Consider the following 72,089-nt stretch of genomic DNA (forward strand, 5'->3'; position numbering starts at 1 on the left):
CCACTCACCCTCAACTTATGATCAATATTACCGATCATCTCCTTTATCCAACTCACCTTTAATCACACCCACTATTTCATCTACCCATGTTTTACCCAACATTTTTCGTAGATAAAAATACATATACAGTTTAAATTATTTAAAAACCTGTATAAATCATTCCTTCAACACCCATCTCAAATAAACAAACAATATATATTCACACAGCACGTATTTTATGTAAAATATTTCATATCTATGTGTAAAGTGAAAGTAACTACACACTCACCTGATTTAATGAAAATCGGGCAGCAATTCGTTTTCTAAAACGATCGTTTCTAATAAAACCGGGAGTTTTATTGAGAAACCGGGCTCTGCGAGGGTCGGGCTTCGAAACCGAAAAGATAAATTTTTCGGGCTTCTCGGGCACTTCGTGGCGTATTACGGGCTTTGGAATAAGTACCGGGGCTTCGGAGGAAGTTAGAATGAAAGAAATATGGGTTTAGGGGCTAAAATTGACAAGTTTTCAAAATACCCCCGGGAGGTCTCGCACCCTCCTATTTATAGGGGCCGAAGCTCCTGATCCAACGGCTGAGAAGAAGCCACGCGTCGGAGATCCGAGGGCTCGCAGGGAAGGCTCGCACGTGGGCTCGCACATGGATGCGCATGTGAGGGCCTCGCTGGAGGCTTCTGATTGGACCGCTTCGGACAGCACCTCGGCTCGGACACGTTGCTGATGACACACCGAGATCGGACACCGGGCAGCCTCCTATTGGACCGAACCTCGGACTCGCGAAGAACATGACACGGCTCGCCAGGTGGCTTCGGTGAATCAACAGGTTCCGGACACGCGTCGGATGCGAAGCGAGGACACGTGGCCGAAGTCCACGTGTGCGAAATTCCTCGGTTTTGGGGATTTTTCTCGTTTTTCGCGCCAAAACTTCTAAAATCCATAACTTTCGCATACGAGCTCCGTTTTTGACGTTCTTTATATGCACGCGTAGGTAAAATTACGCTCTACAACTTTCGTTTAGACTTCGTCGGCTAATTTTGACTTTAATTTTTATATTATTATTTTTAACAGACCGGGACAGGAAATCCGTTAAAAATTCATAACTTCTTCATCCGACGTCCGTTTTCGTCAGACTTTTTACCGTTGTGCTACTAATGACGAGACCTTCGATTCTCGTTTAAGTTGTGTCGGCTAAAAATCACTCGATCTAAAATTCGAGTTTTTTAGCTGTCTACTGCTAAGCCGAAACTTCGAAAAATCATAACTTCCTCGTACGAAGTCAGATTTGGACGTTCTTTTTATACCTACTCTCGGTTTAACGAACACTACGAGTTTTGTTTAGATCACTAAGGCTAAAAAGTAGTTTATCAAAAACTCACTTTTTACGTCATTCAGCACCGTGCCGGTTTTGTCGTGAAACTTCGACAAGTCATAACTTCTTCGTTATAACTCGGATTTCGGCATTCTTTATATATCCGTAATCTTTGTCACGACCACTACAACTTTCTTAATAGATATCGGCTTTATCTAATATTTATTTTTGACACTCATTTTTATTCTTAATTATTTAACTCCTAGTAATTAAGCATAAAACACATAAAACACATAATATTCACATAATTCCTTTTTCATTTCTTCTAAATGAGTTACAAAGGTTAACCTAGACCATTATGTCAATATTAATGCCTAGCCTAGAAACACGGGCGTTACAACTCTCTCCCCCTTAGGATGATTCTGTCCCCGGAATCACACAACGACAAATAACTACGGGTAGCGACTCACCATGTCACTCTCCGTTTCCCAGGTGGGATTTGGCCCATTTATATGTTTCCAACGCACAAGCACTAAATCGACTATCTTACGTTACAACTTCTTAGTCTTACGGTCAACGATTGCCTCAGGTTCTCCAATTAACCTCCTGTTTTCATCCAACCTTAATTCAGAAATGGGAATTATGTCGGGCACTCCTCCCGTGAATTTTCTCAAATAACACACACGAAAGGTGTTATGAATACCCTTTAGCTCTTCCGGTAATTCTAGCTTGTAAGCTTGATTCCCGATCCTCAGAAGAACTTTAAATGGTCCAATAAACCTTGGACTCAACTTTCCCCTTCTACCAAATCTTATAAGTCCCTTCCACGGCGAGACTTTAAGTAAAACCGAATCTCCAACTTCGAATGATATCGGTTGTCTTTTATAGTCAGCATGGCTCTTTTGAGCAACTAACATCCTTTCCCTAATCACTTTCAACTTTTCAGCAGTCTGATGGACTATTTCAAGTCCTATAAACTGCTTTTCCCCAGCTTCCAGCCAACATGACGGCGTTCGACACTTTTCTCCGTACAAAGCGTGATAAGGTGCCATCTAGATGTTCGAGTGGAAACTTTTATTATAGGAAAATTCTACTAAAGGTAAATGTTCGTCCCAGTTACCTTAGAATTCCAGGGTACATGCTCTCAACATATCCTTCAACATTTGAATCGTTCGTTCGCTTTGACCATCGGTTTGCGGATGGTAAGTTGTACTCAAACACAACTTGGTACCCAATTCCTATTGTAGACTCCTCTAAAACCTTGAGGTAAAACGGCTGTCACGATCGGATACAATCGTTAACTAAACACCGTGAAGCCTCACACTTTCCTTCACGTAAGAATTCGCAAGTTTATCCATAGACCATTTCTCGTTGGCTGCTATGAAATGCGCATTCTTAGTGAAGCGATCAACAACCACCTAAATCATGTCGTGACCGTTCCTTGTTCTGGGCAGTTTAGTCACAAAATCCATAGTGATGTCTTCCCATTTGCCCATGAGTATAGGCAAAGGTTCTAAACTCTCATATGGTTTCTGATGTTGTGCCTTAACCCTAGCACAAGTTACACACTCGGCCACATACTTTGCAACATCGAGCTTCATCGTCGGCCACCAGTAATAGGGTTTTAGATCCCTATACATTTTCGTACTGTCGGGATGAATCGAGTACATGGTTTTGTGAGCTTCTTCCATCAAAAGATCTCTTACTCCTCCCGCCTTAGGTACCCAAATCCTATCTTTGAATACCTTTAGTCCTTGACCGTTTGTATCAAACACCAATGTTTTTCCCAAACGTTCCTCCTTTCGGTCATTTCTCTCTAAAGCTTCCTCTTGAGCTTTCTTTATACTTTCCACAATTGTCGAGACAACTTCAACTCTCAACGCTCTTGGCCTTTTCTTTTCAATATTTACCTTCCGACTGAGAGCATTAGCAACAACATTTGCTTTACCAGGGTGGTAAAGTATCTCACAGTCGTAGTCCTTGAGTAACTCTAGCCAGCGTCGTTGCCTCATGTTTAATTCGTTCTCCATACCTTTAAGGCGAATACTACCGCGACCAACTCCAGACCATGAGTGGGGTAGTTCTTTTCATGCTCTTTCAATTGCCTCGATGCATACGCTATCACTTTATCCCTTTGGGTCAGAATACAACCTAACCCAACTCCAGAGGCATTACTATAAAATGTGAAGTCATCAACTCATTCAGGTAACGAAAGAATCGGTGCTTCACACAACTTCTTCTTTAACTTCTCAAAGCTTCCTATGCTTCTTATTCCAAGTATAGACAGCTCCTTTGTGGGTCAAAGCTGTCAATGGAGTCGCGATCGAAGAAAAGCCTTGGATAAATCAGCGATAATATCCAGCTAATCCTAAAAAGCTTCAGATCTCCATAGGACTTTCAATCGTAACCTTCGAGTTACAAAATAAATCCTTATTGAGGACTCCTTCTTCTTCTTAGAATAAGTATTTTCCTTCGTTTATTGTAACAGACCGATGGGTCATGTTCTAATGATCTCTCATTGTATACTGCACTACTTAGACTTAGATCTCCTAGGGACAAATTTCGGAGCAAACTATACCTTCCTTCATGTTCTAATGTGATACAATCACAATTCAACATGTATCATTTCTAACTACCAACTTCTTTAACAATGAGTGCGATACTTCTATTGATCGCTTTGATCATCTTTCACTTCAATCTTCTGTCTTAAGTCAAATGCTACATCGAACTTGGTTCTCTGAACCACATAATAAACTCACCTTAGTCGGACTCAATTTGATTTGACCACTAGGGTCAGAATAACAATCATCTTCTTAGTCATTACCGGAACGATGGTAACGACAGACTAGAATAAGACGGAATCAATTACGAGTTTCTTGGTAACCTTGTGACTTTCCCTGATCCAAGTGTGAGTCCTGTGCTTCCAGTAGTATAGATCTCTACTACTATTCACACCTACTCATACTTGTCCCAAGTACGGTCTTGCAGTCCCCAAATCCTAAAATCACAAAACAATTTAACACATACGAATGTTTCCAATTAATCATAAAATTCTCCTAGACGCTACTAGGACTTCTTCCATGCGTATCTTCAGTCATCAATTCTACTTCAACTTGGTTGGTGATGGAAATTCCAGACGATTGGGACAACTTCAAGAATTACACCAACCATTCCATTCATCAGATGACAAAACCAGGGTTTATATTATTTCCTTGAAACGATTACACAAAGGTTCAAATTTACCCTATTCACAAAGGTTCAAATTTCCTCTAATAGGCTAAACCACTTGTTACTATTCACATTATTACTTTGTAACTTGATCTTCGGGTATCAAGTCTTTACTTCTACTTCCTAGCATTATTAATTGCTTCGTCAAGGATATCCTGAAATTCCCTTGGCGTTGGCGGTGCACTTGGCCTTGTTACTTCATTTTTCTTCGGACAGTCCTTAGAAATATGGCCTTCTTCCTTACATACATAACACACCCTCTTGGGAATCGTACAGTGATTGGCGTAATGCCCTATTTCTCCACACCTAAAGCACCTCACCTTCCCGTCACAATTCCCAGAGTGTTTATTTTTACACTTTCCGCACCATCTTCCTTTACCTCTTCTTTTGCCAGACCTTGAGGGTATGTTGCTCTTGATGGGCCTTGAAGACCCCTCAAATTTCCTCTTCTTGCCAACTTCAACCTTGTTGGTGGTCCTGTCATTGATCATTTCTTCAATAGACTTAGCAACCCTAATAGTTGCCTCAAGAACAGATGCCTGACGTACTGGCATAGTAAGTTCATCCTTACTTTGTTGAAGTAAACGTTTTGTTCCTTCCATCTTTTGATCCAACATCGTACGCACCATTGCCTGCACCCCAGCCATCGTGATTGGCTCAGGCTGCAGATTATCGTTTCCGAATTCACTTTGCGTGCTCGCCATTTCGATCTATACACCAATCGTAGGTGAATTTATATCTTTAATTTCGATAGACGTTAAATCTTCGTTATTACTCCGAAACGTTTATATGTTAGTTCTAATATCGTAGTCATACGTTTAGAATCCTACACACATAAGGTTTCCAGATCCGGTCTGCAACAGACCATAGATCCGAACAAATAATGGCATATATGGTAAACATATAGCATTTAGCACATAAAAGCATTTTAGGCATCTTTCCTAAAATAAACTAGTGCTCGTGTCTAAATTATGGTAGACACTCATCTCATAATCATCACTTAACATTCTAAGTTTAAGTCTAGAAATCCTACAATTTCTTAGTTCGCTTAAACTAATGCTCTGATACCAACTGTGACATCCCCTAATTTCTCGGCCAGAAAAGACCGATTTAATTTATGCTTTTTAAAATAAAATCAGAGAAATCTTTTTAAAAGATGTGGCGGAATTGATCCCCAAAACAAAACATGATAAAAGTTTGTCAAAACCTTTCTTTAAGAAATATATAATTTCCTTTTATATCAAAACCTCGGGATGTCATGTTCCGATACAGATCAAAAGCATAAACAAGACCTTATAAGCCTTACAATAGTTATTTATAACTACTGGCCTATAATCCAAAAATCACTCATCATCATCATCCGACTATGCTCGGGGTCCTCTACCTGTAATATAAACAGCTGAGTGGGTCAGGCTTGGAAGCCTGGTGAGCATATAGGGTTTTCAACCCACAATACATAATTTATTATGCTTAAACATCAAACAATCAACCCCATTTACCCCAACCCCATTATCTTATTTATTTCTTAAGGGTTTAACCTAGGAATCAACTATCACTCCTTCCTAAGGATTCATCCTAAGGAATAGGCACAAGGTCACACCATCACCAGGGTTTATACAACAGGCACTAAGTCCATAGCTGCCAAGGTTTATTCAACATGTGCTAAGTCCATAGCTCTCATTTATCGACAATATTATTTACAGGTATTCCCCCCTGCAATACATGCCAATGGGTTTTTAGAGTACATCAAATGAACATATAGTTCATTACACCTACAGGTTGCGGGCCTGCTAGTGTTCCACAGTCCATCTATAATAGTCCATGGTTGTCATCCATACTCTGCTGAATGACGGGGGCCAACATTTTGGGTAAGTGATTCTTTCAAATTTCACCACTCACCCTCAACTTATGATCAATATTACTGATCATCTCCTTTATCCAACTCACCTTTAATCACACCCACTATTTCATCTACCCATGTTTTACCCAACATTTTTCGTAGATAAAAATACATATACAGTTTAAATTATTTAAAAACCTGTATAAATCATTCCTTCAACACCCATCTCAAATAAACAAACAATATATATTCACACAGCACGTATTTTATGTAAAATATTTCATATCTATGTGTAAGGTGAAAGTAACTACACACTCACCTGATTTAATGAAAATCGGGCAGCAATTCGTTTCCTAAAACGATCGTTTCTAATAAAACCGGGAGTTTTATTGAGAAACCGGGCTCTGCGAGGGTCGGGCTTCGAAACCGAAAAGATAAATTTTTCGGGCTTCTCGGGCACTTCGTGGCGTATTACGGGCTTTGGAATAAGTACCGGGGCTTCGGGGGAAGTTAGAATGAAAGAAATATGGGTTTAGGGGCTAAAATTGACAAGTTTTCAAAATACCCCCGGGAGGTCTCGCACCCTCCTATTTATAGGGGCCGAAGCTCCTGATCCAACGGCTGAGAAGAAGCCACGCGTCGGAGATCCGAGGGCTCGCAGGGAAGGCTCGCACGTGGGCTCGCACATGGATGCGCATGTGAGGGCCTCGCTGGAGGCTTCTGATTGGACCGCTTCGGACAGCACCTCGGCTCGGACACGTTGCTGATGACACACCGAGATCGGACACCGGGCAGCCTCCTATTGGACCGAACCTCGGACTCGCGAAGAACATGACACGGCTCGCCAGGTGGCTTCGGTGACTCAGCAGGTTCCGGACACGCGTCGGATGCGAAGCGAGGACACGTGGCCGAAGTCCACGTGTGCGAAATTCCTCGGTTTTGGGGATTTTTCTCGTTTTTCGCGCCAAAACTTCTAAAATCCATAACTTTCGCATACGAGCTCCGTTTTTGACGTTCTTTATATGCACGCGTAGGTAAAATTACGCTCTACAACTTTCGTTTAGACTTCATCGGCTAATTTTGACTTTAATTTTTATATTATTATTTTTAACAGACCGGGACAGGAAATCCGTTAAAAATTCATAACTTCTTCATCCGACGTCCGTTTTTGTCAGACTTTTTACCGTTGTGCTACTAATGACGAGACCTTCGATTCTCGTTTAAGTTGTGTCGGCTAAAAATCACTCGATCTAAAATTCGAGTTTTTTAGCTGTCTACTGCTAAGCCGAAACTTCGAAAAATTTTAACTTCCTCATACGAAGTCAGATTTGGACGTTCTTTTTATACCTACTCTCGGTTTAACGAACACTACGAGTTTTGTTTAGATCACTAAGGCTAAAAAGTAGTTTATCAAAAACTCACTTTTTACGTCATTCAACACCGTGCCGGTTTTGTCGTGAAACTTCAACAAGTCATAACTTCTTCGTTATAACTCGGATTTCGGCATTATTTATATATCCGTAATCTTTGTCACGACCACTACAACTTTCTTAATAGATATCGGCTTTATCTAATATTTATTTTTGACGCTCATTTTTATTCTTAATTATTTAACTCCTAGTAATTAAGCATAAAACACATAAAACACATAATATTCACATAATTCCTTTTTCATTTCTTCTAAATGAGTTACAAAGGTTAACCTAGACCATTATGTCAATATTAATGTCTAGCCTAGAAACACGGGCGTTACATCAAGCATACTAACATCCTTCGGGTACCGTCCCGACATCAGATCGAAATCCGGAAAACATATAAACCTACATCGGGCCCCGCCCGACATCGGATCCTAATCCGGAACATACTAACATACATAATCGGGCCGACCTTGGTGCCTTAGACCCATTCCTATTGGAGGAATACTCGCCTCAAATGTCGAGTGAAGTAGTTGAATGTCTCGGCTCCCGCGACCGGTTCTACTCACTCCCTATACAAAACAATGCCCTTAGATACCATTCCTTATGTCTAGACCCCTTCACGGGTCAACCTTGGTCAAGTGAAAGTCCCAATCAAATTCAACGCTCAGTCAAAGTCAAAGTTAACAATTTGTGTTGACTCAACTCGCCGAGTCAATCCCCTGACTCGCCGAGTTCCCTTGCTACACTCAGTCGTGAAAATACGAACTAACTCGTCGAGTCCCACCTTGTACAGGATCGGGACAAACCAACTCAACTCGTCGAGTCCCTCCATGGACTCGCCGAGTTCCTATGTCTGTTTGAGCCATCCCATGGATCAAGCTCCTATCTTACATATCCAAACCCCATACTTCATCTACATACTGGGAATACACTTTTAAGGGTAAAGTTTCCAACTTTACCCGTTATTAATTCTTCTTAACGGGTTTAGCTCAAACCCTAGTTCTTTAGGACATAGATCTTTGTCCAAAAGCCTTATCACTCCAAACCAAAGCATGAAAACCCAGATCTAGGTCCTAGACACCAAAAGAACACGTAAAGCCTCAGACATTCGTTCCATGCATGACCTTTTGAGGCTCAAAAGGATAAACAACACCTTAGAGCTTGCATGGGGGCTACAATGGCATAAAGTTCGCACCTTTATGCCTTAACAACCCTCAATGATCCCAGATCTGGAAGGATCCTTGCTTGGGACGTCCAAATCCCAAGGGTCAAGTTTCTTGAACCAAAACCCTCAAAAAGTGGAAATAAGGAGATCTAATGAACAAATGATCAAGTTAGAGACTTGATTACCAGAAAGTGAAGGGAATGAGATGTTGCTTCTGGATCTACAATCTTCTCTTGGAGTCCTCTAGCTTCTTCTTCTTCTACAAGCTTCAAATCACACAAGATCACTCAAAAACGGATTACACACTCACACAATGCTCTAGGGTTTCGTGGATTAGGGTTTGGAGCTTGGGGCTTGGAGGCCGGAAATGAGGCCATAAGGTGGGGATTAAGTTGTTTAAATAGTGTGCAAAACCCCGAAATTAGGGTTTCACTCTGACAGACCTACTCGCCGAGTCGAGGGCTCTCGACTCGTCGAGTGGATAGCTTAAATCCCGCGTCCAGATCTCGTCTCTACTCGACGAGTCTGGGGCTCCCAACTCGCCGAGCAGCTCTACTAAAATGAATATATTATAAATAAATACGTACCAGAACCAGATGTTACAATTCACCCCCACTTGTCTTAGACTTCGTCCTCGAAGTCTGCTGCGTCTGGAAACAACTCCGGGTAGTGCTCCGTTATCTCCTCCTCGGGCTTCCAAGTCCACTCAGAACCCTTGCGGTGCTGCCATTGCACCTTCACTTTCTGAACAACCTTGTTCCTCAAGGTTTTCGTCTTGCGATCCAGAATCGCCACCAGCCTCTCAATGTAGTTCAGGCTGTCGTCAACCAGAATATCCTCTAAGTGCACAATCACTGAATAATCCACTAAGCACTTCCACAACTGGGAAACATGGAAAATGTTGTGGATCTGGATGAGCTCTGCTATAAGATCCAATCGATACGCCACCTTGCCCACCCGGGCTATAACCCTAAAAGGACCAATGTACCTGGGGCCCAGCTTGTCCCGCTTTCTGAACCGGATAACACATTTCCAAGGTGACACCTTTAGGAGGACCATGTCGCCCACTTGGAACTCCAAGTCTGAACGCCTCTTGTCGGCATAACTCTTCTGCCGACTCTGAGCAGTCTGGAGCCTGCTCCGGACCTGCTGAATCCGCTCTGTAGTCTTGAGTACTACCTCAATAATCCCCATGACTCTCTGACTGACCTCGCCCCAACAGATTGGGGTCCTACACTTCCTCCCATAGAGCATCTCGAAGGGAGGTCGGTCTATGCTGGCGTGGTAACTATTGTTATACGAAAATTCTGTTAACGGAAGATACGTATCCCAACTGCCACCGAAATCCAAAACACATGCGCGTAGCATGTCCTCGAGAGTCTGTATCTTCCTCTCGCTCTGCCCGTCTGTCTGAGGATGGAAAGCGGTACTGAATTGGAGACGAGTACCCATCTCATCGTGAAACCGCTTCCAAAATCTGGAAGTGAAACGGACATCTCGGTCTGACACCACCGAGACAAGCACTCCATGTTGTGCCACTATCTCACGCACGTAGATCTCGACCAACTTCTTGACCGATATACTCTCCTGGATTGGGATAAAATGAGCAATCTTGGTCAACCGATCCACGATGACCCATATCGAATCTACTCCACGAGCGGTCCTGGGAAGCTTGGTGATGAAATCCATGGTGATATCCTCCCATTTCCACACGGTAATATCCAACGGATGCATCTTGCCATGGGGTCGCTGATGCTCGGCCTTGACCTTCCTGCAGGTCAAGCACCTCTCCACATACCACGCTATGTCCTGCTTCATGTAGAGCCGCCAGTAATCAGGGCGAAGATCCCGATACATCCTCATCGCCCCGGGGTGGATGGAGAACCTCGACTTGTGGGCCTCATCCATCAGGACCTGTCGTACTCCTCTCCAGTATGGAACCCATACCCACCCATGTAGGGTTAACAACCCCCGACTGTCATAATCGAATGAGGCCACCCGACCTACGATCCGCTCACACTTCTGGCGCTCTTCCTTCAGGCCCTCAACCTGCGCCTCCCGGATCTGCTTTAGCAACGGGGTAATCACTGTCATCCTCAAACATATGTCTCGAATCAGAGCTGCCACTGTCTTACGGCTCAGGGCGTTGGCCACACGTTGGCCTTTCCCGGGTGGTAAAGGATCTCACAGTCGTACTCCTTCACCACATCTAACCACCGATGCTGCCTCATGTTCAGATTCGGCTGATCCATGAGGTACCTCAAACTCTTATGGTCCGTGTAAATGGTACAACGGACTCCATAGAGGTAATGCTGCCAAATCTTGAGGGCGAAAACCAGAACCCCCAGCTCTAAATCATGCGTCGGATAGTTAGCCTCGTGAGGCTTCAACTGTCTCGAAGTGTAAGCTATCACGTGACCCCGCTGCATCAATACCGCACCCATGCCCGTAACTGAAGCGTCACAGTAAACAACGAAGTCATCGACGCCCTCCGGCAACGTCAAGATCGGTGCCTCGCATAACCGCTGTCTGAGAGTCTCAAAGGTTGCCTGCGGCTCAGGGCCCCAGCGGAATGTCACCGACTTCTTGGTCAGTCGGGTCAAAGGGACAGCGATCTTGGAGAAATCCTGGATGAATCTCTGGTAATAACCCGCTAGACCAAGAAAACTTCGAATCTCAGTTGGAGACCTCGGAACCTCCCACTGCATCACAACCTCTATCTTGGCCGGATCGACCAGAATACCCTTTTGGTTGACAAGGTGCCCCAGAAACTGTACCTCGCGTAACCAGAACTCACACTTGGAATAAACCAAGATGTCATCAATGAAAACTATCACAGACCGGTCCAACATCGGTCTGCACATGCGGTTCATGAGATCCATGAACACGGCTGGAGCATTGGTGAGCCCAAACGACATCACCACAAACTCATAGTGACCATAGCGAGTCCTAAAAGTTGTCTTCTACACATCCTCGTCCCTGAATCGCATTTGGTGATAACCCGATCATAGATCAATCTTGTAGGACCAATATGCACCATGTAGCTGGTCAAATAAATTATCAATCCTCGGGAGGGGATAACGGTTCTTTACCGTTACCTTATTCAGCTCCCAGTAGTCTATGCACATCCGATGTGACCCGTCCTTCTTCTTCACAAACAGTATCGGGGCTCCCCATGGAAAACTACTTGGCCTGATAAATCCCTTGTCTAGCAGCTCTTGCAGCTGCGTAGACAACTCCTGCATCTCGGGAGGAGCCAACCGGTATGGTGCCTTGGCTATCGGAGCCGCACCACGGACTAGGTCAATCCTGAACTCAACCTGTCTCTCTGGAAGTATCCCAGGAAAATTCTCCGGGTACTCTCGCACGACCGGTACATCATCCACTGTCGCCTTACCCTTATCCCGGGTATCCATAATATAGGCGACATATCCTGTGCAACCCTGCTGAAGGTAGCGCCTCGCCCTCGCTGCTGAACATAAAGTCGGTCCATGTTGCGGCCTCTCGCCCTGAATCACTAACTCTCCCCACTACGAATCCGAACTCTCACTAGCTGCTGCTCGCAATCGATCACCGCCTCATTGGGGCTCAACCGGTCCATACTCACTATAATATTATTCCCTCGTAGGGGAATGGGGACCAAATCTACGGAAAACCACTCGTCAAACAACTGTAGTGCGCATCCCCGATGCACCCTCGCAACCCGAACGGTCCTATCATCTGCTATCTCTACATCCAGAGGACAGTCTAGCTCTCCCGGAGCTCCAACGAACCGCCTGCTAAGTGCGAGCGACACAAAATATCGGATGGACCCCGAATCGAACAATACCAGGGCTGATATAACGTTCACTAAAACGATCCTATAATGAAACAAGTAAACATAAGCGACAATCAATACAAATAAAGATGTAATGAGAGAATACATACCCGTCACAACATCAGGAGCCGCACGTGCCTCCTCTGCAGTAAGCTGAAATGCCCTGCTCCTCTCCGTAGGCGCCTCTGCCCGACCCTGACGGCCATCTGTAATCCTCAACGTGGCAGGAGCGGGTGCCTCCACCTGTCCTGTTGCAAAACCCGGACACTGGGCCTTTTTGTGGCCCCTCTGATTGCACTGAAAGCAAATCAGATCTGAAACTGATGTGGTGGTGGTGGTAGCTGTACAATCCCTGCTCATGTGACCAGTTCGGCCGCACTTGAAGCAGCCCGAACTCCTTGCCCTTCACATTCCCTCGTGCATCTTGTCGCACTTGCCACACCGGTTGCGGCCCTGCTGGCTCCTCGATCTGTGATCTGATACCTTGGGCTTCTTTCCCGAACTACCTGACTGAACCCCATATGGATTCCTCTTTCTCTCCATCTCCAAATCCAGCTCCCTCTCCCGAGCCCTAGCAATCATATCCTCCAACATCTTGCAGCTGGATCGGCTCACAAACTGGCGGATATCACTCTGCAGCATCTCATGATATCGGGCCTTTTTCATCTCCTCATCCGCCACATACTGCGGAACAAGAAGGGCCCTCTCCCTAAACTTGGCGGTGTTCTCCGCCACTGTCTCAGTCGTCTGTTCGAGATCCTGGAACTCCCTAGCAAGCTGTTTCACCTCTATCACAGGTGCAAACTCGGCCTTGAACCTGGCCGAGTAATCACTCCAAGTGATCTCATCTAGGACTGCATCATCTCCAATGGCTCGTCTGATCTCCTCCCACCAGTCATGTGCCATGTCCTTCAGAAGACAGGATGTCATTCGAACCTTTTCCCCCTCGGGACATCTGCTGGTGCGGAATGTGTTGGCAACATCAGCCAACCATCTAGTGCTCGTAATGGGGTCCCGAGCCCCATGGTAATCGGGAGCTCCATAAGCTCTAAACTCCCTGAAAGTCAGTGTGCGCGACCCCATCATGGCCACCACCTCGGTGCGGAAAGCACTCAATCTCTCATCCATGAGCTCCAAAATACCCTCCTTGATCGTGACGAATCACAGGAGTCTCATCCAGAATACTGCGCGTGATCTCAGAGGAGATGAACTCCCTCGTCTGATCGTCTAGCTGCCCGGCTCCAAAGCCTGAGCCTGATCCCTCACCGGTGCCTGAACTAACGACTGGTCTAGTGCGCAATACTACCATTCTGAAAAACACATCATAAAAACATCAGAATACTAATCATATCTTGAGGGATCACATATACTACAAGTTCCCTGGATACATCTCAGCCTTCCTTGATTCAAGTACGGATCCTCTGCTTTTAGTAGTACGGGCCCATACTACCTTCCACATCTATCCGTACTTTCCTCAAGAACCTCCTTAACTCCACCAAGTCCCTTCTACTACTACTGCTTCACGCGCTAATCTCATCCTAGGCTTGCCCTAGGGTAATCACCGACCCACTCACCGCTATCAGCTGCATAAGAAGTCCCTGCTATCTCCCCTAACTAGCTCGCGAATACTATTACATATTACTAAGACTAGATAATTCTTCGAATGAGAGGTCCTACCCTACAACGGTTGGAATCAAACAAGAGCTGCGCAATAGAGCTAGACCTAACCTTCTGAAATTATTTAGTCCTCGCAATATGTAACTTAACATATTCGTTTACTAGTTAGTAAAAGGTAACTAGAACTCCTAAAAGCACAAAGCAAGCATCATTCGAGCATCGAGTAAACATAATTAAGCATATCTCATTCAGGCCATCCCTGACTAATCTGTACTAGCATGCAGTTCAATAAGCTGAGATACATATAACAGGCATATAAGGCATCCTTCCTAGATCCTTAGCCCTAATCTAGCATGCAGTTCTCATAAAGCTGATACACATATAACAGGCACATAAGGCATTCTTCCTAGATCCTTAGTCCTACTCTAGCATGCAGTTCTCATAACATATCATAACATAAACTTGTATCAGTAATTTGGGAGTACTTACTTGAGCTCGACTGATTGTATGCACCACACCCTTTTCTATTTTCAAAGTTCTTTTCTCTTTTAAAAATGCTTTTCATAAAAATGATTTTCTTTTGAAAAAATTTTATACCAATTCCTTAGTTTGAGTTCAGACACACCCGAGAGTGTGCCCGAATCCCTCAAACCAACGCTCTGATATCAATTTGAAACATCCCAAAAACATAGATCAAAAATTTCATTTTAATTCATTAATAAAAACCATAAATATCATCCATCATATAAAAGTCATAGATCGTGTATCTCAAAAATATCATAATATCTGTCAATGTATCAAAATCATATGTCAAAACATCAGAGTGAATTCTCCCAGGCTAAAAACTGTGGTGTGTCCCATGCAGTCATCCCGAGCTCTTCCCCTTACTAGCGGAAGTACCTGAAACCAACACTGAAAACTGTAAGCATGAAGCTTAGTGAGTCTCCCCAAACTACCACATACCATACACATAATCACATATATCATACATTGGGCCCCATCCTACTACATTGGACACTGCCCGACATCGGCTTGTCCGACATCGGGCCCCGCCCGACATCAGACCGCATCTGGCATCGGGTCCCGCCCAGCATCGAGCCCCGCCCGGCATCGAGCACAGCTCGGCATACATATGAGCATAAACTACTAACACATATACCATAAGCATAATCACTTAACTATAAACATATAAACATTTTCCTCGGGCCACGCCCGACATCAGACCGAAATCCGGAAACATACAAACATTCCTTGGGAGCCGCCCTGCCATCGGACCGTGGCCCGGAAACATACAAATACATACACATGCAAGAATCACAAAGACATCAAGCATACTAACATCCTTCGGGTACCATCCCGACATCAGATCGAAATCCAGAAAACATATAAACCTACATCAGCCCCCGCCCGACATCGGATCCTAATCCGGAACATACTAACATACATAATCGGGCCGGCCTTGGTGCCTTAGACCCGTTCCTACTGGAGGAAGACTCATCTCAAATGGCGAGTGAAGTAGCTGAATCTCTCGGCTCCTGCGACCGGCTTTACTCACTCCCTATACAAAACAATCCCCTTAGATACCATTCCTTATGTCCAAATCCCTTCATAGGTCAACCTTGGTCAAGTCAAATTCCCAGTCAAAGTCAACGCTCAGTCACAGTCAAATTTTACAATTTGTGTTGACTCAACTCGTCGAGTCAATCCCCTGACTCGCCGAGTTCCCTTGCTACACTCAGTCGTGAAAATACGAACTAACTCGTTGAGTCCCTTAACAGACTCGTCGAGTCCCACCTTGTACAGGATTGGGACAAGCCAACTCAACTCGTCGAGAGCCTCCATGGACTCGCCGAGTTCCTCTGTCTATTTGATCCATCTCAATTGATTAAGCTCCTATCTTACAGATCCAAACCCCATACTTCATCTACATACTGGGAATACACTTTTAAGGGTAAAGTAACCCGTTACTAATCCTTCTTAACGGATTTAGCTCAAACCCTAGTTCTTTAGGACATAGATCTTTGTCCAAAAGCCTTATCACTCCAAACCAAAGCATGAAAACCCAGATCTAGGTCCTAGACACCAAAAGAACACGTAAAGCCTCAGACATTCCTTCCATGCATGGCCTTTTGGGGCTCAAAAGGCCATAACAACACCTTAGGGGGCTTCAATGGCATAAAGTTTGCACCTTTATGCCTTAACAACCCTCAATGATCCCAGATCTGGAAGGATCCTTGCTTGGGACGTCCAAATCCCAAGGGTCAAGTTTCTTGAACCAAAACCCTCAAAAAGTGGATATAATGAGATCCAATGAACAAATGATCAAGTTAGATACTTGATTACCAGAAAGTGAAGGGAATGAGATGTTGCTTCTGGATCTACAATCTTCTCTTGGAGTCCTCTAGCTTCTTCTTCTTCTTCTATAAGCTTCAAATCACACAGGATCACTCAAAAATGGCTCACACACTCACACAATGCTCTAGGGATTCGTGGATTAGGGTTTGGGGCTTGGAGGCTGGAAATGAGGCCATAAGGTGGGGATTAAGTTGTTTAAATAGGGTGTAAAACCCCGAAATTAGGATTTCACTCTGACAGACCTACTCGCCGAGTCGAGGGCTCTCGGCTCGTCGAGTACATAACTTAAATCCCACGTCCAGATCTCGTCTCTACTCGACGAGTCTGGGGCTCCCAACTCGCCGAGTAGCTCTACTAAAATGAATATATTATAAATAAATATGTACCAGATCAGGCGTTACAATACTTCATAATTATCTTGAATTTGAAATATTATTATTTAATTCAAGATTAGGGTTTCTAGGGTTATCCTACAACCCATAAATACGACTCATTGGGAGTCTTATTTCTCCCACTCCATATACTCTCAATAGAGCCGTAAATTTTCTCTTTCCTCCCCTCTCCTCAAGTCTTATAGTTATTAGGGTTTTGGTTACAAGCCATTAGTGGTATCTAAGCTTTTGGTGCTTGCTTTCCAAGGAACTCAAATGAGATTTTGGTTGATTAATTTCTACATTAATCAAAAGGTATGCGACTCTAAACCTTCTTATAATTTCGATTATACTAGGGTTTCCTAGGGTTTCTTTATATTCATAGTTAGTTGCTATCAATTGAGAAAACATAGATCATGTAAACTTAAGGGTTTAAGAGTTTTCCTGCCACATGAATTTTTCTAACCTAGAAAACCATCAGTGGTATCAGAGCCTTAGTTTTCTATTTGAATGAGCATTAAAATGAATTGATCAAAATTAGGGTTTATGGAAATCAAACCCTAAAGGCTTAAAATTTCAACTTGGCTAGGGTTTTCTGAAAACCTAGCCACCATCCCCGTATTTTCGAAAAATTGATATATATCTCTAGGGCTTCAAGTTTCCTTAATTATTATTTTAATATGGTTTAAAATTTGATTAATTAAAATTTGATAAACCCTACCTTTTTTCGAAAATTAGAAGGCTAAGGGATTATGATTCAATTTGAATTATTTAATTAATTGTTTAATTGGTAAATAATTATTTAATCCATATGATTTAAATTTATTTAATTAATTGTTTAATTAAGATAAAATATCAAATCATCATTTAGTTTAAAATTAATTAATTATTAGTTGTTTAGTTCGAAAATTAATATTAAGCCATAGTATTTTGAAAAGTTTTAAAATACACCTTATACTATATATGATAAAAGTTTAATATATTATATGTATAAAACAAGTCAGACAAATCGCTAGTACGTCTCATTCACGAAGCCATACTCTAAGGGGGGAGGGGGTATAAGGAAGTGGTCTGTAAAATGACCGTTGAATGAGTGTCCACTCTCACTCACTGCTCCCTTGTATGGTGGAGGGTCGTTAGTCGAACGGATTTAATAGGACATAACCTCCTAAAAGCATGATGCTATTAAAGTACTAGAACCTTTTTTGAATAAATCCCTAATCATATTCCTCCTTAAGATCCTTATCCATTTTTGGTGCATTCTAGCTTGAAGAAGAAGATAAGAAGAGGAAAGAAGTACTCTAGTGGTGGAGTGGGCAAAGTATCATCATCATCATCGTCCCTTCCTGCTTTTGGACCTTTGTAAGTATCAAAGATTCCAACTTTATTGCATATTATGAGTAGATATAGGGTTTTGTCCATTTTATTCACGTTATTGCATGATTGAGTGAGGTAAATCCATAAAGTTAGCAACTTTATGGATTCCAAGAGTTCCTTGTCTATCATATTCCTCATATCTGAAAGTTGGTGAGGTATATGAGGCATGCATGAAAGTTTGAAGCATATTTCTTTACTCTTGACCTAGAAAGGGTTTGGAGCATGTTGGTGCATGCATGGCCATAAAGGAAACATTTTTATGGACCTTAGGAGTCCCCTTTAACTTCTGGATGAGATGGATTCGAGGTCTTAGTGGAATAAGGACTTAAAATGGAGACCTTTAGCTTCAAACAACGCTCACGTCGTGAGATGAAGGATCTCACGACGTGATATTCGAAGAATCCCCATCTTCTGTTTGAATCCTTGGAGCTCACGACGTGGGAATGGGTGCTCACGTCGTGATGGCAGTTCATGTGGTTTATTTGACTGAGTTGACTAGGTTGGGCCGAGGTTAGTGGGAATCAGACCGAGTGGACTGTCACGACGTGACCAAGGCTTGGTCACGATGTGAGGAAAGAAATTTGTCATTTAGGGCCGTTGATTTTGACTTTGACTTTGATCAGGGTTGACGAAGTTTGACTTAAGGTTATGTTTATGGTCCTTGTTCCAAGTAAGTGGATAAATTTTCAAGTAAAGATAAACATATTAAAACAACCTACCCATTCCTCATCAATTTTGATATTGGAATCCTAAGTGAGATCATGTGAAAAAAATCAAAATATTAGGAAAGCAAGATATAACAGAAGCACACTAAATCGAAGAGGAGTTCAATCAATTTACTTATCAAAAATGCAATTTGGTCAAGAACAAAAGGGAAACAACACAACATAGTAAAATTACAATCTAAATACTACATTTGATTATAGTTTATCAATTAAATTAGGTTAGCACATGGGTGCAACTATATCCAAGAACCCCCTTCCTTCATGAGATCATAAAAAAAATCATCACATAAAAATACATCATTTGAAAGCTAAGTTTCCAAAAGTACCCTTTGTATCAAAATTCCAGAATCGACAATCTGGTTTAACAATGTATGCTATAGAAAGTCAAGTAAATCATCAGAAAAGGGTAAACAATTAGGACCCACTAAGTTGTTGAAAAGATGAAAAATCATAAAATAAATAAATAAATAAAAAGAAAAAAAACCATAAACAATATTTCTAATCAGAACCATCAGAGTTGGGTATAATCAACGCAGAATAGATTAAACATGTCAACAAATCAAACACGCAAAGACACTTAATAAAGGAATTTTTGAGAGAGACGTGGACATGTCTTTTTATACATCAGGTCTATTTACTGAAAGGCAACAACTGTGCGGGGAGAAGGTAGATCTCTTTTCATTTTAGCACCTAACTACCTGATACAAACATACAAAACAAAATCAATAAACATCTACATCATCTCAACTCCTTTCTAGTGTTTTTTTCTTAGTGATACAACCACAAATACCTGGATTAAAGTTGTTCTATATCATCTATCCCTATTCTGTTCCATCTATTTCCTACCAAAAACAAAGAAATCAAAGAAGTGAAACAGTGAACCCTAAAAACCCAAATACAATAATCAGAAAATAAAATACATAAGCAAACCTGATGGGAGAAGTCGACTGAATCTATCTTTTTTATTTACGGTCGATGATTGCAATGTTCACATCAACATGGTCACTCCGACCCACCACCATCGTCGATCAACACCAACACAACAGTCGACGCTGCCTCAGTACCAACATAAGCAAAAAGGCAATTGATTTGACCACTTTATTGGATTAACAACAAAAAATGGTCATGGTTCATAAAAATTTGCACCTTACAACCAAATTAGGGCTCCCATATGATTCATCTAAGTAGACAATGTAAAACATAGAAAAGGAAGATACCAAATACAGAAAGATGATTGATGGAAAGAAGGAGGCGTTAATATGGGATCCTTTCCTGTAGAAACCCCTTCGTGTCTGCCTCTGGTAGAAACCCCTTCAGAAATAAAAAACACTTAAATTAGTATAAACCTCTTCGTGTATTCCTTTGAACATCAAACATAGAAAATGAAGAAAATGAGAAGTACAGAAAGATGGTTGATTGGAAGAGGGATGTGGTGACCTACAACAACGGGTATAAGCAGGGGAATCTGGACGTGATAAATAGAAAACCCTTTCATCAAACCAGAAAAGAGTTGAACATAATTTACAAATAAAAGTGCAATCACCAATATCATCATAAGAAGGCAAAAGCAAACAGTTGTTAGAAACGGAAGGAGAACATCGTATCTGAGGAGAAATAATTGCAGCCAAATGATGCGAGAAACGACGTTTGCAAGACAAAATTCCCGACATGAGATTGTATAAGATGAATTACAACACATACCTACAGAACAAAACATAGACGACGAGGGAGAAGAGAAACATAAGACTTGAAGAGAGGCTGCGACGAAGAAGACAAACGCAAAAGGTGAAGAGGAAGAAAGAGTAAAGAAGAAAGAAAAAAAATAAGAAAAACGGAAACGAACACTATTGGAGAAGGGCGGCAACCAGCTTTGAGGAAGAGAAGATAATGATGGGAAAAGGTATGGCGATGTGTGCGAAACAGCGACAAATAGAACTTTCAGTGTCAAAATAAGAAAGAGAAAGAATTTCGTATGAAAATAAGAAAGAGAAAGAAGTTCACTGTAGCTAAGCTTTTAAGAATTAATACTATATACTAAATGTCTCACGAAGACAATATATTATAATAACTTGACAAAATTTCATAATTGGTCCCTGTGGTTTGCAAAATATCTCACTTTGGGGACTTTCAAGAAAAACATCACGCCACTGGTCCCTGTGGTTTGCAAAATTACATGAAAGGTCATCCTGCCGTTAAATCTAACTTTTCAGCTGTTAGATTTTTATGAAAAATACTATTTTACCCTTGTACCAAATTTGCAATATACTACAAACCTCAAAGACCATTTGTGTAAATATACTAAATTTTTTATATATATAAATTATAAATATAAGTTTATGTATATGTATAAATATAATTTCAATGATTTGATAACTTCAGTTCACAAATAAGAAAAATTAAAGAAAAAATGGTTTCGACATTGTTTATCGAATTTAAGTTTATTTACTTGAATCAAAATAAGTAAAAACATTAAAAAAACTATAAATAACTAAAATTATAAAATAAAAATAGAAAACAAAATGTCAAAAAGATAAATAAAAAAAATTAGGAAATTGTTGAAATTATATATATATATATATATATATATATATATATATATATATATATATATATATATATATATATATAAAGTCTATATTTATAATTTATATAAATACAAAATTTCAAATTTATAAAATTACACAAATGGTCTTTAAGGTTTGTAGTATATTGCAAATTTGGTACAGGGGTAAAATAGTATTTTCCATTAAAATCTAACAGCTGAAAAGTTAATTTTAAAGGCAGAAGTACCTTTCATGTAATTTTACAAACCACAGGACTCATGTCATGACGTTTTCCTTGAAAATCCTCAAAGTGAGATATTTTAGAAACCACAAGGACCAATTATGAAATTTTGTCTAATAAATTTAGATAGGGATGAGCAAAGGAATTGACCCGGCTGGAACCGGCCCGAACCAGACCCGACCCGGGAACCGAAGTCGGCCGAAATTAAGAACCGAACCGGACCGCCGGTTCTACCGGTTCCCGGTTCCTACCGGTTCTTGTCGTGTCTTTAATATTGAAACCGGTCATCGAGAAATAGCAACATACGGTTTCGGTTTTTGCCGGTTCTACCGGTTCCCGATACCAAAAATCCACAAGAATATCATCCCGGTCCCGGCCCGACCCGACCGGTTCCATCTGGTTCCGGTTCTGGTACCGGTTCCGGCCGGTTCCCCGGTCCAAATGTTCATCCCTAAATTTAGAAAATAAGCTATTTTATACGTTAAAGACCGACGTTAAACCTAGAATATAAAAAATAATTGATGTAGTACTTTACCAAAAATATATTTTAACTTTCATTCATTTTAGAAGACATAAACTCACGTTATTTCTTTGCACAAAATTATGATATACTGTATTTTAAATTTAGCATTGACAATTATTTCGGTTTTTAGTCATTAACGACTTGACAATTGTTTCGGTCTTTAACTTTTTATATGTTAACGCATTGATAATTATTTTAGTTTTTGCATAGACAATGACATTGATATTCAAGTAATTAGTTTTATTTTTACATGATTTTTTTTAGAACGACAGAATTTTATTAAAAACTAACAAGACGTTGGAAATGACTTATTACAAAGAAATGGATGCTAAGGTCGGGGTTTGCAACCAAAAACCCCATCACAACTTAGTTTTTTCTACACCTGTTAAAAATCCAAAAAATATCATGTCCACTACATCATCAAAAATAACAGATTTCCAAGAGGTAAACGTCCCGGAAATAAAAGAATTCCGAAAATTCCCAAGACACCAAAAAGAGGTTAAAACCGCCGCATCAAACGTCTTCTTCTAACCTCGAACCAAGTCTGACTAGAAGACTAAAGACCGAAGAGAAATGGGATTGGGGGTTGAACCCCCCACCATATCGCAATACGAGCCCACAACGCAACAAACTCCAAGAAACCGACAAACAAATGATCAATCGTCTCCATCAAAGTTGTACATAAACGACACATAATCGACTCCAACATAATACCTCTGCGTGACAACCTCTCTCTAGTGGGAAGACTGGAAAGTCGAATACGCCAAAGGTGTATGTTCAACTTAATGGGAACCCAATTATTCCACCTAGCTCTATACCCCTTGTATCCGACAACCCACTATCCAAATAAACACGAGCTAAAGAAACTGAAAACACATATGTAACATCTAAGAGCCAACCAAGTCTCTCAACACATAACTCCAGCTGAAAACCTTGCATCAGAGAATAAAGACCATCCAATTATGTCTACTTAACTCCTCCCCTGGGGATACGCCTAAGCGTGGAATTACCCCAACCTCTAAAAAATCGATCTTTCACCGAAACCTCTTTAAGGATATCAAAAGCGAAGATCCTATGAAACCAAACCGCAAGAGGAACATCCGCACACCAGACATCCTGCCAAAATGAAGTATAAGCTGCATCTCAACTCTAATCGGGTAAAAAGACTGAAAATCAAAACCATGATCCTTCAATTGTCCAAAGAGCAAGCAAATCCATTATAGACCAGACCACGACCTCAAAGGACTCAGAGAGGCACATCGACCATCACCCCCATACAAAGCCTTAACGACCCTAACCAAAAAAGAATCCGACGAATGGAAGAATCTCCAATACCATCTGAACATCATAACCAAGTTAAAAGGCAAAAAGACTCCCAACTCCCAAGCCTCCATCCCCTCTACTAGCCAAAACTCGATCCTATCTGCCCCAATACATATTCCTCTCATCCAAGTCTGCACCCCTAAAAAAACCTAGCCCACAAGGACTCTAAAGAGCTAAGCATAATAATGGGAATAGAGGTGAAATCGTCGGTATGTGCTAATACAATTATTATTTAATATGTTAACCTTAATGTACTTCCGAAATAGAGGTGAAATTGTCGGTATGTGCTAATATGGAATTTAATATTGAGTATTTAGATCAGAACAGTCTGATTTGAGGGAAAATATGGTCCATGGTACTAGTTTCTTCGGTGCTTGTATCGGTTGGACCGATACACCATAAATTGCATATGATACACGTCGTTGAAGCCGTAGTTGAAAAGCTGAAAATCTTTCAGCTGTGATATCCCGACTTGGGGGGGGGGGGGTAACTCATTGAATATGGAACAAAGATGATGAAATTACAACCTAATCTCAAACACAAACTCTAAACTACATTCTGAGAAAGATCTCATGTCAATCCAATTTCAAATGGATGAGATATGCATCTTTTAAAATTTTCATGGGTTACAAAATACCAATAAAACCTGAAAATAACCCGACTTCCGGGGATCGTAATTTCACATAAAAAAATCCCTACATGTGCTACAATTTGTTTGTCCATCATGTTTTTCTTGCTATTTTTGTGATATAATTATTATAACCTTGATACTCTATTAAGTTTTGAATAATTCTTCCATCTGAATGATGTCTTCAACCACTGCATTCATTGTAGACAAACATAGAAAATTTATTAGACTTATAACTTAACAAAAGTTTATTTCTGTTAAATGTTCTGTTAGTTAGTAGTTAGTTGTTGCTCTGTTTAGATTCAGTTAGGTTCATGTTAGATATAGAAGCGTAAATTAGTCTGTGTATATATGTTTTGTACAGTTCTTTCATTCAATCCAAGTAACATATTTACTCTTTTCTCAAACTGTAAAATGGTATCAGAGCGTATTCCGTTTTTCCAGATGATTCTCGTTTGAATCGTTTCTTTCGCAGATTCGATTCTCATTTGATTCAATCCTCTAATTTTCTTTGTGATTCATTACGATTACTCTGTTAATCGTTGATCTTTTCATTTTTCCCCTTTTTTGTTCTTCGATTTAACTCTCGTTTTTTATATGATCGATCATCGTGAATTCTAATGTCACAAATCGGATCAATACACAAGAAAATTCAGACGATCCTTATTTCATTCATCATTCCGATTGTCCAGGAACTATTCTCGTTTCTCAGATTTTTACTAGAGACAATTATAGTTCTTGGAGTCGTGCTATGATGATCGCTCTATCAGTGAAGAATAAAATGGATTTCATCGATGGAACTATTAATAAACCACCAGAAACTGATCTTGTTCGATTCAAATCCTGGTCCCGTAACAATAATATCATCATCTCATGGATTCTCATTCAATTTCAAAAGAGATAGCAGCCTCTGTGATATATCTCAAAACAGCAAAAGATATCTGGAAGGAGCTCAAAGATCGTTTCCAGCAAGGCAATGGTCCCATAATTTTTCAAATTAAGCGTGATATCATGAATATTACTTAAGGAGGAGACACTGTAAGTACATATTCCACCAAATTGAAAGTTCTATGGGAGGAATTGGCCAATTACAACATGCATTGTACCTGTGGTTTGTGCATTTGTGGTGGAGCTAAAGAAATTGAGCAAACTATGACTTTTCTGATGGGATTAAATGATGATTTCTCTCAAATTCGTGGTCAAATCTTGCTGATGGATCCTATTCCAAATGTTAATCGCATTTTTTCTCTAATCATTCAAGAAGAAAGACAGAGATCTGTAAGTAATACTCAGTTATCTCAATCTACCGTTGCTTTCAATGTTAGAGATGGAAACAGAGATTATAATAGGTCAAGATCTATTAATAACAATCAGTACAAAAGTTTCAAGAAGGCTCAAGTGTACTGCACTCATTGCAAGAAATCTGGGCATACACAAGAAAAATGTTACAGGTTGCATGGTTTTTCACCAGGTTTTAAGTTCACAAATGGGAACAATTCAAGAGTCAATTCCGTTTCAGTTGATCAATTGACTAACAATTCAGTTTCTGAATTTGCTGATGTTGTAACTGGACTGACTGATGAACAGTGTAAACAATTCATAGCCATGTTTTCAGGGAAATTAGCTTCTTCCAATGCTGTCTCCACAAAAGATTTCAAAGCAGGTACTCATTACATTCTGAACTCTACATCTGGAAATTATAAATCCAATTTTTGGATCATTGATTCAGGAGTTACCAAGCACATATGTAATGATGAAAATCTTTTTATCAACACTCAAAGGGTTTTTAACACTCGGGTCAAATTGTCCAATCAAATGCTTATTGAAGTGCATTTAATGGGTAATTTTCAATTGAATGATCACCTAATTCTCAAAGATGTTCTTTATGTTCCCCAATTTGAGTTAAATCTCATTTCTGTCACATCATTAACCAAGGACAAAAATGTCATGGTTGCCCTTTATTATGATTCTGCCATTATACAGCAGATGAGCAACAAGATGATGATTGGCAAGGGTAGTGTGAAGGCAGGATTGTATCTGTTGGATCAAGAGTTGCAGATTAGTTCCATCAACACTGTTTCTATACAACAATGGCATGAAAGATTTGGGCATCCTTCAAATAATAAACTTATGTGTCTTAGCAATGAGTTGTCCCTAAATAAGAAGATAGATAAACATGTTTGTTTGATTTGTCCATTAGCAAAGCAGAAACGATCTCCTTTTGTTTGTAAAAACAATATTGCAAGTAAATCATTTTCTAATTCATTGTGACATCTGGGGACCTTATCACATTGATTCATATCAGGGACATAGGTATTTTGTTACCATAGTTGATGATCATTCAAGATTCACATGGATCTATTTGATTAAACATAAATCAGAGGTCCAAAATATTATACCTAAGTTCTTTGCAATGGTTTTGAATCAATTTGGAGCTCATATTAAGGTGTTTCGTTCTGACAATGCACAAGAGCTTAAATTTGTTGATTTTTTTAGTGAGAAAGGAGTTATACATCAATTTTCTTGTACTCAGACACCTCAGCAAAACTCAGTAGTAGAACGAAAACATCAACATTTCTTGAATGTTGCTCGAGCCTTATTTTTTCAATCCAAGATACCTGCAGCTTACTGGACAGAATGCTTATCTTGTGCCACCTACTTAATCAACAGAAAACCTTCAAAAATTCTCAACAATATTTCACCATTTGAAGTTTTTCATCACATTAAGCCAGATTACTCCATATTTCGTTCTTTTGGTTGTCTTGTGTTTGCTTCTACATTAAAAGCTGCAAGAACCAAGTTTGAACTACGTGCTTCGGCTTGCATTTTTCTTGGGTATCCAATTGGTGTCAAAGGCTACAAGCTGTTAGATTTGGAAACCAAAAGGGTATTTTTGTCACGAGATGCCATCTTTCATGAAACCATATTTCCTTATCAACATACAACTTTCAAAGATCAAACTAATATTTTTGATCATCATGTCATCCCAATAATTTCAGACCATACTTTTGAATCTGTTGATACAGAACCTTCATCTCCTACATTACCTGAACCCAATTTACCAAATATCACAGATACAGATCCCATTTTACCAACTCGTCCTATTCGTACTCGTACTAAACCAACTTATTTAAAAGATTATCATTGTAATCTTTTACAAGGAACCACCTTACCTCGTTCAAATGTTCGATATCCTTTATCTGAAGTCATATCTTATGAGAAACTTTCTTCATCTCACAAGATTAACACATTATCTGTTTCATCTCAGATTGAACCCAAATCTTATTCTGAAGCTATAAAATCAATTGAATGGCAAAATGCTATTACTGATGAGCTCAATGCCTTGGAAGTAAATGACACTTGGAAAATTGTTCCATTGCCACATAACAGAAAATCCTTGGGATGTCGATGGGTTTTTAAAATCAAACGAAAAGCTGATGGTACAATTGAAAGATTTAAGGCGAGATTGGTTGCAAAAGGGTTTAATCAACTTTAAGGTGTTGATTTTCTTGATACATACTCACCGGTGGCAAAAACTTGTTACTGTCAAAATGTTATTAGCTATTGCAGCACAACAATCATGGCCCTTAATCCAACTTGATGTCAGCAACGCTTTTTTAAATGGCGATTTAGATGAAGATGTTTATATGGATATTCCAAAAGGCTACAATGTTCAGCAAACAAGTTCCAATTCTACCCCACTTGTTTGTAAACTAAATAAGTCCTTATATGGTCTTCGACAAGTTTCTAGGCAATGGTATTCGAAGTTTTCATCTTTCTTAATTCAGAAGGGTTCATCCAATCTAAAGCCTATTATTCTCTATTTTACAAAGGAAGTGGTTCTTCCTATGTGGCTTTATTGGTTTATGTGGACGACATCGTTATTACTGGAGCTTCTATTGAAGGTATTAATGCTTTGAAACATAGTCTCAGTCAACAATTTAAGCTTAGAGACTTGAGGAATTTAAAAATGTTTTTGGGTCTTGAAGTAGCAAGGTCAAAATCAGGAATTTCTATCTGTCAAAGAAAATATGCTCTTGAACTTTTAGAAGACACTCGTTTCTTGGCATCAAAACTCACCAATTATCCTATTGATCCAAAGTTAAAAAGTTCCAATTTTGAAGGAGCCCTTGTTTCTGATCCTTCTCAGTATAGAAGATTAATTAGTCGTCTTCTATACCTCACAATAACTCGTCCAGACATTGCATACGCAGTGAATCGATTAAGTCAGTTTGTTACTACACCTCGACAACCTCATTTACAAGCTATACATCATCTTTTACAGTACATTAAACATAATCCTAGTCAAGGGTTATTTTTCTCCACAAAGTCTTCATTACAGCTTAAAGCTTTCAGTGATTCTGATTGGGCAGGATGCGTTGATACACGTCGTTCTGTTATTGGTTTTTGTGTCTTCTTGGGAGATTCATTGATTTCGTGGAAATCTAAGAAACAAACCATTGTTTCTCGATCTTCCACTGAAGCAGAGTATCGTGCGCTTGCTGTTGTCACTAGTGAACTTATCTGGCTTTGACAACTTCTTCATGATTTTGGTTTTCCTTCGTCCACTTCTGCTTTGATATACTGTGATAATGATTCGGCAATCAAATTGGCAACCAACCCAACTTTTCACGAACGCACAAAACATATAGAAATAGATTGCCATTTTATTCGGGATAAGATACTTGGTAAAACAGTTCGATTGATGCCTATTCGAACGCAATTTCAGTTAGCTGACATTTTAACCAAACTATTGCCACGGTTCAAAATGCAGCCTATAGTTTCCAAGATGGTCCTTCACAACATTTTTGCGGATCCATCTTGAGGGGGCATATTAGACTTATAACTTAACAGAAGTTTATTTCTATTAAATGTTCTGTTAGTTAGTAGTTACTTGTTGCTCTCTTTAGATTCAGTTAGGTTCATGTTAGATATAGAAGTGTAAATTAGTCTATGTATATATGTTTTGTACAGTTCTTTCATTCAATCCAAGTAACAGATTTACTATTTTCTCAAACTGTAAAAGAATTAGTTTCATTAATTAAACATTTTAAAATGTTACCTTTATCAATTAAGGTATACGTTTTTTCCATCGTGTTTCCTTATTATTTTTTTCTTTGCCATTTGACAAACTTTAGGCTTATTATCTTGAACATTTATGCTTATTTGCACATTCGAGGATCTAATGTATCATCCGTCAGTTCATCGATAATGAACTCCTCATTTAGTCGTACCAAAAGCTGTCTGATGGCATGTCTATATGAGTTTTTTTCTTTCAAGCACAAACAATCTTTTTTATAGACATTCGATACCAAAAACAAACAAAACTAAAATTAAAATTATAAAGAGTCTATTTTTGGAATATAAATATGATGAATTATTACATATATGGTTATAAAAATAAAATAAATTAATTTAGTAAAACAATGTTAAATATTTGAAATTTAAATATAATTAGAGGATACAATAAAATATTATTAAATAAAAAAAAGCTTGGATGTATAAAACATCATAGTAAATAATCACCTAAAATATATTAAATGGTTGATGGAAAAAAAAGAGTGTGAACCACTAAATTCCATCGATAAAAAACCTACATTCCATTTATTTTAAACAGTAATAACTAATACTAATACTAATACGTCTAAGAAAAAACTCAAACTGTGAAAAACTATATATTAGACCGGAGGGTGTGGAAGAGAAGCTTCCCTCACTTTTTGTGGGTCATACCCCCATTTCTCTCACTTCTCTTTCCCTCACCTAAGACCTAAGGAATTGGTGGGAAGCCCTTCCCTCACTTTTTTTTATTAAATAAAATTAATTTTTTTTATGATTTATAATTTTTAAATTAATGCTAAACATAAAATTTAATTAAAAATAAAAAGCATTTCATTAATTAAAATAAAAATTACATTAAACCTAATATTTAAATAAGTAGAAAAATAAAAAAAAAACGCAAAAAAAAAATAAAATAAAACAACCCACAACATAGAAAACATAATTAATATCCTAATTTTATTTAAACCCCAAATACGTCACTCGGAATCATCGTCTTCGTCGTCGCCCTCATCGTCCTCGTCATCGCCTTGATCGTCTTCATCATTCTCCCCAGCGTCACTCTCGTCGTTGGAATCTTCACTCTCGACGAACATATCAGAATCCTCGTCTGATTCGTCAAACAAATCATCGTGAGAAAACTCTAACGGTGGCTGAATATGAGCCCTATAAATGTGCTCCACCAAATCAGCACGAAGGGTGTGATGAATGTCGCGATTGTGTACTTCTCTTCTATTCACCCTATACTCTTGTGTACCAACGGCTACTCCTTCGACATTTGGCAAAACTTCATTTTCGTTGTACCGGCATATCGCTCTTCCTTCGTCTTCAAGAATCATATTATGCAATATGATACATGCATACATTACGTGTTGTAATCTTTTCACCTCATATGACCTTGCCCCGACCGTTAGTACTTGCCAACGTCTCTTAAGTACACCAAATGTTTGCTCCACATCCTTCCTAGCTGACTCTTGCGCCTCTTTAAACTTTTTCCTTTTCTGGTCATTAGGACATGTAAACGATTTCACAAAAACAGACAAGGGAGGATATATACCGTCAGTAAGATAGTATCCACGCTTATATGCTACCCCATTTGCTTGAAAAGGTACATCGTGCGACTTTCCAAGGTAGATATCGTTGAATACCGGTGACTGGTCTAGCACATTGATGCCATTGTTTGCACCAGCTGGACCAAAGAATGCATGCCATATCCAAAGATCATGTGATGCGATAGCCTCTAGAATGATCGTCGGCTCTTTGTGGTCGCCTCTCATGTACTGACCACGCCATGCGTTGGGGCATAATGACCAACTCCAGTGCATGCAATCGATACTACCTAGCATTCCAGGGAATCCATGTTTGCCTTCATGCACCGTGTACAATTGGTGGATATCGTTGATAGTTGGTTTGCACAAATATCGTTGCCCATAAACAAAATAGATCGCTTTGCAGAACTTGTACACACACTCCCGCACGGTACGCTCTGACATCCTAAAATACTCGTCCCATTTGTCTGCGCCCATGCCGTATGCTAGCTGATGAATTGCAACCGTGCATTTTTGAATGGGAGAGAAACCTTTTTTCCGCCTTGCATCCATTTTCCATTGAAAATATGGAAAGCGGCCTTCCAAATCGCCAATAATACGTAAGAATAGTTCCTTCCTCATCCAGAACCGACGTCGAAATTTTACAGCGTAGATGACGTCATCTGCAAAATAATCTTCTATAAGGCGATCGTGTCCGACTTCGTGATTTCTACGCAACGGCGGATTTCTTAGCTTAGGTCGTGCACGTGATGTTTCGCCTAGTCGGTTTTGATAGTATGCAACCGTTTTCGCCATGACGGAACCGATAAATTTAGCCTCTTCTACAGCCGTCGAATCGGATGATGAAGATGATGACATTTTGAATAATATTTTTTGGAGAGAAATATAGGTTATGGGTTAAAAAAAATGATAGAATGTTTTTAGTATTTATAGGTTAAGAAAAGGGAAAGAAAAAATATAAATATATATATATATATATATATATATATATATATATATATATATATATATATATATATATATATATATATATATATATATATATATATATATATATAACGGCTATATAGCCGTTTGGAATAAAAAAAGAATAAAAAGCCAGCCAATCATTTCAAGAGAGAGAGTGCGGGACTCTCTCCCCCCACCCTCTTCCCGCACCCACGGTGCGGTGTTTCTTCGTGCGGGAAACGATCCCGCGGGATCCCCGCTCTCCACTCCGTCCGGCCTAATTGATAGCAAGTGGAAGTCATGATGCCTACGACACAAATAGTTAATATTGGAATCATAAAACTGACGATTTAAAATGAATTCAGAACTTCAATAATTTATTGTTTTTCAATTTCCAAAAATAACGAAAATTATTTTTGTTATAATGTTATACTATGTTTTCATGATATATATATATATATATATATATATATATATATATATATATATATATATATATATATATATATATATATTATTTTGTAAACAATTTTTTAGTAGATACACAATTCTTTTAACTATAACACAATAAACTTTTCGTTTTCCCCCGATTTAGTCATTAAATGTTTTTTTTTTACACAATATATCATTAAAGTCATATTTACCACTAAATTAAGCCATTTTACTCTATTTGAAATGGTTATCCGATGACAAATCCTACATGTCATTTGTTGTGTAGGGAAGCTGGCCACGTCACCCCCACATATACATCTACCTAAAAAATGATAAAACTCTACCTTCTTTCCACTTGGGGTTTTCCCAAATTCAATTGATACCCCATGTCAGAAATTTATGTACTCTACAAAAACCCTCAATCCCCCTTTAACATCGATAAAATTAACCACTGTTATTTTCGTTATTAGCACCAATGGTGCAAATTCATGAAAATGGAGTGGTGAAAGTGAATGATGATCATAATAATAATGGAGAAACTGAGAGGTTTTGTATTAACGATCACTTGGATTTGTTGGTTGATCGAGGTTTTAAGAGGCTGGACAAACTATTGTTAGGTGCGGCAGCTTGTATGTGTCGGCAATGGTGTTCGATCCTACGACACAATTCGTTGTGGGAGCATCTTTGCTTTCGTCACATGTTGCCATCAAGACATAAACCCTCGATTGCTCGAAAACATAGCCCAAAATTGCTACAAGGAAATAGATCTAAACGTGGAATTTGGTTCCAAGAAATCAAAACGCATACAATAGATATAATATTGGAAGATGTGGGGGTAACGTGGCCAACTTTCCCCTACATGTCACATGCCATGTAGACTTTGTCACCGGTAACTGTTTCAAATCGAGCAAGCTTAATTGACATGTAAGTAACGACTTTAATTGTCTATTGTGCAAAAAAAAAAAAAAAAACTTTAGTGACCAAATCGGACAAAAACGAAAAGTTTATTATGCTACAGTGACATTTTCCCTTTATTTAACTCAAGTTTATATATATATATATATATATATATATATATATATATATATTATTCAGTTTATCAATTTAAGTTCTTTTAGCTATCTATTTTTATATAGCAAACAATATGTTTGAATGATTTATTTAATTCTTTCGGCTCAACCAAATATGACAATAAAATAAAATGATTTATTATATCACACCGTTCATTTCATTAGATCATTCATTCTATTCTTTTTCTAACTACATTCCATTAAGTAGAGTTCATGATAACAAGAACACGAAACAAAAGTAAGAAATTTCTTAAACTCTGATCATACGGAAACATAAGTTTTTTGAACAAATTATTATTAGCCAAAATAATCACTCCGATGTCAAATTATTATCTGGAAATAGGAAAATTGTGCTTGTGAACCTATTACTATTAAGGTGAAGTAGAGACATTTGTGACTAGAGAAAGTTCTTTTATAAGAATGCCTTCGAGGTTGCCATGGTTGAGATCAATTCAATCTGATTTGAAGAAATTTTGATTCATTTGATCTAAGGTATTATTGAATAAAAGTTGTTTGTATTCACAACGATTAATTGACGTGTGAAGGAGATGGAAGCGGGTCTTTAATTTAATATTCTGTATTGTACATAATTAAATCTTGAATAATTCTTATTGTGTTTTACATACTCCATCCGTCCTATATTTATTGTTCACTTTTGACTTTTGAAGTTTTTATTCTTCAACTTTGACCATAAATAATATTTTTATTTGTGTTATAAATTACTTGATAAAATTTATAATAATGAAAAGGTATTTAAAACACAATAAATTCATATATTTTTCATCAAGTATTATATATCAAAAACAAAAATATTTAAGGTCAAAGTTGAAGAATAAATATTTTAAAAGTCAAAAGTGGACAATAAATATGACACGAAAGTAGTATTTTAATAAAGAAAAATTACATAAAGTGATAGTAGTGTTGTTGTTGTTGTTGTTGTTGTTGTTGTTGTTGTTGCTGCTGCAGTACCATTAGGGGTGGCGACGATGGCTTAGTAAAGGTGAAGTAATGGTGGTGATTGATGCAACCAGGATAGAATATGTTTGAAATGAAATGAATTGAGGGCTAGAGTCTTCTTGTTTTGATCAAGTGCTAAAAATTCTCTCGATCACAAAAAAGGACTCGGTAGGTCAGAATCAAAGTTAGGGGAGTATTACTCGAGAGTGTATATGAGCTTTATAGAAAATAGATGAGTGAATTGTTACTTGGTGACACCTCCTATGTATGGTTTTTGTGCCACTGTCATGCATGTTTTTTGCATGTGATTGTGGGTAACGCATGATCTTCTTTTCAAATTAGGCAAGATTTATTCGGCGCCTTCGTCTAGTTCCGACTTCCGCTTCGGCTGCCTATTTAACTACTTGGTCCAGATGCATGATGAGTTTTTTCGTGCCGAGTTGATGATCTTTTTGGTATGACACATTACTAAGTCCCCCAATCCGGTAGACGTAGCGAACTCTTTTGATGAAGATGTGGTTGTTGGTTTCACCTTATGCATATTGAAATAATGATTCTCCGTTGACCGACAAAGTGTTCTTTTGTCTTGTCGCTACTTTGGCAACCGTGACAGCAACATGTTTCGTTTATCGTAAAAAGAGGTTATGATTTCCTTTCGACGATTATGTCAAGGATGACTTTTATAATCGTCATTTTTCCCACGCTTCTTTACCCTCAAGTGCTTGTTTTAGGGCTTGTATCCGTTATTAAAGTTGGTTCTTTTATAAACCACAAGGACTATTTATGTAACTAGGACTATTTATGTAACTCTGTCTATATAATATTAAAAAAAATCCCACTGTGAAAATGTTCTGGTTTGGCCCTTGGAGACCTGGAGGGTTTATGGGGTTTGAGACACAGGTGGGTTACTTTTAAGTTTTAACTTTAGTGGAAGAGTATTTGAATGTGTTGCTTTTTGGTCTTCAATACTTCGAGGTTTTGACTTTTATTTTCATAGCACAGGATAAGAAGGAGATATTTGTTATCCTTTTTTTTTTTTTTTTGACGTATTTGATGCTCTTGTTTGTTACGTAATTAATGGCACATTTGATGCTCTTGTTTGTCTTTCTTTATATAACACTTTAATTATGCATACATAAATGCTTATACAAACAAGTTATAATGTTGAATTGGAACCATTTGTGCATAAAATGCATGCGCATAAAGTCACAAGTCATAACAGAGAAAGAAAGAATTAAAAGATACATAGACTAAATAATACACACTGCTGAGTGCTGGGTGCTGATTGATACATTTGAACAATTTTAATACGGGATAAGTGAGTGGCAGATTTTGGTTGAGAAAACCAGTAACAAGATACCACCACTACTACAGAGTATGAATACACACATGGAAACCTAGAGTCTAATGGTGCACATGACAGCAGTTTTGAAATCTAAAGGTTGCTGAAATGGTGGTTTTGTGATTAGGGTTCTCCATATCATCTTTTGAGGATGATATATTTGTAAGAACAGAGATGCTGACCTTTTATTCTGTCTTGACTTCCGATTCTCCGATGAATCGCTAACAGTAACAGATCCCATCACATGCAACTCACCATTCAGGGCAACAAAACCCACCGATGATTCATCTGATAGCTTTTTTGGGATGCTGGTTTCCTTTTTCCAACGATTACAATCCATGTCATACCTGTGAATTGTGATCGTCTTAGTTCTATCACATCAGATGTTGAAAATTTAAAATCAAAATCAGATATCATGATTCTTGAGTTTAATTAGAATAGTTACCTAAAAATGTCAGTTTTGTCAAGCATGAAGACACTTGGAGAACCCCCATTTATGTCTTCGATTACAGCGATTCTCCCTAGCCTCCTCCTCTCACCTTCGTCCCACATATCTCCAACTTCTCTCCACTTCCCAATCTCACCTTTGTTGAACTTCATCACCACGGCATCTCTGTAATACTCATCCACCGGAAAAACACCCAAAACGGTTCTTGATTCACCATATCCACCCATTACCCAGAATTCATTGCCTACCATAAACCCAACACAACCAGCTCGAAACCTTGGCAACCCATCCAGAGCCACCCATTCGTTTCTACCAATATCATACATCTCAACGGAACTCATTCTACTCCCGGCAGCTCCAAACATTGTATGCCTAGACCCACCACCAGCAACGATGATTCGATCGGAATTGGGGATAGCAGCACAGGCAAAACTCCCACGAGGTAGCAGCATAGGAGAAACAGATTCCCAATTCTGTGTCACGAAATCGAAACGGAAGGCGGAGGAAGAAGGCGACGGCCGATCAAGCGGAAACGATCGGGTATCAAAAAGTGACCCGCCGAGTACGTACAGGTGAGATTCGTGAGAAATTGAAGTGAAATTACAGAGACCGTATACGTGAGGGTTACATGGCATAGGAGGGAGATGACACCAAGCGAGATTTCGTGGATCAAATACGTAAGGGGAAGAAATCGTAGGGTCTTCGGGAAAAATACAGATAAGATGAGATAAATTGAAAAAATGGAGGTAGTTACGCCGAAATGAAAGTAGGGTTTTCGATGACAAAAATTGTTTCCATAATTTACAAGTGGATCTAAGGCGTGCGTGGTGAGAAAACGGAATAAATGAAAGGATCAAAGCTGATAGATCATCCGGCAGACCTGGAATCAGGGTTAGTGTTAGGTTTTCAGGTTCGATTGACAACAGAAGAGATGATGATGATGATGATGATGATGATGGAGGAGGAGGAGAAGGAGGCGTCACCATTATAAACGAATCTCTATATCGTCCACGAAAACGATCAAATTCCTGTATCAATTATTAACAATCACACTCAAATCCTTGCGCAAATCATCTCGATAACTGTTTATTTTATAGGGATGAAAGTTGAAATTCATACAGGAAACTTTCAGAGTGTAAAAATGGCACAGCAGGGATATGAACAGAGAACGTAGAGCATTGAAGAGGAGAAATTATAGGTGTCGGCGGCCGTGATCGGTGAACGGAAGCGGTGTCGTGGTCGCCGATGAAGCTTCCGAGGAGCAATAATAATAATATCAGGTCGGATGTGGATTGGGTATAGGAAATAGTTGACACACATTAATGCATTATATGTACTCATTAGATTCCAAACTATTTTCTTCATTTTATGCACGTGTTCTTTGACCTAAATACCTTTTCTAGAAAAAGTGTTTTGTCTACCATATGTGTATATGTTTTTGCTAACTTTAACAATATGATCTCCATTAGACATATATCTAAATGAATATACATTTTGTCTAATTTGAAATAAATGGTAAAAGAAAATTGTTTGTTTGCTAAGCAAGTGATGGCATATTTACATAAGTATCATACTTATTAATTACATTTAATATTAAATTATCAAGTTTGAAACTACAATATGAGGTGCAAATTCAAATATTTGTGTTTATTTGTGGTTCCTCTATTTGAAATGTTATTTTAGACATAAATCGACAAGAATTTTGTAATTCGTATAGTAAATATTATCCATATGTATTTCGAAACAATCTTCAATTTATGATAAAAGATTTGTTTTGATAAGTTGTCATAATAAAAAGGAAGTTATTATTCTTTCATTATAAGAACTAGATTATGACCCGCGTTAAACGCAGAGAACATAAATTAAATACATATCACATTAATAGGTGACATTGTCTTAGGTGAAATTTTAAGAAAAAAATGTTAGTTAGATTCATTTTTAGAGTTTTTGAACCAAACTTATTAAATAAAAATATGTAATATTTATATTAGAGCAATTTGATTTTTTAATACAGTAATTTTTAACATAAATGATCCACGTGATCTTTGTTTTATCACAACATGATGTTACTCATTGATTAAAACATGTTGTGTAGTAGATTTATGAATTGATTTTGTTCGGTATAACAATCCTTATGGAGGCTCATATGGCTCTTTTCATATGGGTTCTATAAAACCAAAAGCAACAATAAGTTATTATATGAACCTCCAATGTTAAATTCTGCAAATAAATTTGATATACATTACAATTAAAGTGCATTGTCATAACCATAAACATCAAATTCAAACATTATAATTTGGTCAATTTCTAAAATATTTTTTCCTTATAATAATTAAAATATGATTTTTCAGGCTACACCCAATCACATATACATATCTTCCGATCAAAGAAATTATTACAAAAAAAACATGTTATAAACAAAAATATAATATTAGTTTCATAATTTGCCAAAGGTTAACACTAATAAATAATAATGAATTTTCACAAATCTTGTATTTTGGTCACTACATCCAACTAACAAATGAAATTCAGTTTAGAGGATTGATTCAAGTAGTGCATCCATGACTTCTTGTAGCTGAACTTGGGGAAAATGCTAAGACCTACTGAGATATAAGGGAACGGTCTGTGAGGCTACGGTTGATTTCTAGAGGGCAATACAAAATTAAAATCGTTAGCACATATCTTTCGTACCTGGTTCAATTATAAAATTTAGATCAAACTTGTCAAAATCAACTTACAAAAAAACTCAGATATGTAACCTAGCAATCAAACAACATATTTTTCATAGAAATAAATATTACAAATCTACAATTTACACTTTATATAATATTCTTAAATTATATCTTACATTTTTCATCTTTAATGGTCACTAACACCTCTTTTTGCCTTATTGTTATGACACGCATCTATATAAAAAACTAGGTGAATACCCGCGCGTTGCGCAGAAACACCTATATAGTTCAAGTATTTATAAATAAATATTTTTTTTAATATAACAATAATGTTGTTGTTAAATTTGATATAATAATTTGTATACTAAATTGATATAATATATTGATTATTTTAAATTATATGATAATATATACATCTATTATAAATGCATAATCTTAATTGTTTGAATGACTTCTACCCGCGTGTTACACATGAATAAAATTAAATATAATATATGATTATTGTTATTTATAGTTGTTGTTATTGTTAATTAATTTTTTAAAATTTATTTACTTAATGTTTTAATTTCTTTCATTATAATTATTTAAAACATCAAACATTGTTTTTTGATTTTAAAGCTAACAATATAATCATTTACATATAGTTATTTTTAACTATTGTTATTGTAAGTTATTTTAAGCTAATTATTTGAAAACTTTTAACGATTATAAAAATATCTTTAAGAAATATTTTAGTTAAATTGAGATTACAATTTAGTTTTTGTATTTATCACTATAATTTATCACTTTTAATTATTTACAAAATATTCTTTGGTTTTTTAAGAGGAACTGAAATTTATGTTTAAGTTGACACTATAATGTTATATTTATATTAACAAAATAAGTATTTTGTCCAAAATGTTTAAAAGTTGTAGCTTTAAACTGATAATGGTTTATATACAACAACATTTTAAATCTAATAAATTAAGTATAATATGTTAAAAGTTAAAGACATAACTTTATAAGTAAAAGTAAAGATATTATTTTAAAATTGAAATTTAGTTTATTTATGATTACACTTTAGGTTTGATATTTATTTAACCTTATTAACCAACTTATAATCATTATTAGAAAGAGACTACAATTTATCACTTTTAACTATTTAAAAAATAATTTTTGGGTTGTTTAAGTTAAATTAAAATCTATATTTAAGTTGACCCTGTAATGTTGTATTTAAATTAATAATTTAAGTATTTTATACAAATTGTTCCAAAATTGTATCTTTAAAATGATAATGGTTTACATCAAACAATATATTAAAACTAATAAATTAAGTATAATATGTTAAAAGTTAAAAAACATAACTTTATAACTAGAAGTAAAGATATTATTTTAATATTGAAATTTAGTTTATATATGATTACACTTTAGGTTTGATATTTATTTAAAGAAATTGAAAAGTCATGTGAGTTTCAAATGAATATGGTGAAAGGAAAAATACATTGAAGTTTCAAATGAATGTGGTGAAATAAAAAATGCTTCCTTTATAAGTATACTAGACGAATTCCCGCGCGTTGCGCGGCACAGGTTAAAAATATATTGTTAAAATATTGAAAAATATATGTTTATAATGGTTATGTTATTGACATTAACTTTGACATATATATATATATATATATATATATATATATATATATATATATATATATATATAATCTCAACTATTTTGAATAATAATATTCATTGACATCAACCTACCTTCGTCATTAATAAAATTAAATATAATTATCTATTTAGTATTATTTTTAACAATTGTTATGATTGATTAATTTAAATTTTTACTTATGCAATTATTTTCTATTTTCATTAATTATGTTCATTAAAAATACAGTTTATTTGTAGCTAACGTTATGTAATTTATAAGTTGATGTTATTATCATTTAAAATTAGTGTTCATTAATTTTAAACCACTTATTATTATTAATAAGTTAAAGAAGACTTTTAAGAAACACTTAATATTATTATTCAAAAATGAAACATATACTAAATAATAAAGTGATAAGATTGACAATTTGCATTTCAAAAGAGACTTGCATGGATAATAGGACATATCTATGATTTTTATAATTTGATTTTATTATTTATAGCTATTGTTCGTTAATTTTAAAACCACTTATTATTATTAATAAGTGAAAGAAAACTTTTAAAAAGCACTTATTATTATACTTAAAATGTTAAACATATATTAAAATATAAAGTGATAAGATAGATAATTTGTATTTTAAAAGAGACTTACATGGATAATATGGATAATATGACATATCCATGATTTTTAACTAATTATTGCTTTGAAGCAACACAAACATACAAACATATATACAATATTTAATTAAATATTATCTATATCACATTCCATAACATATGATCGATAACATGAATCTAATCTAATTTACATTAAAATTTCAGCCACAACATACAATGATTGTCTTAAAAGAATACTTAAACCAAGAAAAAAAAGAATTAGTATATAACAAACTTACAAATTAAAAACTTTAACATAATAACATGGCTCGAAAATTGGTCCAAAGCCCTCAAACCAACACAAAAACCTTTAGGCTTGTTTTCTTTGTGAATTTTGTATGTGATTGGTATTTGTGTGTCTACTCAAAGAGATTGACATTTTTATAGTAGACTATCCATTAATTGCTTATTAAACATATTATATAAGTTATAAAACCTTTGAATGGTTAATAATTATTAAGAGACTTTTGAGTGGTATTCATTCAAATAAGAGGTTTCAAATGAATATGGTTTGAGTAAAATGCATCATGGGAGTTTCAAATGAATGTGGTGAAAGGAAAAATGCTTCCTTTATAAGTATGTATTTAAATTAATAATTTAAGTATTTTATACAAATTGTTCCAAAATTGTATCTTTAAAATGATAATGGTTTACATCCAACAATATAATAAAACTAATAAATTAAGTATAATATGTTAAAAGTTAAAAAACATAACTTTATAAGTAGAAGTAAAGATATTATTTTAATATTGAAATTTAGTTTATATATGATTACACTTTAGGTTTGATATTTATTTAATGAAATTGAAAAGTCATGGGAGTTTCAAATGAATGTGGTGAAAGGAAAAATACATTGAAGTTTCAAATGAATGTGGTGAAATAAAAAATGATTCCTTTATAAGTATACTAGGTGAATCCTCGCGCGTTGCGCGAGAATAGAATTATATAGTTAAAATAATAACTTTTACCAAATTATTATTTAATATTTCTACTTTGAAACAAAATGTTTGTAGTAAAGCAAACATATAGTTAACATATTAGTTCTATTAAACATTATAGTTTAATTTTTAAGTCATTGTGATATATACAATTATTTTTAATTTTATAAATCGTTTAAAATTGTGTAAATTATATATCAAATGAATGATAATATAACGGGTAACAAAACGTATGAACAAAAATATGAACTGCAACTTTTAGTAACATAAAATAGAAAAACATCTATTATAACATTTGTATTAAAAAAGATATATATACAACGAATAATAATAAAATATGAAAAATAAACACTATAACTTTTAATAACATAAAAACACTAAAACATCTATTATAACATTTATATTAACTCTTCATATTTAACACACAAATCTCTTCAAATACATTAATGTTTTTAATGAGCAAAACTTTACAACCTTATAAAAGAAAAGAAAATAAAAAGTTATTAGTGATTACTAATTAATAATCATAAGTTAAAAACTATTGAGTTGTAACTAATAAATATACATAAATTAGAAAACTCTTGAGTTGTAGTGTGAGTTTCAAATGAATGCGGTACTTGGAAATGTATATTTATTATTATTATTATTATTATTATTATTATTATTATATTCGTCTAAATAATTGGTTTTGATGCATCATTTTAATCCCTTCAATTATTAAACATAAAGATATTTAATTATAAATTTATAACATACATAGGTGCATATACATGTTAAACAAATCACATATAATATATATATTTTCGTAAATGTCATATGTAATTCTTGTCGTAGTAATATGAATAAATGACTTTCATATGAAGAACATATCATGATAAGTCTATCATAATTACATATCAAATGTTCAAAATTATGTTATCTTTTAAATATTGTCTTTTAAATATGTTGTGTAAGATAAACCAACAAAAAAATAATAGAAAATAAACACAATCAAAATAGAAAAACTACAATCAAATAAATAAGAGCATTGGGTGGTTGAATATATAAATAAAGATGTTACATAAACATACATTTAAATCAAAAGAAAAAACTAACATTCGTTAACTTTGCTCAAACAAAAACATATATCCATTTTATGAATCTTCTTTCTTCATTTAACACCATTCAACCATAGAAACTTGATGACAATTCTTCACTAACCTGCAATCAAAATATTTTTCTTGAAAAAGAAGAATCAGAAAGATATTCCAAGCAAAATATTGATGTTTGGAGAGTCACATTCAAGATTGAGTAATACACACAAATCACATATAAAGATTAAATGAGAAACTGAATATAAAGAAAGAATAGAAAAGCTTCATTTGTTTTGGTCGAAAGGAAAAAATCATATTACAATTACCATCGATGCGACATAACCCATTTCTTCAAATCATCATATTTGGATCGTGAATGCTTCAACTATATGAAAACTTTTGAATCACAATATCTTCAAATCCTTCTTACATGTAAGATTTTATATAACACAAAAGACACAAAAGATTGGCCTTTTTATAGTAAACTTTTTCACTAAATGCTAATTAAACATAATATAAGTTATAAAACTTTTGAGTGTTAAATCATAATTAAGAAAACTTTTGAATTGCATTAGTTAAAAAATGGGGTTTCAAATGAATGTGGTTTGAGGAAGTTAAAAAAGGGGGTTTTAAATGCATGAGATTCAAGAAAAATTGCTAGCTTTATAAGTATGTATGATAAGAGAAAGAACTATAGAGAACGAATGTTGACAGAGTGACCCTTCATTGAAAACACAACAAAATTCTTCATATAGCCGCTAGGATTCTTCTATAGACCGCTAGAAGGTATCTATAGTAACAACCGGTGTGGCATCTATGAGAATGCACCACTTAAAGTAACACCACTTAAAGTAACAGTTTGATTAATGTAAGTGAAAAATCATTTAGAATGCTTACCGGTTGTGATTCTTTCCACTTGGATGTGAACACTAACATTATTGTAGATAAATGAAACTTCAAATGAACCCTATATAGTGAAATCAACAAACATGAAAACACAAAAAGAAGCCTAAATTGACATATAACCAAATTCCAATAAATTTCAAAATTTTAAGGTTTCGCTGAACAATTTTTTCAATTTATCAAAATTTTATTTCATTACAACCCTATATTAGTAATCAAGGTTCTAAAGCAAGTGAAAGAAGTAATTGTTCATTTAAAGCCAGTAAAAAATACAATATTGTGAAATTGCTTATAATTTACATGTTTGCTTATTGTCCTGGAGGTACCCGACCACTTGGACATGTACTACTATTTGATTATTTAGTGCATATATCACATTATAGAATATGAAATTTAACAATTGTTCAAATTCATTTACACTTGATTTAACAATAGAAAATGGACAAAATTATAATCATAAAAGTATGCTTAATTCAACAAATTTGTTATCAAAATTAATGGAAAACTGAGTTTTTTTTGAAGAAACAAGTCAAATACACAAACATGATATAAATAAAAAACAAAGAAAGGAGCAAAGAACATTTGAAGATCATGTCAGAAATGTATGGCCAATAAGATCTTTTTGACCCTTTTCAGTATAGCCATGGTTAATCTTTTCTCATCTTCAAGATGATAAGTACAAGTGGGTAGAGAAAACAAATTTATAATCATAAAAATATGTTTAATTCAACAAATTTGTGATCTAAGTTAATAGACAATATTTTTTGTCGAAATAATCAATTATTAAGTATGTATGATATTATGTAACGTCCCAAAAATAAGACAAAAAATTTTTATTTTTAAAATTAATAAAACTGGAATCCAAAACATCATCATGAAACCAAGGTGGAACAAAGTGTATCAATACATCATAAAACATCAAAGTAAATCACAAAATCCGGAATAAGGTGGTGTGTGCTCTGCAATCATCATGGACTCTTCCCTTTTGAACCAGAAGTACCTGAATCATAAACTAAAAACTGTAAGCACATAACTTAGTGAGTTCCCAAAATGTCACATGTCATACATAATAAACACATAATGGGCCCCGCCCGTCATCGGGCCCGCTTGCTAGACAGATCTGTCAGTCATCGGGCCCCGCCCGGTATACATATAAACATATAATCATACATACACATGCGATAATCACAAAGATAATAACATACATAATAGTCATCGAGCCTCGCACGACATCGATCCCCGCCCGATAAACATATACACATGACACATGCAAGAGTCACGCAGACAACTAGCATACTAACATATCAAATCATGGGCTGGCATTGGTGCCTTTAACCCGCTAAAACACAGTGAGGAAACTCACATCTATATCTGAACAATAGCTGATGAGGCCCGACTCTGAATCTCAGCTCTAACCGATACCTAACCATCAAAAGGCCAATACTCAAACATAATCCAAAATACCCAAAAATACCCCCTTAGGTCAAACTGGGTCAAACGGTTAAAAGTCAAGAAGAGTCAACTTAGTTGGCCGCCACGTCGTGGTAGCCCTTTACCATGTCGTGGCGTCGAATACGACAAAATAGTCACGACCAGCCCCACCACCATGTCGTGGTGTCCTTAACATGTCGTGGTGTCCTTAACATGTCGTGGTAACTGGATTTTCAGCAGCTTAACTCATTCAGCCACTTTCTTCTATCCTAAAGGATCTCCAACACATATCTGGTCCAAAATAGGGTCTAGATGGATAAAGTTTCCAACTTTATCCAATAGAACCCTCCAACGTGCATACATCTCAACTTTAAGGTCCAAAACACTACATGGATTAAGCAATATTCACTCAATCCTTAAGGTTACTTGTACAAAGGCTCTAGAAGAGCTTCTAACACCAAACACATCATAAAAAACAGTGCTTTTCAGAAATGCATGTCCATTGCATGTCTTGAACCCTTATCAGGTCAAATTAGGTCAAAAGGGCCAAGATTCCATGCATGGCCTAAAAACTCAAATCTAAATCAAATCCAAATAGTCAAATGCTCCAAATGGCCTGGAGATTCATAAAGTTGCAGGCTTTATGAGATTCAACCTTCTAAAGCAACAAGGCATAGAGAAAAGTGGACAAAATTCATAGATCTATCAACTAACTCATCAAGATGAATACTTTATACCTCTTTGAGATGCTTGAGGAAGATAAACTTTTGGATCTGTTACACCCCCAAACCAGACGGCGGAAACGTCCGGGGGTGGAGGACTTCATTTGTAGTATCACAACACATGCATTATAGTAATCAGAGTACAAACAACCACTGTATTTAAAAAGTATAAATATTTACATGTGTTTCATAATTGTATACTGAAACTAAATGGTTGTACAAAAGAAGAAGACAAGACATAAATAACTCCATCTTCTCAAAAGCTTGGAGTGTAGCTGTCTACTGGTTCCCTGAGAATACAAGTAATTTGAAAAGAGAGTATCAACATAAAGTTGAGTGAGTGCATAAGTATTTATGTTTGAAAGAATGTTTTCTGTTTCTTGAATATGTAAACTATTCCAGAAAATCCATTGTTTTCTGATGTATATGAAAAGTAGTTTTTGTTACATAAAACTGTTCTATTTGTAAACCAATGTTCTATATTTGTAATCCTTTTGTAAACTTGTATCTGAGAGCATGTCGAATTTCACCAACTGTTATTGTAAACTGTAATGTAATACTGTAAACTGTATCTGGTAAACTAGTACTTTGAAAATGTACTTAGTTAATTATACATTAACGTATTGTTAATATCTTTTAAAGAGTTATTATAACCATACTAACTAGATGGACTGACCCAACGCTATGAATGCGCTGAAAACATGTTGATAACAATTTGTCACTCACAGGCGTGTATGCCCGACTGTAGCTAGCAGTCCGAGTGCGGGGTTGTCAATACCAATATAGATCTATACACATATTGTTTCGATCTCCGGCTGGAGATTCTGGTTATAATGTCAGGACTTTAGTATATTGTTTAAATGAATTAAACAACATGTACTACTTGACTCATAAAAGCATATAAACGTTACTTGTATAATAATAATGAAAACCCAATCATTCTGAAATAAAAGATTGATAGTATGTTCTTGAATTAGTATTCTTAGTATATATCTGAAAGAATGTATACCCTTGAATAGTTTTGGATCAAACCTTTGTTCTTGTAAAACAATGTACTTTAGTATATTTTAATCATGAATTAATGTTCTGTGAATCATAAATTATACCTATTATAATTTATATGTACTTTCTGTATTGATAACGAGTATTCATGAATGTAACCCCTTGCTCAACATGTTACAAAGGGTAATTGTACTTAATGAACTAACTTTTATACTTGTATACATATACAAATATATATAAGTAAAATTTAAATGACACTCGGACAAATAACTGATACTTCTAATCCCACATCCAGACAAGGAAAAGGAATCAAAGTGGGTTATCAGTGCTAAGCCTTTTAAATCTTATTTATATAAATATATGTATACTAGTATGATTTTTGGGGAAAAATATAAGTTTATAAAAACATTTAAAAGAAGTTTGATATTTTGAAACAAACATTGAAAATCATTTGATTTGATGATAACTGAAATCCATTTTTATAAAATATTGAAACCACTTGTTTATAACACAGAAACTTTGTGTTAGACTTGTATTCCCCCTTAAAAAGTAAAAACTTATGAAAATACGGGGGTATGAACTCACCTGTTGTAAGTTATTCAAATGTAAGATCGGTGTAGGATGCTAAGTGTCAAGTGAAGTCTTGAGCACAACGGATCCTATTAAGCATATAATGATACATATATGGATATAATTAGTGTTTAAACAACTAATTATGCTAAGAAACCCTCTTAGGGACTAGGAATCACTTAGATTGAAATGTTACAATCACATGTGATTGAATCAAATGGAGTTTATGGCCACTCATTGGAGTTTACGGCCACACCTTTGGTGTTTACGACCAAGGGGAGTTTACAGCCAATGTTCTTCATAGGAGTTTACGGCCAAGGGAGATGCTCATGGTCGTAAACTCTTGTTGTTCTTGTAAATGGTTGTTTTCAAGGTTGTATGTTGAAAGTTTCTATAGGATAACTAGTATATAGAAGATTACTTACGTTTTGAAGCTTGAAGGGAGTGTTCACGGTCTAAAGAACTAGTGTGTGTTCTTGGTGTTCTTGAAGATCTAACCAAAAGAGATGATTTCATGGATGAAATCATAGGTTTTAACTAAATTAAGCAAGGATATCAACTTAGGAATGGAAGAATCACTTACAAATTTGGTGAGAATTAGAAGTGTTCTTGATGATACTTGAGAGAATTTGAGAGTTCTTGACTGGAGGATATGAGAAATGAAGGAAAAATGAAGAAAATCTATATATATGCGAGGGTTTATGGCCGAGGTGTTTACGGTCCGAAGTCGGCGAGTCGTTTACGGCCGAAGCCTCGTTTACGGTTGCGAGGAGTTTACGGTCCGAGGAGTGTACGGCTGTAAACTCTTTGCAGCCGTAAGTGTTTGCGGTCCGAGGCAATGAATAGTATGCGAAGTTTCTCGGTATTCAAACATTTTTCCTTCTAAATTCAATTATGGATATTATAAGGATTTTAGCAAATAAAGGTTATTATCATAACCTAAATAAAACCCAAACAATAAAAAGGACTTTAGTTGACTTTTGTTTGACTTTGGTTTACTAGAGTTGACTTTTCAAACAGAAAATAACGGGATGTTACAGGATCTATGTTGCTTTGGACTCTATATATGATCTTCCACCACCTTCTTCCTTCACAAGCACCAAACACACACACACTCTAAGGCTAAAAACTCACACAATGGATCTAGGGTTTGCAAGGGACGACTTGGAGAGATGGAGGCTGGGAGGGAGGCTATGAGGGGTTAAGGAGTTTAAATAGGGCTCAACCCTTAACCTTTAGGGTTTTCTCCAACTGTCGCCACCACGTTGTGGCAAAATCACCACGTCGTGGTGGTTCATTAAACTCTCGCGGCCCAAAACCTTATCGTCACGTCGTGGTGAGGCTTCACCATGTCGTGGCCAGAAAAAGAAATCATACACAATTCAAAAATAATTTCATACCTGGAATCGAGTGTTACAAATCTCCCCCACTTGAATCAGACTTCATCCTCGAAGTCCTCTGCTCCAAATAACTCTGGGTAGTGCTCCCTCATCTCATCTTCCGGCTCCCACATTCATTCAGAACTCTTGCTATGCTACCACTGGACTTTCACCAACTCAACAACCTTGTTCCTCAAGGTTTTCGTCTTCTAATCAAGAATCGCCACCGGTCTCTCAATATAATTCAGGTGATCATCCACTTGAATATCCTCTAATGGAACCACTGCGGAATCATCCACTAAACACTTCCGCAGCTAAGAGGCATGGAATGTGCTATGGATCTGACTGATCTCATGTAACATCCATAAAATTCGTGCAAATTTAAAACTTTTTCAAGCATCCACAAACCATTAGTTATTACAAAATGTTTTTAAAATAGTTTCATATCAGAGAATCCCAGAAATCAAAGTCATAAAATGTGAGGAGGTGCACGATCAAGCCTTCGCCTTCCCGAGATCATCCGAAGTACCTGAAACAAAATCAACAACTATAAGCCAGAAGCTTAGTGAGTTCCCCCAAAATACCAACGTCATACAAACCATACAATATCATAACAAAGAGCATTCATACAGAGTCTTCATTATGACTGGACCGCCCTCACCGGGCCTTAAGTCTATCTGGCCCACTCTCAGAGTCTTCAGTATGACTGGACCGCCCTCATCGGGCTTTCAGTCGATCTGGCCCACTCTCAGAACCTTAAGCATGTCTGGTCCGCCCTCCCGGGCCTTCAACCTGTCTGGACCGTTCTCTGGATCTTCGGCCTGACTGGTATGCCCCGAGGGGCCTTCAGTCTATCCGGGCCGCCCTGGGTATGTTGTCATAGAGCACAAAGCAGGACCGCCTCAACCCACCCGCAATCACACAATCAACACATAAATATAATACGCTAGCTAGCATGCACATACAGTCATATAGATCTACAGATCACTAATCATAGCATCATCCTATATACTAGGATACCGATCTAACTATTGGATTAGTGTCTAAGTCCATAACTATATTTGGTATGTACTTGACCCGACTCGGCATGGTCTATTTGGGTTGCATGGCATCATGCATTTGGATAGACTAAAATGAGAGAAATAAAACTTAAGGTTTGGTAATATATTATAAGTTCTAATATATTAATAAGATTATTTAATTAGTATTGATCAAGAATTAATTTGGAATTAATTAAGTGATCAAAAGGAGACTAATTAAATATATGGGTTGATTGTGTAAATCATCCATACTTATATAGTGGGCTAATGCTCCATGGATTATCAAGTTGGGCTAAAACCCATAGGATGCTCCAAAGTGTTTTTGTACCCATGGATCATGGAAATAAAAGGCCATGACAATTAGGGTTTACATGGTGTAACCCTAATTGTGACAAACTATATAAGCATCTTATTCTTGTCAAAATCGGCCACCATGAGGAACCATGTGAGACTATGAAGAAATGGTGAGGGCTAGCCGATTTCAAGAAGTGTTCATTTCTCTCTAAGTTATTCCAAGTGCATTTGATGTTGTGTGAACCATTTGAGGTGTCACACTTGGGGCACTCGGCTCTTAAGCATCAAGGATTCAAGCTACATAAAAAGGTATGTCTTCTAACTTGTTTTATTACCCAAGTATCAAAGATTGTATGCTAGATAGGGTAATACCTTGGAATAATCATATTTGCATGTATAATAGAGAAAACATAGATCCAAGGTATTTAGGGTTGCATGTACACTTAGGAGTGTTAGAATGCTCAAAACCCAACAGTGGTATCAGAGCCTAGGCTTGTTTTCACATATACTTGATGCAAAGTGCTGAAAAATGCTGGAAAAATCGATTTTCTAACATGGACTCGCCGAGTCCACTGATGGACTCGCTGAGTCCATGCGGAAACTCATCCTACTCATCGAGTAGGTTCATACACTCGACGAGTAGGACCCCCTGACAACATATTTTCGACTTTTAAGGCTGGGATTGAACTAGAATCATTACCCTAAGCTGTTTTTGAACCTATAAACCTGTTTTTGATGTGGTAATGTTCATTCTAATCCAATTTCAAAGATAATTATCAATAGACTCATGTTGTGTATTAGTTTAATGGTTAGGCTAATTTCATGAAAAAGTTTGATTTGAATTATCTTGTTCTTATGAGTTGCTTAGATTAATAGGAAAGTTATGTGAAATTGTTGTTTTCAATCCATTTTAATCTAAGAGTTGATTCTAAAATGTGTTTTTGTAACTTGTCCTCAAGTTACATGAAAAGTCACATTTAAGAACCATAAAACTCATAAATATTTCATAAGTTATGAATAAAGGAAAAGTTACATTCTTTTAATAGTTTAAAGTCTTCCATAACTTGTCCTCAAGTTATGGAACTTGAAGAGTTTTTTGAATTAAAACTACTTTAAATACATAAGTTATGGAATTGAATAGTTTTTAATAGTTTCAAAAACTTGCCCTCAAGTTTTGGAATTTAAAAAGTTTTCTTTCATGAATACTTTAATTTCAAATTAAGCCCTTAGGATTTTAAAAGTTAAAATTCAACCCTTATACTTTATAATATTATAAGTTAATATATATATATATATATATATATATATATATATATATATATATATATATATATATATGTATGTATAAGAGCAAGTCGTCTTACCATTAGTAGGCCTCATTCACGAAGCCGGTCTATAAGGGGGTATAAGGTTACTGCCTATAAAATGGTAGTTTAATGGGTGTCCACTCTCGCCCATCGCTTCCTTGACTGGTGGAGGGTCGTTAGCCGAACAGGTAGGACAAGGACTATAATTCTCCCTTCATTAAAAGTATTAATGATAAATACTAAGTAACTAAACCTTTTATAAATTCCCAATCTTAGTTACTTAGGAAACTGTGAATAAGGTGCTAACCCATGAAATTACACTTTGCACTTTGTTTAAGTCGGTTAGTGGAGCACGTGTGGTTAACCGGCACACTAGCTTGATTTAACAAGGTAGGCAAAGGGTTTTTTAAAGTTTATCATAGGCCGGTAGAGCATGTGTGGTTAAACGGCACATCGGTTGGGTGATAAACATTTAAGAGTACCAAGTAATTTGCATGGTTACTTCACACCTTGTTTTGTGATCCTCGGCATCCCAGTCACAAAACCTGAAGGGCACAATCGAGATTGAAACATGCCATTGAAAAGTTCAATGGATCTCAAAAGATCTAGGAGTTTCAAATCCAATTATAACCTAATAAATTATTTCGTTTTTCATGGTGGAAATTGGTGAATCGTCATTCACCTACCTTCAAATATTCTATAGCTTGGATTACGGCATCCCTCTTCCAAGTTATAAAATATTGTGTTGGGTTCTAGCCTTAATATTTCATACTGGGTGTTATATTAAGGACTTTAAATCAACTATCTTGAATATCTCCCAAAAGATGTCTAGCTCAGACATCTATGATCTTCCCAAATCTCTTGGAACTTTACTTCCTCCACCTCCTCCAATTATTCTCCTTAACCTACAAGTTCAAGGTCACTCAAGCCCTATTGGCAAGCAAGGTCTATGTGTGCTCACATCTTGGAGATGAAGTCACATATTGACAAACCGGGAGAGTTGGGTGTCAAAGTCTTAAGAAAGTCGGATGTTCAATCACTTTCTAAGTCACATAGTTAGTTCCTTTGGGACTACTATGAAACAGACTATGACATGACCCTTAATGATCTTATCTATTTGCTTTGTGCTGCTGAATCATAAATGATTTGAGGACTGATAGAGCAAATTTGATTAGAAGATCAACTTCCCAAACTTCCATGGATTTTGAAAATGGTAACATTAGATATCCAGTAAAAGCTTTCTCTTTGCAATGGAAAGGGATCGGCCATAGTCAACTCGGTTGACCAAAAGGTAAAGAGAATGTATAAGTCTGAGATAGTCCTACCAAAGGGTCAATATGTGTCTATTTCCAAAGGAAGGGGCATTGATTGCGAAGCTGCCTATTTACCTGAAAGATCATAAGGTTGATCAAGTCAAGAAGTTTGACTCAACTTCAGGTAAAGTCCACTATCTAACTCTGTTAAGTTTCTATTCTGAGATTCTTATTACATGATGTGACTGGGTCACATGTTGATGTATTAAGAATCAAAGAAAAATGAAGAAACTTAAAGGAAGTATATGCTGATTCTGATCGCAAAGATGGATCTCGATCGCATGGTTCAGTGATCAGAATTTTGAGCTGTTGCCTAGGAGTTATGATATATTGCTTAGGATTAGATAACAACAAGTTTTTCATATGCTTTTACACTGTAAGGATAAGTTTTTCCGCAAAGTTTTAAAAATAAAGGAAATTTTTTGATTTTATTTATTCGAAGTATCTTTACAATGACATTTGTGGAAAAATTGTTGCTTATATGATTCCATTGATAGCAATAATGGAAAATGGATTTGTTTCTTTCATTTGTGGTAATGTCTAATTTACCAAACAAGGAATGATTCTCATCACCCAAGGTTTCAGTTGGATAGAAACTTGGAAATCATGCAAGTTGTATAGTATGATGAATGAGAATTTTCATCTTTGGAAAATTAAGATTAATTCCTTGTTCACATGTATATGTGAGTCAAGTGAAGGACTAAGGGATCGAGTACACATTCTGGTGCACTGATCAAGTCCACCACAAAAGATCGATAAGACTATTCGTCATGATTTACTAAAGTTTAGTAAATATGGTTATACTTACAAGTTTAAGTATAATTATGTAGCATTGGAAAAGTTTCGATGTATGGCAGAACGAATTGAGAAGAATCAAATTAGGCAGAAAGATAAAAGTTTCTCAAATCTGGAAAGATGGGAGAGTACTTTAGTATCAGGTTTTGTGATCATCTTAATAATTTAGAAATCATATCACAATTAGTCCTCTAAGGAAATCTTAGTGCATTCCTATGGCTAAGAATGGGAATCAAGAATTGCTGGAATGGTTAAATCAATAAGATGAATCATACTTCATTCCAAAACAAGTCTTAGAGTCATACTCCAAGACTGTAAGTTGAGTGACATATCTTAAAGAAAGGTTTAAAACACTTGTCAATTGTAAGAGTAAAAGTGTCCTACTCTTGTACATTTGAAATTGGTAAGTTGTGATGTTTTGGATAAAACAAAGACCAACTAAGGCCAATTGTGTGAAGTGTTTGTCTTGATAAAGAATCCGCACTATCTCTTGAATATTTAGCAAGATAGTTTTATATGTCAAGAGGACAGTGGGAGTCTAAAAGATTCTAAAAGTATTTCAAGAACTAATAAAGAATAAAAACCTGTATTTCGTCACTAGCACACGACTAGAGGTTTATAACCTATTGTGTTGACATTTATGTGCCCATTCCAGTAAAGTTGGCTATACATTTGAGTTCTACATGTTCTCAATTGTTTGCATAACTACTTGGAAGCAATGACAGGCCCTGTACTGCCAGGTGGCGAGAAGTTAAGATTGCACAAGTTCAATCCATATGAGTTTGGATTTTTCACTAACCTAGTCTTGTGATTATGGTTTTGACAAATTCACGTGGATAAGAACACATACACCATAAAATCTAAGGGTCATAAGGTTTCTCTCCAATTCATGAAAATGATGGTGAGGAAACACTTCCACCAAGTAGTTTTTAAGTAAGATAGCAATTGTGATCTTTGCAATCTCAAATTCGTTAGTGGAGCATGCGTGGTTAACCGGCACACTAACATGGACTTATGAGAAATGGCAAAAGTCTAAACAATCGAGACTATGATTACGGCATCCCTTTTCATAGTTCTAAAATTGTTTAGACACACCTGTGAGCTATCTAAGATAAGGTGTATGATTTTGATAAAGTCTTATCAAAGCAATCTCGTATCAGAAATCTGAACTTTGGTAAGAAAGTCAATAAAGTATTGATTTCTAGAAGTCCAGCTGATTTCTGAGTACATGTCAAAGCTAGTGGGAGCATAAGTATTATGATAATAAATTTCATGTTAGTGGGAGAATGATAATTATGATAAGTATTGCAAGTTAGCAATGTTAATTATAGAAAAACAAAAGTTTCAATGCATGAAGTTGTTGGGGTTGAAAAAGTTGTTTTGCTATAATTAAGGGAGAGGAAATTATACTTCATTTCAATTCTAAAAGCTTAGATTGAGGTTTTAATCATCTTTAGTCAATGATATATATATATATATATATATATATATATATATATATATATATATATATATGGATTTTGTGTTGGAATATATGGGTCCATTATTTGCGTTCTATGGACTTTGTGTTGGAATGACTCAACATAAGGAAATTCTATATATGGGTCCATTATTTGCGTTCTAAAATTCGATTATGATTACGACATCCCTTTTCATAATCTGAATTATGAGAACTTGGCAAATAGACATAGAAATATTATAGCAAAAGACTGGTCTAGTATCATGTCTTTATGTGAGACATCATGAATCGTGTCCCATATGCTTCAGATATAGGATCGATTGCATGTTCTATAATATTCATCCTTTCTAAATTTTCCAAATGCTCTGGGCATTAAGGGGGAAAAATCTAGAATTGGATATGACTAAAATGATTAAGCAATTGTTGAGAACAATCTAAGGTTTACCAAAGATTGGTTGCTCAGGGACAGTTTGAAGTATAGTGTTAAATTTTGGAAGGACCATATTGACATACTCTGAAAGGAGGCAACTCTTGTTCAGAAGTGACAGTTAAAATGGGAATATGGAAATGTTTCATAGTTGGAAGTTATTCAATCTGTGTAAGATTAGAAAAACTTAATGCAATAAGGATGTTTCCATGGAGTTGATCTCCATTGGAATACTCTGTAATGTCTGTTGACAAGTCTTTGTGACTTGGTGCATAATCATTACAAGAGGATCATGCATATAAGTTTAAAATCTAACAGATTTCGGTTAATGATAGGAATTTGGAATTCTTACATTTTCTATAAGGATTTAGGATTGTAAAAAAGAGAATCATTGAAATTATGTTCAATCGATCTAGTTCACAAAGTAAAGATCATAGACAAACATAGAGTGCATACTTGGTGTATGGCAAAGCTATTGTTTAGAAGAACATAGTGTACATGCTTGGAGCATGGGACAACTAGTGTTTTTTAATTCAAGTATAAAGTTGATAAAACCTAAACAATGAATAATGAGTAATCAGTATGGTGATAAATAAAAAGTGTTCTATTTATATTCATATGTTTTGATACCATACTAGATTCAATTATTCTTGTGTGTTCATTTTGCATGTTTTGACTTCCAGAATAAACTAGGTCATTCTTCCCGAATGACTAAGTTATTCAAACCATCCACAGTCGGTCATATGTTGGAAGTAGATATGAATCAAGACTGTCATGAGTTGGCTTGTAGATGTCTAAGATGTTGGACATAACAAAGAGGTGCTACAACACTAATGAGTGCTTATAAGTTCTGAGTATTGGATTCAACCCGCGCTCATTTGAATCATTTCATGGATTTTATCACGAGTGATCATGAGACGATAATATCTTATATTCTTCAAACCTAGAGATATGAGTTGTTACTATGAGTTGGTTGTACATTGATTGTGCGAAAACGCATTGGTAACTCGATGTTATAAAACGTGCTTTTGTGTATGATTCAACAAGTAGTAGAACAAACCATATGAGTCGAAGTTTATCCATTACTTTTACCTTTGGGATAAAAGCGATATCTGTGGGCCCCTCGATGATTTAGTGATGACAAATGTAAGTGCTCGGTCGGGCCTACACTGATTTGATTTGTTCAATTAATCAGTCGTCATAAATCGGAAATCAAGAAACAACAAATGGATAGAGAGAATGATTTATAATCCATGTCTCAGTCCATATGATATCTAGAATGGAGGAATATATGATCCCTTATCTAATGGACAAGTCATTGACGAGATCAGAGTTCAGTTACAACGTTAGAGTTCGACAGCGGCTTAAAGAGCTACGATTGCTAATCGGTTCTTGAAGTCATACTCAATAATAGTTTTAGACTTATGCAAGTGGGAGACTGTTGGATTAGTGTCTAAGTCCATAACTATATTTGGTATGTACTTGACCCGACTCGACATGGTCCATTTGGGTTACATGACATCATGCATTTGGATAGACTAAAATGAGAGAAATAACACTTAAGGTTTGGTAATATATTATAAGTTCTAATATGTTACTAAGATTATTTAATTAGTATTGATCAAGAATTAATTTGGAATTAATTAAGTGATCAAAAGGAGACTAATTAAATATACGGGTTGATTGTGTAAATCATCCATACTTATATAGTGGGCTAATGCTCCATGGATTATCAAGTTGGGCTAAAACCCATAGGATGCTTCATGGATGCTCCATGGTGTTTTTGTACCCATGGATCATGGAAATGAAAGGCCATGACAATTAGGGTTTACATGGTGTAACCCTAATTGTGACAAACTATATAAACATCTTATTCTTGTCAAAATCGGCCACCATGAGGAACCATGTGAGACTATGAAGAAATGGTGAGGGCTAGCCGATTTCAAGAAGTGTTCATTTCTCTCTAAGTTATTCCAAGTGCATTTGATGTTGTGTGAACCATTTGAGGTGTCACACTTGGGGCACTCGGTTCTTAAGTATCAAGGATTCAAGCTACATAAAAAGGTATGTCTTCTAACTTGTTTTATTACCCAAGTATCAAAGATTGTATGCTAGATAGGGTAATACCTTGGAATAATCATATTTGCATGTATAATAGAGAAAACATAGATCCAAGGTATTTAGGGTTGCATGTACACTTAGGAGTGTTAGAATGCTCAAAACCCAACAGTGGTATCAGAGCTTAGGCTTGTTTTCACATATACTTGATGCAAAGTGCTGAAAAATGCTGGAAAAATCGATTTTCTAACATGTGTATTTTGTAACTGAATCTCATAATGTATTAGTTCATATGTCTAGATACCATTGAATGTGTTGTGCATTGTTTTTTTTGAATGAAAAACCCCTTTGTTTACATGAAAACCCTGGCTATCACCAGTATGTATAGAATGTTCTGTTTGAAAACCCTGGATAACACAGTAAGTATAATAGTTTCATTACTTAAAATAAAACCATGCATTGTAATCCCTGAAATCCTCCAGTTGTAGTATGTAGTAGTTCCATTAATGAAAATAAAACTAATGACGAATGTAATCCCGTAACCAAAAGTTGTTTTATACTATTCTGAGTCGTGTAACCATGTTTGATATGACTGATGACCTCTACGACGTTCTTCAGGCGTCGGACGGTATGATATTTGTCACCCTAGGCATGCCTGCCTAACTGTAGCTAGCAGTTTAGGTGTGGGATTGTCAGTACCGAATAGATCTATTCACAAATTTCACGCTCCGGTTACACTAAATGATAGGATTTAACATGTACCCCAAAAGGTACAATTGCAGAGTTGTCTCACAATCCTGTATTAACTAGTTTACGTGTAGTTCTGTATTGTTCTATTGTCTTTGAATCCGTTTGTATACTTGTAGAGTACTAATTACACTTAAATAATTATTAGTAATGCATTCTTGTTATCCGAAAAATATCATTGAATATCATAAACTAAGTCTGTCATAGTTTATATGCTTGTAAATGTAAAACCGTGTATTGAAATCCCAAACTATACCTATTATAGTTTGCATGTATGATATGTACTTGGTTTGTATATTAATCTGAAAACTATACATTTATGCTTGTAAGTTGAAAAACGTCCCTTATGCTCAGCATGTTACAAAAGGGGCAAAATATCTAAATATTTGATAAACGTATGAAAATTGTGTGGTTGTGCCAATTGTATTAGTTCTAAGTGTATTGAAATCCTTTTTGTATAATTTCACAAGATCAATGATGTTTGGCTTGTATTCCCCCCCTGAAAACATTAAAACTATAAAGAAATAGGGGTATGAACTCACTTGATTAGGAGTGACTTGGATGAATAACAAGAACAAGATGCCTGGAATGCTAATTGAAGTCCCGAGCACAATACGGTCATATTAAGCACATATTCACATGTATAGGCCTACAATTAGTGTCTAGAACCACTAACAATCATACGAAACACCCTTAGGATGTAGGAAACACTTACAATGAAGTGTTAGAATCTAGAATGAGGGAAAAGAAAGGGTTCAAGGCCAAACCTCTATGGGTTCACGGCCCAAGAGGTGTTCACGGCCCATGAGCACATGAAGGGTTCACAGCCCAAGATGTGTTCACGGCCCAAGAACACATGGATAATTGAAGGATTTTCGGCCCATCATGAAGGGTTCACGGCCCATGAATAAGGGTTCACGGTCCAATGAAGGGTTCACGGTCCAATGAAGGGTTCACGGTCGTGAACTCTTGGAGACCATGAAGATGGTGATGAAAAAGTGATGAATCAAGGCTAGAATTAAGGGGGCTTCTAAGCATGAACAAGTAAGGGATGGAATACTTACGTTTTGAGGCCTTTAAGAGTGTTCCCGGTTGAAGATAGTTGAGAGAGAATGGAGGTGTTCACAGTTGGAGCTTGAAGAAATGAGGAGAAAAATGTGTGAATCCCATATATATATATATATGGAGGGTGGTTCACGTCCCAAGCATGGGTTCACGGCTGTGAACCTTGTTTGCGGCCGTGAACTACCTTTGAAGGTGTTCCAGGCTCGATTGTAAACTACAGATTCCAAGATAACGCTTCCCAACGTTCAACCCTTGAGTGTAGTAGGTTTAAAGACTCTTAAACTGACCCTGAATACAATAAAGCGACAACAGAAACAAGTCTGACTTTTATTGGATGAATTTGGTTTACAGATAAAGATTTCGGGTTGTCACAATTGGTACCTCATTTTGATCACTTAGAACCCTTCCTAGGGCCTGGATGGACAGCTTAACACGTCCAAAACACAACATGAACAATATTTGGGACTTTTGGGACAAGAAAGGTGTCATAAAGCTATCAAGGCAAGATCTACATCATATAAGCACAAAGGAAGAAGCTTTTTACCTCCTGGAGCTTCTAGAGGACAAGATAACCTCAGATCGTCAAGCTTGCCTTCCTTCTCCAACTCCTTGATGCAACTTCTTCTTCTTCTACTACTCAAAACACACACTTTTAGCTCATACACTCAATAGAGGGGTTAGGGTTTGGGGAAAACCGCTCAAGACTGTGGAGGCTGAAATGGTAGAGGATTATGAGCTCATAAGGATACTTATATACCACCCAAACCCTAAATTTTAGGGTTTCCATCTGACGTGAGTACGCCCAGCGTACTAGGGCGCGCCTAGTACGCTCAGGGTACTCCTCTTGATCTAAAATTACATTACTAGCCATTAGGGCATCTCATGGCTACACCCTTCCCTCCCCAAGGACTAAAAATGACACAATAATAATGAAGGGAGGATTCGAAAATACCTGCAAATTCCAGGATGTTACAACTCTCCCCCACTTGACCTAGACTTTCTCCTCGAAGTCTGCTGCAGTAAACATATTTGGATAATGCTCCCGCATCTCGGCCTCCGGCTCCCAAGTCCACTCGGATCCTTTCCGATGCTACCGTTGTACCTTTACCAAAGGTATCTCCTTGTTACTCATAACCTTTATCTTCCTTTCCAAGATAGCCACCGACTGCTCAACATAATTCAGACGTTCGTCAACCTGAATGTCATCCAATGATACTACTGCATCCTCGTCGAATATGCACTTTCGCAATTGCGAGAACTGAAAAGTGTTGTGAATCTGACTGAGCTCCTCCGAAAGATCCATTCTATACGCCACCTTGCCAACCCTGTCAATAATCATGAATGACCCAATGTATCGGGGACCCAACTTTCCCCTCTTCCTGAAGCAGATCACACCCTTCCAGTGTGAGACCTTCAGTAACACCATGTCACCGACCTAAAACTCCAACTCAGATCGGCGCCGGTCGGCGTAACTCTTCTGCCGACTCTGAGCAGTCTGCAACCGCTGCCTGATCTGCTGTATCATCTCGGTAGTCTGCAGGACTACCTCGGTCCGACCCATCACCTTGTGGCCAACCTCGCCCCAACAGACGGGGGTACGAAATCTCTGTCCATACAACAGCTCAAAAGGTGGAGCACCAATGCTGGAGTGGTAGTTGTTGTTGTAGGAGAACTATGCAAAGGGCAGGTAGGAGTCCCAGCTCCCACCAAAATCGATGACGCAAGCACTCAACATATCCTCGAGGGTCTGAATGGTCCGCTCGCTCTGGCCGTCTATCTGCGGATGGCATGCGGTGCTAAAATGCAATCTCGTGCCCAGTTCCTCATGGAACTTCTGCCTGAAACAGGAGGTGAATCGAACATCACGGTTTGAGACAATAGAGGCCGGCACCCCATGGCGAGCAACGATCTCGCGGATATATACATCGGCCAACTTCTCTGCCGATGAACTCTCCCGAATGTCCAGGAAATGGGCACTCTTGGTCAATCGATCCATGACGACTCATATATCATCATATCCCTTCGTCGTCCTCGGCAACTTGGTGATAAAATCCATCGTTATTTGCTCCCATTTCCACATGGGAACCTCCAGAGGCTGCAGCTTGCCATGCGGCCTCTGATGCTCGGCCTTACCCATCCTGCAGGTCAAGCACCTCTCGACGTACCAAGCGTTCTCTTTCTTCATGCATGACCACCAGTTACTCAAACTCAGATCCCGATACATCTTGGTGGCCCCCGGGTGAATAGAGAATAGAGACTTATGAGCCTCCTCCAGTACAATCTGTCTAACCCTACCAGACATCGGAACCCATACCCGACCACAACGGGTCAACAATCCCTGACTATCCTGCATGAATCTGGTGATCTCGCCCCTAATTCTCTCCAGCTTCCAGTTCTCCTGTCGTACACCCTCGTCCTGAGCTTCCCTGATCAAGCTCACAAGTGGATAATCCACTGATATTCTCATACAGGTCGCTGGAATAGAAAATCCAGCCGACTTGTGGCTCAGGGCGTCCGCTACAACATTCGCTTTACCCGGATGGTAAAGGATCTCACAGTTATAATCCTTGACTACGTCTATGTTGGGTTATGAGCATTCTAACACTCCTAAGTGTACATGCAACCCTAAATACCTTGGATCTATGTTTTCTCTATTATACATACAATTATGAACATCCAAGGTATTATCCTAATCTAGCATACAAAATAATAAATATAACAAGATAGAATACATACCTCTTTGATGTAGAATGTTTTCATGAAGCTTGAGTGCCTAGTGCCCTAAGTGTGACACCTCAAATGGTTCACACAACACCAAATACACTTGGAATAACTTGAGAGAAACTTGAACACTCCTTGAAATCGTCTAGCCCTCACACACACACATTAGTGCATGATTTCTTGAGCCATGAGATTCTTTTATATGGTGGCTATTAGGGTTACACCATGTAACTCATAACTTTACCCATTCCTTATGCTCCATGGATTTTAACCTCCATGGAGTATCCATGGGTCACCCCATGGACTTAGTCCAACATAAGGAATCTTGGATCACAAGCCCACATATATAAGAATGAATGATTTACACAATCAACCCATATATTTAATTAGTCTCCTTTTGATCACTTAATTAATTCCAAATTAATTCTTGATCAATACTAATTAAATAACCTTATTAATATATTAGAACTTATAATATATTAACCAACCTTAAGTGTTATTTCTCTCATTATAGTCTATCCAAATGCATGATGCCATGCAACCCAAATGGACCATGCCGGGTCGGGTCAAGTCTTACCAATTATAGTTATGGACTTAGATATTAATCCAACAGTCTCCCACTTGGATAAGTCTAAAACTATTATTGCGTATGACTTCAGGAACCGATCAGCAATCGTAGCTCTCAAAAGCTTCTGTCGAACTCTGACCTTTGTCAATGACTTGTCCATTAGATAAGGGATCATATATTCCTCCATTCTAGATATCATATGGACTGAGACATGGATTATCAATCATTCTCTCTGTCCATTTGTTGTTTCCCGATTTCCGATTCATGATGACTGACTGATTGAACAAATCAAATCAGTCCTGGCTTGGCCAAGCACTCACATGTATCATCTTTAAATCATCGAGGGGCCCATATATATCGCTTTTATCCCGAAGGTAAAAGGAATGGATAAACTTCGACTCATATGGCTTGTTCTACTACTTGTTGAATCATACACAAAGGCACGTTTTATAACATCGAGTTACCAATGCGTTTTCGTGCAATCAATGTATAACCAACTCATAGTAACAACTCATATCTCTAGGTTTGAAGAATATAAGATATTATCGTCTCATGATCACTCGTGATAAAATCCATGAAGTGATTCAAATGAGCGCGGGTTGAATCCAATACTCAGAACTTATGAGCACTCATGAGTGTTGTAGCACCACTTTGTCCACCAACTTGGACCTCTACAAACCAACCCATGACAGTCTTGATTCATATCTACTTCCAACATATGACCGACTGTGGATGGTTTGAATAACTTAATCATTCAGGAAGAGCGACTTAGTTATTCTGGAAGTCAAAACATGCAAAGTGAAACACAAGAATAAATGAATCAAATATGGTATCAAACCCTATGAATATAAATAAACACTTTTATTTATCACCATACTGATTAATCATTATTCATTGTTTCGGTTTTATCAACTTTATACTTGAATTTAAAACAATAGTTGTCCCATGCTCCAAGCATGTACACTATGTTTTCTAAACACTAGTCATGCCATACACCAAGTATGCATACTATGTTTGTCTATGATCTTTACTTTGTAAAATAGATCAATTGAACATCACTCCAATGATCCTCTTTTCATAGTCCCAAATCCTTGCTGCAAATGCAAGAATTCCAAATTCATGTCATTTACTGAAATCTATTAGATTCTAAACTTATACGCATTGATCCTCTTAATGATTATGCACAAAGTCAGAAAGACTTGACAACAATCATTACAGAGCATTCCAAAGGAGATCAGCTCCTTGGAAACATCCTTCTTTCATTAAGTTTCCTAATCTTACACAGATTGAATAATTTCTAACTTTGAAACATTTCTATATTCCATTTTGACTATCACTTCTGAACAAGAGTTGCCTCCTTACAGATTATGTCAATATGGTCCTTCCAGAATTAACATTATACTTCCAACTGTCCTTGAGCAACCAATCTTTGGTAAACCTTAGATTGTCCTCGACACTTGCTTAATCATTTTAGTCATATCCAATTCTAGACCTTTTCCCTTCATAATGCCCCAGGCATTTGGAAAATTTTAGAAAGGATGAATATAGCACATGTAATCGATCCTATATCCGAAGCATATGGGACACGATTCATGATGTCTCACATAAAGACTAAACCAGTCTTTTGCTATAATATTTCATTTCAATTTGCCAAGTTCTCAAAATTCAGATTATGAAAAGGGATGCCGTAATCATAATCGAATTTTAGAACGCAAATAATGGACCCATATATAGAATTTCCTTATGTTGAGCCATTCCAACATGAAATTCATATATATATCCTTGATTAAATACAATTAAAATCTCAATCTAAGCTTTTAGAATTGAAATGAAGTATAATTTCCTCTCCCTTAATTATAGCAAAACAACTTTTTCAACCCCTGCAACCTCACGGATTGAAACTTTTGTTTTCTATAATTAACATTGCTAACTTGCAACCTTTGTCATAATTATCATGCTCCCACTAACATGATGATTATTAGTATAACACTTATGCTCCCACTAGCTTTGACATGTACTCAGAAATCAGCTGACTTTCTTACCAAAGTTCAGATTTCTGATACTAGATTGTTTTGATAAAACTTTATCAAAATCATACACCTCTCTTAGATAGCTCACATGTGTGTCTAAACAATTTTAGAACTATGAAAAGGGATGCCGTAATCATAGTCTCAATTGTTTAGACCTTTGCCACTTCTCACAAGTCCATGTTAGTGTGCCGGTAAACCACACACGCTCCACTAACGACTTTAAGAATGCAAATATCACAATTGCTATCTAGCTAAAATCTACTTAGTGAAAATGTTTCCTCACCATCATTTTCATGAATCGGAGAGAAACCTTATGACACTTAGATTTAATAGTGTATGTGTTCTTATCCATGTGAATTTGTCAAAACCATAATCACAAGACAAGGTTAGTGACAAATCCAAACTCATATTGATTAAACTTGTGCAATCTTAAATTCTTGCCATTTGGCAGCTCAGGTGCCTGCCATTGCTTCCAAGTAGTTGTGCAACCAATTGAGAACTCTCAGAACTCCTATGCAAAGCCAACTTGAATAGGCACAAAAATTTCAACACGATAGGTTATAAACCTCAAGTCGTGTGCTAGTGAAGGACTTTAGGTTTTATTCTTGATTAAGTTTTGAAACTTTCAAGAGCTTTAAGACTCCCACTGTCCTCTTGACATATAAGACTCCCTTGTCAAATATTCAAGAGATAGTGCGGATTCTTTATCAAGACTAACACTTTACACAATTGGCCTAAGTTGGTCTCTGTTTTATCCAAAACATCACAACTTACAAATTTCAAATGTACAAGAGTAGATAACCTTTTACTCTTACATTTGACTAGTGTTAACAAACCCTCTTTAAGATATGTCACTCAAGTTACAATCTTGGAGTATGACTCTAAGAATTGTTTTGGAACGAAGTATGACTCATCTTTTTGATTTAACCATTTCAACAATTCATGACTCCTCTTCTTAGTCATAAGAATGCACTAAGATGACTTTAGAGGACCAATTGTGATATGGTATCTTAATCATTAAGATGATCATAAACATGATACTAAAGTACTCTCCCATCTTTTCATATTTGAGAAACTTTTATCTTTCTGCCATTCTTTGATTCTTCTTATTCGTTCTGTCTCACATTGAAACTTCTCCAATGCTACAGACTTATACTTAAACTTATAAGTATAATCATATTTACTGAACTTAAGTAAATCATGACGAATAGTCTTCTTGATCTTTTGTGGTGGACTTGACCAGTGCACAAGAATGTGTACTCGATCCCTTAGTCCTTTCCTTATTCACATAAGGAATTAGTCTTAATTTTCCAAGCTGAAAGTTCTCATTCATCATACTATACAACTTGCATGATTCCAAGTTTCGGTCCAATTGAACCTTGGGTGATGAGAATCTTTCCTTATTTGGTAATATTAGACACTACCACAACCGAAAGAATCAAATCCATTTTTCCAATATTGCTATCAATGGAATCTTATAAGCAACAACTTTTCACAAATGCCATTGTAAGGATACTTAAAATAAATAAAATCAAAACCTTTTTCTTTTATTTTAAAACTTTGCGGAAAAACTTATCCTTACAATCCATATGAAAACCTTGTTGTTATCTATTCCTAAGCAATATAAATATCATAACTCTTAAGTAATAGCCCAAAATTCTGATCACCGAACCATGCGATTGAAATCCATCTTCGCGATCAGAATCAGCATGTACTTAATAGAGTTAGACTACCTGAAGTAGAGCCAAACTTATTGACTTTAACATCCTTAGGTAAATTTGGCAGCTTCGTAACCAATGCCCCTTCCTTTGGCAATAGTTACCTATGGACCCTTGATAATGGGACTATCTCAGACTTCGCCTCTCTCTTTACCATTGGGTCAACCGAGTTGACTATGGCCGATCCCTTTCCATTGGGAAGAGAGAGCTTTACTGGATATCCAATGTCATCATTGTCAATGTCCATAGCGTTTTAGGAAGTTGATCTTAGCAAATAGATAAGATCATTAAGGGTCTTGTCTTAGTCTGTTTCATAGGATTCCCAAAAGAACTCACTATGTGACTTAGAAAGTAGTTGAGCCACCAACTTTCTCAAGACTTTGACACCCAACTCTCCCGGCTTGTCAATATGTGACTACATCTCCAAGATGTGATCACACCTAGACCTTGCCTTGCTAATAGGGCTTGAGTGACCTTAAACTTTTTAGGAACTTGTGGGTTAGGGAGAATAATTGGAGGAGGTGAAAGAAGTATGATATCCATGGGACATCATCTTCATTTAGGAAAGCTTGTTTCAAGAGATTTGGGAAGATCATAAATGTCTAGACCAGACATCTTTTTGGGAAATATTCAAGATAGTTGATTTAAAGTCCTTAATATGACACCCAATATGAAGTATTAAGGCTAGGACCCAACAAACTATTTTATAACTTAGAAGAGGGATGCCGTAATCCAAGCTATAAAATATTTGAAGGTAGGTGAATGACGATTCACCAATTTCCACCATGAAAAACGAAATAATTTATTAGGTTTTAATTGGATTTGAAAGTCCTGGATCTTTGAGATTCATTGAACTGTTCAAAGGCATGTTTCAATCTCGTGTGTGCCCTTCAGGTTTTGTGACTGGGATGCCGAGGATCACAAAACAAGGTGTGAATAACCATGCAAATATACTTGGTACCCTTAATATTTACCCCTTAATCAGTGTGCCGGTTAACCACACACGCTCCACCGATACTATGATAAATATTAAGTTACCCTTTGCCTACCTTGTTAAGTCCAGGTTAGTGTGCCGGTTAACCACACACGCTCCACTAACGACTTAAGCAAAGTGCAAAGTGTAATTTCATGGGTTAGCACCAAATTCACATTTTCCTAAGTAACTAAGATTGGGTATTAATAAGAGTTTAGTTACTTAGTATTTATCATTAATACTTTTAATGAAAGGAGAATTATAGTCATTGTCCTACCCGTTCGGCTAACGACCCTCCACCAGTCAAGGAAGCGGTGGGTGAGAGTGGACACCCATTAAACTGCCATTTTATAGGCAGTAACCTTATACCCCCCTTATAGACCGGCTTCGTGAATGAGGCCTACTAACGGTAAGACTGACTTTACTCTTATACATATATATAAATATTATTAACTTATAATATTATAAAGTATAAGGGTTGAATTTTAACTTTTAAAATTCTAAGGGCTAACTTGGAATTAAAGTATTCATAAGTGAAAACTTTTCAAATTCCAAAACTTGAGGGCAAGTTTTGAAACTATTCAAAACTAATTAATTCCATAACTTATGAGTTTAAAGTAGTTTTAATTAAAAAAAAAAATTCTTCAAGTTCCATAACTTGAGGACAAGTTATGGAAGACTTTAAACTAATTAATAAAAAAAATAACTTTTTTTATTGTAACTTATGGAACTAATTAAGGTTACACTTTTTTTTTAATTTAATGAATAGACTCTTGAACCTCCATAACTTGAGGACAAGTTATGGAGTCATAAAACCATTTAATTAGAACTAGACTCTTCATTTTGTAACCTTTGCCAACTTTTATGAGTTTTATGATTCTTAAATGTGACTTTTCATATAACTTGAGGACAAGTTACAAAAACACACTTTGGAATCAACTCTTAGATTAAAATGGATTGAAAACAACTATTTCACACAACTTTTCTATTAATCTAAGAACCTCATAAGAACAAGATAATTCAAATCATCAATCTTCAAGAAATTAGCATGAACATACAAACTAATACAAATCTTGAAATTATGACAATTATCTTAGAAATTGGATTAGCATGAACATTACCACATCAAAAACAAGCTTATAAGTCCAAAAACATCTTAGGGTAATGTTCCTAGTCCAATTCCAGCCAAAACAATCGAATATATGCATCCAACTCGATTTTTTCAGCTACTTTTGCAAGTATAACAAGAAAACAAGCCTATGCTCTGATACCACTGTTGGGTTATGAGCATTCTAACACTCCTAAGTGTACATGCAACCCTAAATACCTTGGATCTATGTTTTCTCTATTATACATACAATTATGAACATCCAAGGTATTATCCTAATCTAGCATACAAAATAATAAATATAACAAGATAGAATACATACCTCTTTGATGTAGAATGTCTTCATGAAGCTTGAGTGCCTAGTGCCCCAAGTGTGACACCTCAAATGGTTCACACAACACCAAATACACTTGGAATAACTTGAGAGAAACTTGAACACTCCTTGAAATCGTCTAGCCCTCACACTCACACATTAGTGCACGATTTCTTGAGCCATGTGATGTTTTATATGGTGGCTATTAGGGTTACACCATGTAACTCATAAATTTACCCATTCCTTATGCTCCATGGATTTTAACCTCCATGGAGTATCCATGGGTCACCCCATGGACTTAGTCCAACATAAGGAATCTTGGATCACAAGCCCACATATATAAGAATGAATGATTTACACAATCAACCCATATATTTAATTAGTCTCCTTTTGATCACTTAATTAATTCCAAATTAATTATTGATCAATACTAATTAAATAACCTTATTAATATATTAGAACTTATAATATATTAACCAACCTTAAGTGTTATTTCTCTCATTATAGTCTATCCAAATGCATGATGCCATGAAACCCAAATGGACCATGCCGGGTCGGGTCAAGTCTTACCAATTATAGTTATGGACTTAGACATTAATCCAACAGTCTAGCCACCTGCGCTATCTCATGTTCAGGTTCGGATGATCCATGATGTGTCTCAATCTCTTGTGGTCCGTGTATATGATACAACGGACCCCGTAGAGATAATATCTCCAAATCTTGAGAGCGAATACCACCTCTCCCAATTCCAGATCGTGTGTGGGATATCTCGTCTCATGCGGCTTCAGCTGCCGCGAAGCATAGGCTATCGCCCGTCCTCTCTACATGAGGATTGCTCCCAATCTGGTGATCGATGCATCACAAAACACCATGAAATCCTCAACCCCCTCAGGGAGTGTCAAAACTGGCGCCTCGCAGAGTCGCTGTCGCAGAGTCTCAAATGCAGTCTGCTGCTCAGGGCCCCACCGGAAATCCACCCCCTTCCTCGTCAGAAGAGTGAGGGATATTACAATCTTGGAGAAATCCTATATGAATCTCCGGTAGTACCCTGCCAATCCCAAGAAGCTCCTGATATCCGAGGGAGATTTCGGAACCTCTTACTGCATAACCGCCTCGATCTTGGCCGGATCGACCAAAATCCCCTCCTGGTTAACGAGGTGTCTAAGGAACTGAACCTCTCGCAACCAAAACTCACACTTCGAGAACTTGGCATAAAGTCGTTCTCGCCTCAAAAATCCCAGTAGCTCACAGGAGGTGCTCCTCATGTTGTTCTCTGGTCTTGGAATACACCAAAATGTCATCTATGAACACGATAACCGAGCGATCGAGCATCGGTCTGCATACCCGATTCATCAGGTCCATAAACATGGATGGCGTGTTGGTGAGCCCAAACGACATCACCACGAACTCATAATGTCCATATCGAGTTTGGAACGCGGTCTTCTCCACATCGTCTTCCCTCACCCTGACCTGATGGTACCCGGATCTCAAGTCTATCTTGGAGAACCAAGATGCTCCCTGTAGCTGATCGAAGAGATCGTCAATCTAGGGGAGTGGATAACGGTTCTTCACCGTCAATTTGTTCAACTCCGGGTAATCAATGCACATCCGGTGTGAACCATCCTTCTTCTTGATGAAGAGAATCGGCGCTCCCTACGGAGAACTGCTCGGACGAATGAAATGTTTGTCTAGCAGCTCCTGTAGTTGAGATGATAGCTCATGTATCTCAGGTGGTGCCAACCGGTACGGCGCCTTGGCGATAGGGGCCGCACCTGGCACAAGGTCGATCCTAAACTCGAACTGCCTCTCCGGAGGCACTCCGGGTAACTCCTCCGGGAATACATCAGTGAACTGTCTGCCGACTGGAACCTCTGAAACCGAGACCTAATCCCTGACCCGCGTATCCACCACATACGCCAAATAACCCGCACAACCGTGCTGAATATACTGCAGAGCCCTGGCGGCTGAACAGAACCCTGAACCCAACCTGGTGCCCTCTTCGTAGATAACTTGTTCTCCCCCACTTGGGGTTCGAACTACCACACGCTGACCCTCGTAGTCGATCATGGCACCGAAACGACTCAGCCAGTCCATACCCACTATCACATAAACATCCCTCATGGGAATCAAAATCAAGTCAATCAGGAAATATACCCCAAAGATCTCCAGAACGCAACCCCGATAGACTAAAGAAACAGAAATCCTGTGTTCGTTGGCGATTGAGACTCGCAACGGACACTCTAGCTCTCCTAAGGGCAAACCGAACTCCCTAATAAAAGATCGTGAGACAAAAGACCGACTCGCCCCCGAGTCAAACAATACCAGAGCAGGCAGAGAATTCACTAAGAACGTACCTAACATAGGTACAAACACATAAGCATAAAACAGATATAATCAATAAGATAAAGGATAGAAACATGTCAGCCACCACATCTGGTGCTGTCCTGGCCTCCTCAGCTGTGAGCTATAACATTATCCAACCATTGCACTTAAATAAGATTATATATATATTTTTAATTTTATTTTACTTTGAACTAGTGTTATAGTTAATCTATCTATAAATAAACTACTTATTACTTCTATTTTTTTTATGTCTAAAATGATGTTTTTTTTTTTTTTTTTTTTTCAAATTTCAACAATTGTTGTTATGGCAACACACTTTTTATTTTTATTTACTTTTAGATAAATTTAATATTATTTCTAACTATTATTATTGTTAATTTGAAAACAATATACATAAACTACATTATATTATAGTTTATTTGCAACTTAACCACTATAAATTATTTAACTTAAGGACGTATTATCAGAAACTATTGTGCCCTTATTTGTGTTTCTTGTAAGCTATGTTTTAATGTTTGATACGTAAAAAAACCAAAATCCTCCACCTATAAGTAATTCCAAAA

General features: G+C 36.8%; 2 protein-coding genes across 2 annotated transcripts; one reads left to right on the plus strand and one right to left on the minus strand.

Moving 5' to 3' along the window:
• The first annotated feature begins 25,627 nt into the window (after positions 1-25,627).
• On the plus strand, positions 25,628-26,746 carry LOC145130667 (uncharacterized). Its single transcript, XM_079065438.1, has one exon. The coding sequence runs from the start codon at positions 25,628-25,630 to the stop codon at positions 26,744-26,746; it is 1,119 nt and encodes a 372-aa protein (XP_078921564.1).
• Positions 26,747-35,703: 8,957 nt separating this feature from the next.
• On the minus strand, positions 35,704-37,587 carry LOC145132093 (F-box/kelch-repeat protein OR23-like). Its single transcript, XM_079066742.1, has 3 exons — positions 37,397-37,587; positions 36,275-37,305; positions 35,704-36,176 (listed from the first exon to the last, which is right to left on the minus strand). Exons 2-3 carry the CDS (start codon positions 37,261-37,263, stop codon positions 35,885-35,887), a joined length of 1,281 nt encoding a protein of 426 aa, XP_078922868.1. The 5' UTR covers positions 37,264-37,305; positions 37,397-37,587; the 3' UTR covers positions 35,704-35,884.
• Positions 37,588-72,089: the final 34,502 nt, after the last annotated feature.

This window comes from Lactuca virosa, chromosome 8 (genome assembly GCF_052849685.1).
Source record: "Lactuca virosa cultivar CGN04683 chromosome 8, Lactuca_virosa_CGN04683_v6, whole genome shotgun sequence".
NCBI classification, from domain to species: Eukaryota; Viridiplantae; Streptophyta; class Magnoliopsida; order Asterales; family Asteraceae; genus Lactuca; species Lactuca virosa.

What these genes read in the sequence shown, in the direction of transcription:
- LOC145130667 (XM_079065438.1), top strand. Translation starts at nt 25,628, where the DNA reads ATGACTTTTCTGATGGGATTAAATGATGATTTCTCTCAAATTCGTGGT.
- LOC145132093 (XM_079066742.1), bottom strand. Translation starts at nt 37,263, where the DNA reads ATGGTGACGCCTCCTTCTCCTCCTCCTCCATCATCATCATCATCATCA. An exon ending in GACAAAACTGACATTTTTAG is followed by an intron (nt 36,177 to 36,274) that starts GTAACTATTCTA and finishes CACAATTCACAG; the next exon opens with GTATGACATGGATTGTAATC.